At 35.5% G+C, this 72089-nt stretch overlaps 2 protein-coding genes and 1 long non-coding RNA gene across 3 annotated transcripts; 2 read left to right on the top strand and 1 right to left on the bottom strand.

Moving 5' to 3' along the window:
• Positions 1-5098: 5098 nt before the first annotated feature.
• On the top strand, positions 5099-6473 carry LOC130230216 (uncharacterized). The gene is made up of 5 exons (XR_008837932.1): positions 5099-5327; positions 5417-5515; positions 5642-5799; positions 5890-5985; positions 6159-6473. It is a non-coding gene; the product is annotated as an uncharacterized LOC130230216 (long non-coding RNA).
• An 18028-nt stretch (positions 6474-24501) lies between these two features.
• On the bottom strand, positions 24502-46456 carry rspo4 (R-spondin 4). The gene is made up of 5 exons (XM_056459165.1): positions 46329-46456; positions 40005-40187; positions 36326-36463; positions 34486-34683; positions 24502-25221 (listed from the first exon to the last, which is right to left on the bottom strand). Exons 1-5 carry the CDS (start codon positions 46438-46440, stop codon positions 25121-25123), a joined length of 732 nt encoding a protein of 243 aa, XP_056315140.1. The 5' UTR covers positions 46441-46456; the 3' UTR covers positions 24502-25120.
• Positions 46457-57787: 11331 nt separating this feature from the next.
• psmf1 (proteasome inhibitor subunit 1) lies at positions 57788-70741 on the top strand. Its single transcript, XM_056459164.1, has 7 exons — positions 57788-58169; positions 59452-59604; positions 59690-59772; positions 61081-61269; positions 68719-68772; positions 70311-70469; positions 70564-70741. Exons 1-7 carry the CDS (start codon positions 58041-58043, stop codon positions 70613-70615), a joined length of 819 nt encoding a protein of 272 aa, XP_056315139.1. The 5' UTR covers positions 57788-58040; the 3' UTR covers positions 70616-70741.
• The last annotated feature ends 1348 nt before the right edge of the window (positions 70742-72089 follow it).

The raw sequence follows: 72089 nt of genomic DNA, 5'->3' as shown, positions 1-72089 counted from the left end.
CCTTACACTTTACATAAACTCCATCTTCCAAGGACTCAGTAAGGATTACTTGTGAATTTACCACACAATCATGCTGCACTACTTGTTTTCTTCAACCTTAAAATTCCTGTTTTTGCACAATATCCTGCACATTAAAGTTCTGTCTTATGTAAAAGTACTTGTATAGTCTGTCTTAGGATGTGTGTATAGTTTAAGTATTCATAGTATATGTAAAGTCAGTAGTTGGTATAGTTAGACTACTGCTCCTGTATTTTAGTTATGTATATGTTTAAAATGGCTCCTACATCCAGTGTTGTGTTCATATTTATGATTATGTTTAATATGTAGCACCGAGGTCCTGCGAGACCCGACATTTTATTCCACTGTATGTCCACACATGTAAAAGAATGGCAATAAAGCTAAACTTGATAAAGCTCAACTAATTATTACAAGGTGAAACTTGTATTGAGGGTGACTCGGTGGCTCAGTGGTTAGCACTTTTGCATCACAGCAAGAAGGTTGCTGGTTCAAGACCCGGCGGGCTCCGGTTTTTGAATTACAGGACTAAGCCGAAGGAAAATGAATGAATGAATGAATGAATGAATGAAACTTGAATTATGTTTAAAATCTTGGTAATTTATGTTGTGGGTCAAACTAAGCCACACTGAATTGCATGTAAATCACACAAAATTAGATAAAGACAACAGTAATCCTTTGAAATAAATAGTCTATTACTAATTTTAAAACATCCTTAATTGAATATGCCTGGGTTTAAATATAAAAGTACATGACTATAGGGTTCTCGTACATTATAGACTGGATTTGCACTTACAGTAAGCCAATTGGTTTGGTCTGGTGATACTCAGATGTAAACAACAACACTAATAGCAAGGGTAATGTACAACTTGAAACATTGTTCTGTCTATTTATGCTGTATAAACCACGTGGAATCTGCTAAATCACAAGGACTTAGTAAGAAGGAAAGTGTGGAATGTTTTGACAAACTGTATTTAATAGGTGGGTAAAAGACACATATGGGGAGTATTAATCAAGATATTAGCCTAACATTTCACTTACTTTTTCAGAAATGATAGGAACAAACATAAATATTGTCAAGATTCTTGCCCTGAAAATCCTGCTTCAGTTTGTCCAAACACCTTTTGTTTTTCAGACAGCAGTTTTTCTCTTCTGTTTGATTTGTAAAAAGCTTTTTAACAAATCTTTAAATGAACACGATTCCAAACACTGTGTCAAAGTTCATTGTGATCCAAATTTCTGCAAGTGTATTGAACAGAAAGGATGTTTGATCAACTAAATGGCACAGAAACATCACAGCTTTCCTCAGATCATTTTCTAACACATCAATGTTTATGCTGTTTATTTCCCCTCTAAAACAGTGTCATTTGCTGAAGTGCTGGTCATTAGGAACTGGTTTGTATTAGTAAAAGAGACTTTACAAATCACTAACAGGACAAAACGTGAAATTAAGAACTTAAAAAAACATCTTTATTTACATTCATAGACAAATGTATCAATTGGTTTTTAAGGTTGCAAATCATGACACAATATTTTGTTTCCAAAATGATGCTTCTTGTATATCGACTTATTATCTTCTGGGAAATGTCTGTGTCATTTTCAATTAAAAAAAACTTTCTGGTTGAATGAAAATAACTTTAAGTCATAATTTGCAAGGATTGTTATGAATAATTTTGGGTTTGACTGACTTTACGGTAGGATATTTACAAAACATCTTCTTGGAGCATGATCTTTACATGATATTCCAATTATTTTTGGGATAAAAGAAAATATTCCCAATTTTGACCCATATGTACACTCACCGGCCACTTTATTAGCTACACCTGTCCAACTGCTTGTTAACGCAAATTTCTAATCAGCCAATCACATGGCAGCAACTCAATGCATTTAGGGATGTAGACATGGACCACACCGGGTGCCACTCCTGTCAGCAAAGAACAGGAAACTAAGGCTACAATTCGCACAGGCTCACCAAAACTGGACAATAGAAAATTGGAATAACATTGCATGGTCTGATGAGTCTCGATTTCTGCTGCGACATTTGGATGGTAGGGTCAGAATATGGCTTTAATGCCATCCTGGATCCATCCTGCCTTGTATCAACGGTTCAGGCTGGTGGTGTTGGTGTAATGGTGTGGGGATATGTTCTTGATCCAATCATAATATCTTAATCCAATCAATTTCAATCCAATACAGCACCTTTGGGATGTGGTGGAACGAGAGATTCGCATCATAGATGTGCAGCCGACAAATCTGCAGCAACTGCGTGATGCTATCATGTCAAAATGGACCAAAATCTCTGAGGAATACTTCCAGTACCTTGTTGAATCTATGCCACGAAGGATTAAGGCAGTTCTGAAGGCAAAGGGGGTCCAACCCGGTACTAATAAGGTGTACCTAATAAAGTGGCCAGTGAGAGTATTTTTAGCTGTTGTCAAAAAAATACCCACGTAACTTAAGACTATATCTGCAATATGTCCAGAGTCACATATATTTTACATGAAAATATACTGCAAGAAAATATAACAGAAATAAGTTCACTTCAACGCTCATTGTGTTTATTGGACCAGGTCTTTACATGCATATGGATGAAATGAATGTGAACTCTAGCCTGGACATTTTTGCCAAAAGCTGGACATTTATTAAGGGGAGCGACTCCAAAAGGTCACAAGAAAATGCCCATCAGGGTTGACAATTTTCAAGTCTTCGCATAAACACAGCGCTCAGCTCCCATGACAATATCAACTCGCTGAAATTTAATTACAACCTCGGGCTCGTCTTCTTAATAACTCGTTTTGATTATCCTGTTTATTTTAGCCTCTGGTGCTGTTTTATCAACCAGTAGGCACTTGACTGCGAATGGTAATTATCATGCGAAAGCCAACAATCAACATGTTACTGCTACGATTCCATCAGGTCCTCTTAAACAAATTAAGGCCAGAGTGTTTAAACTACTTGTCCACTGTTGCCATTTGGAGTTCTGGCTGCATTTAAGGTCTGCGTAAATCCTATCTTATCACTGTTTTTCTTAGGAGATTTGAGTGCGTTTCTACGAAATCAGAACCACTCGTAAACACGCTTCCCTTCGAGCTTTGTTTCCTTTGGAGTGACCACTGGAGTTGGCAACGTGGACCAGATTTGCAATCTCAAAAACCGAGCCAGCGAGAAATGTGTTTAAGGTTTCAGGAATGACCTTCTAAATATACCAAGAGAGAAAACATAAACAGTTCTGACGAAAAAGCAATCAATCTTATCTGGAGGAGTGCACTATCAGCAATTTAAACGTGATGTTGCACACACTATACATGCGCTTTAATATATCATTCAGCAAATCATTAATTTTATGTGGAAAAGCTACACTTACATGTGCACTGTAAACCCTAATGCTGTAACTAATTAATTGAACTGAGTTGTATTAACTTAAATCATTAAAATTCGTTAATCTTAATTAACCTAGATGAGTATTTAGAACTTTTTCTTATTTTTGAGTTTGTAAAAATTAAATCTTTCAAGTAAGGTGAACGATTTTGCTGTGTTTAATTTATACAAAATGTCTCTTTAAAGTTTCATTAACTCAAAACCTTTCAGCCCAGTGATTTTGCGTGTGACGTCATCCAGGGTCACGTACGTTCTCGTGCTTCATTCGTTTTTTCAAGATGGCGGATCGGCTTCGCTTCGCACTACAGTAAGTAAACTATTTACAAATCCAAGAAATATTAAATTTATGTTTTAATCAATATAATCACAGTAACAGTTCAATGTAATGTAGAGTTTGTCTGAATGCGTTTACATGTCGTGCATTACAGAAAACGTGTTTAGCCCCACTTGTTGCTAACTAACGTTAACATTACTGTTTAAAAAAAAATTTGAATCAGTGCAACGTTAGCGTTAGTTGTAATGTGTTAACTAAGAATTTTAACAGTGTTAAAAGGACAAAAACATTTGAAATCGGCAGATTCAATTTTAACATATTTTTAAATCTTGGCGCGAGCATGCGTTTAGGTTGTCATGGTGACGCGCGCTCACACAACCGCACGTCATGGCACTGCGCTGAACTCTGTCCGGACTGTGAATGTGGTATTATCTTCGCGATCTGTAGGCACTACGGAAACGAAAGGCGCATAATCATAACTCAAATAATCTCCGCCTAAATACAGAACGGTATTTTCTGATGACGGGCAAAAACTTAGCCTCAAAACGTAGCTGTCTGTCACACACAGCTTGTTGCATGCTGATCCATACACGAGAGCCTAACGGAGAACATTTAAGCTGTGCTCCTCACCTGAGCAGGTGCAGAGCTTCATCTCACACTAGCACATTGAGGTAAAGTTGGTTTTATATTCATACATTCGTCCAGTAACAACTTGTGACTCTCTCCATATGTCGTTTACCATGGTACTTTGTGTATTCGGTCTGAAATCACATGCAAGTATGACATGAAAACAACATTAACGTTACACTTAATGCACAATTTTTTTGGACTGAACAATGTTGTACTTTGAAAGTCATTGGCTGCTAATATGATTTTACTGTTTAGAATATGCAAAAACTACTTTTCTGAAATTATATTATTAAGGAGAAAGTCTGAATGTGTAAATATAAAACTAACTTTACCTCAATCACCAGTACTGATCAACACTGATTATTTCCCTGCGCTCGAGAAGACATCTCTGCATATCAATGATTACCTGATCAATGCGATCAGTTAAATGATTTTAAATGTCATTTAATCAAACATATGTTAAAGGTATGGTAAACGTTTTTTTTTCCAATCTATTTTTTAAATATTTACTCTGGAGAGAATATATATAGCCTAAAAACAAAGTATGCCTATCTATAACACAGTAATACAAAGTAATTAAAATTAATAAATAAAATAATAACAAAACAAATATTCTAATCATCCAGACGTGGTAAACAAGAAATAGTTTTTCTGATGTGCAAATTTTGCAGCTTAAAATTATATTTATATCTTAAATATATATTTTTTAGGCTATATATTTTTACATCATTAGACAATAAGGTAAGTTTTGTTATTTCTAGCTTTTAAAAACAGGCCTCAAATTTATTTGTCGTCCTATTCAGTTTTCAAAATTTCAATACTGTTTAAGTTAAATCCGTGTTCATCGAATCAAAGCAACTAACATGATGATCAGCTCTATTGCTAACCGTTTTGGGGGTTGAAGTTAGACATCATGCAATTGTACTACTTCCACTCTCAGCTGAATGACACTGTGACTTTGTATACATACAGAATTGAAGGTCCGTTGTTGCTGACTACAGAAAGATTCTTATATGGAGGCATGTAAAAGGTGGGTAAAATATTCATTTTGTACTACTATGCCTGGCATATCCAGTTAAAATAAATATTACAGTGTATTTTGCAATGATACTTTTGCAGCAAGGAAAGTGAAACTTCAACTAGACCTTGAGTTCAGTTTACAATATGAAGATCCTGATATCAACATCTGATCTTATCAACACCTGATTTTCATCTGAGGTAAAAAAAAAATAAATAAGCAAATGAAACATAATGATAATATTAATATATTTTTTCTAGCATTATATATTTTGTAGTGTGGGTTTGTTTTATGAAATTTTCTCTTGTTTTTTTTTTTTGCTGCAGAGTACCAACATGTTACAAATGAGAATTTTCCCCACAAATTCTTTGGACAACTGCACCACCACCTATTTCATTTGATGACAATTTTAAGGCAAACAGCATCCAAAACTGACAAGACAGCAGATACCCTGGCTAATGTTTTGAAGGTTTATGATGAGCAGGTATGTTTAGGGTCATGTATTAAAGTATTAATTAAAATATAAATATATATATTATTTAGATTTTTTTTTTCTTAATTTTTGTCTTTGCAGGAACTGCATGATGTCAGTTCATGATGGACTACTGTTATCAGAGGTCTTTTGGTCTTGCTGCGTGAGCGTGACTGGGGATTCTTTAGGACCACCCTGGTAAGACTTCATTCATTCTTTTCACAATTAGGGATGTTCTATTGAAAAAATGAAAGTTGAGGAGCAACTTTTACTTAACATATTTGTAATCATGACTTGTTGATGAATCATGTAAAATTGGCTCAGTCATATTGATATTGTCCTAACATTAATATCCTTGAATTATATTTTAGATTAATAATCCTGAAGCGCTGACTGAAGATGCTTTATTGGCCCTGCAGTCACTGAGGGTCTCTGCTGTCCTGAAGAATGAATTGGACACCACCCACAGCACACTTCCAGACCTTTTTTGTCTTGTTTGGATTAATGTATGCTCTTCACATAGTATATAGTAAAGGACTTTGAACTTGTACATGGCATGGATGATAGAAAATAGAAAGTCGATTAGCATAGAATCCTTAAAGAATGAGTTGATGTAGAGCCTTTTTTTTGTACTCAATAAAGACTGTCACTGGGGTAGTAACTTCAAAACATGTATGTACCTTTAATTGGTAATGGTGCATTTTATTATATATATATATATATATATATATATATATATATATATATATATATATATATATATATATATATATATATATATATATATATATATATATATAGGGATAGGTTGTCTAAAACGTAAAATTCTGTCATTTACTTACTCTTCACTTGTTCCAAACCTGTTGAATTTCTTGCTTCTGTTGAACACAAAAGTTATTTTGAGGCATTGACTTTCTAATAGGAAAACAAATACTGTGGAAATCAGTGGTTCCAGGTTTCAGCTTTTTTGTCAAAAATAACCTTTTAAGTGTTCAACAGAAGAAAGAAACTCAAACAGGTTTGGAATAAGTTAGAGTAAATGACAGAATCATACTTCAACCAAGACTGAATATTTATATTTATATATATATATATATATAAACCATTTGATAGTTACTGTGCCAATGACTTTTTTTTTTTCTAAACAAGAGTCACTTCACAGAATGTGCACTTATTCTTTATTAACGAATGCTTTAAGACTGTAAGTTTAGTAGTTCTTATTAATCTTATTATTATTTAATTTTGTCAAACTTATAGTGTTTTTTTTTCTTGAAGCTCTTGTTTGATATATTTGCATTTTGGGAAATTCTTATTAATTTCAGAATAGTGTTTATTTTAAATCTCCTAATGTCTAATTGTTTTTATTGTTTCATGACATTTGTAATTGCACAGGAGGCACATTTGTACTGTTGGACATTTTTTCTTTAAAAATAAATGTCTAAAATGGTATTGTCTGTGTGTTTAAAATTACATATGTATTTTGATAGATTTATGGGGTTTAAAGATTAAAATTATGGCTAATTTCATTTGTGAAACTGAGATGGAGAAGTTAATTTAATAAAAATGCTATCAAAATGTATGAGCTGGGTGACTTGAGTATTTAAAGTTGAAGGAAATTAAAACAATTAGGTTAATTACTATTAAAATGTATGAGCTAGGTGACTTGAAGATTTAAAGTTTGGAGAAATTAAAACAATTAAGTTAATTGCTATTAAAATGTATGAGCTGAGTAACTTGGGTATTTTAAGTTAGGAGAAGTGTCTTGCATGAGTACAACAAACTCAAAACTTGATTCTGTTTACTTAAAATAGAAAATTTCATAACTTAAAAAATTTGACGTAACTGATTACCTCAAATTTTTTGAGTTTTGTCAACTTATTCGGGATTACAGTGTGTTGTGTCGATCTGAAAACAATGAGCGTGTCACGGTAATCAACATGTGAGATAAAAATGTCCGGGAATGCCAGGACATGTTCAATATCTCTCAACCTTATGTTCAGCTACAATTAAATTGTGCAACTCTGCATTTCAAATTTGTGTGCTGAGATTTATGTGCAAAAGTGATTATGCACAATTACAATTATACTAAGCTGGCTTTCCTTGATGTTTAGAACGTAATATGGTGATTGTAGTTGAATACGATTATGAATAAATCACCTAAAATCATCTCAGATGGATTTGAAGATATATAAATGCTTTCAGGCACTCAAACTTTATCTTTCCAGATAAAAGAGGTCACTGCATTATAAAAAACTGAATCTGAACATATCCTGATCTAAAAGCATCATTTATTCAGACTGCAAACAGGCTATGTATATTATTTCATAATAATGAAAACCCTTAATCTGTATGTACAGCAAAAATATTCAGAAATTAGCAGTTTTCCACATTTTGAGATTTATATATATATATATTTTATGCTTTTGAATTGCATTTTGATCTTTCTTCAAACAACTTTTAATCTTGAAAAGTTAAAAGTGACTTTCATTAACATTTTCAATAGTTTCAAGAGTTCACACTTAGCTCATGATTGATTATAAAGCTTGTTTGGCATGCTGTCCAGAAGAGAGCCCTGAGCTCATAAGATCCTCGAGCCCGGGGTTCCCTCCCATTTGCAAGGCGAGAGGGGAGTTTGAGCTCAGGTAGATCTCGAGAACTCCCCTGCTGTAGTAGCTAATGAACAGATAGTGATTGCTCTTAAGAGATAACTACTTACTGGGAGCATCTCTATGGTGCCGATTTGGATTAGTCAACTAACTTAAGTTAATTGTTTTTGGACGGTGGGAGGAAACCGGGGAACCTAGGGGAAACCCACGTGAGCCCGGGGAGAACATGTAAACTCTGCACAGAAACGTTGGCTGGCTTGGTAGGGACTAGAACCAGTGGCATGGCAACAGTGTTAACCAATGGGCCACTGTGCCACACATCTAGGAAAGGAGGAGGTGTAGAGGTGGAAGGGGGGATTCTTCAAAATGAAGATGGCTGTTATATGGAACTTAGGGTATTTACAGTGGCATAGGAATCGTCTGATTGGTGAATAATAAATTGAATAATGCGGGACCGGCTGCAAGCAATCATAAGCATGTGATCTCTCAAAATTAGTTTTTAAATAAACTTCACTTAAAGTGATATACTGTATTTTGTGATTCATGTTTTTATGTTTATCCATTTATTTATGCTTTTGAATTGCATTAAGGGACCTTAAACTTTCTTCCAACTTGAACTTTCATCAAAATTTTAATAGTTTAAACTTTAAAGTGATTTCAAGAGTTCACACTTAGATATTCTTGGCGTTAATAGCAGGTTTGGCATGCCCCGGGAGAGAACCCTGAGCTCGGAGATAATTGAGCCAAAGGTTCCTGCCTGGTCAATAAGCATATAAAGGGGGGTCTGAGATCAGGTAGGTCTTGAGAGCTCCTCTTCAAGAGTTCACACTTAGCTGATAATCAATAAAGCGTATTTGGGATGCTGTCCCGGTAGAGAGCCCTGAGCTCGTAATATCCTCGTGCCCAGGGCTCCCTCCCATTAGAAGGGCAAGAGGGGAGTTCGAGCTCAGGTAGGTCTGGAGAACTCCCCTGCTTGTCGCCGTGTGAGAAGTGTAACTAAGGTTGTGTTAGGTGATAATTTTGTTTAGTCAATTGGGTGTGGTTTATGTTTTTGGATGGTGGGAGGAAACCGGGGAACCCGAGGGAAACCCACGCAAACACGGGGAGAACATGTAAACTCCACACAGAAACACCAAGCAGCCCGATAGGAGGTTAGACCAGCGGTGTTCTTGCTGTGAGGCAACAGTGCTGGCCACTGGGCCACCGTGTCGCCCTATCGGAAAAGGGGGAGGAAGTAGGGGTGGAAGAAGGGGAAGCTTCAAGACGAAGATAACTGGAGTGAAAAACTCTGGTTATTTATAATGCTTCCGTAATCATCAAATGGGGCAGATTACTGAGCTAATGAGGAGCCAGCCGTGTTGATCATAAGCACGTGATCCTCTCGAAATTAGTTTATAAATAAACCACACTTAGAAAAGGGAGGAAAAGGAGGAGATGGGGTGGAAGGGGGGATTCTTCCAAAACAAAGATAAGGCAGTCTATTTATTGTAAGCTTGGATTAATCTGATTAGATTATTACTGATTATGGATGAGAATGCAGCCGTGCTCAATCATATGACGTGCTCCTCTCGAAATTAGTTTATAAAACTTCACATATTGTCTGGGTTGGTGTTTTATATTACATTACAAAACCTGTGTAATAAACTGCCAGTACAGTTCTGTTATTTTGCAGACTTATTTCTCCATATATTATTTCTTATACGTTATATCTCAAGCTACTAAAATGTCAACCAAAATATCACTTTGTTGAACTGTAGAGTTGACTTGCGGTATGTCTCATGGAGACTAGGCTCAGGTGGAAGTCACTCCATCAACATTTGTGTATTTTTTCTATTAATCTCACTTATCGTTGTTTTACATTTGTAAAGTAAGCATGAAATGAAATCGCTGAAAAGTTGCCTGAAACAGGAGCAGCTAATGCTATCACTCCACCGAAGGAGGATGAGCTAACACCTGCTTCTTTGAAGGAGATCATTTCAACCACCATTTGCATGGAAGTGTCAATATTACGAACTAAATTTCTTATTCGAGCTTCGTTCTTCCATGTCCACGATGCAATCAACCCTTTCACTTCAAGCTCAGAAGATTGTGGACATTTAAACCGCACTTGATGAATCGCACGGCCACTTGACAGAGATCAAGACACTGTGCAACACTAAACACTATTAAAAAAAAGAAAACGGCTCCCTTAAACTTAAAGTGGATGATTTAGAGAACCACTCGCGGAGGCAAAATCCTAGGATCATTGAAATACATCATTAGGATCATTGTAGCAATGGTCTCAAATTCAATTCCTGGATGGCTGCAGCTCTGCACAGTTTAGCTTTAAAAACGATCAAATAAGCTATAAATAGTCTTGCGGGAAAAATGATGTAATTAAAAAGAAAGATGTGACCGACAGTCAACATATGATTTACAAAAAAATGGCATGTTTACAGTCTACGGTTTTCATTATGCAACCAGCAGTATCATGCAAAACATATTCATTTCAAATGAAACAAAAGGGTGCGGTATTTGCATAAACTCAGCAGGACAACAGAGCTGTAAAACACTTGCATAAACAGTGAGATTAATATTTATGCTGTGAAAAGTATAATTTTACACAGATGAATGTTTCACAAGTGGTTGTAAGGGTGGTTGTGATGACAATTTAAACACGGTACTAGAGTAATTGCCAGTACCAGCTCACTAAACACCAGGGAGGGATTTGTTTAGTTTACTTTGGTTTACTTTGCTTTTTGCTCTTCTGGAGAACTGAATAAATGCATAAAAAAGTAAATTATTACACATATTACCCAATGAAAGCATTGTCAGTTCTCAAGATGATAACAAAAATATGTAAGTTGGAAGATAATAATTATTATTCTAATGAGTTTTTTGGAACAATCCAGTTTATTTTGTAAAAATTATGGGAATAATTTAAACAAGTGAAATATTAGGTAAGATATTAGATTAATTATGCATTCATTCATTTTCCTTCAGCTTAGTTCCTTATTTAACAGGGGTCACCACAGCGGAATGAACCATTCCGGCATATGTTTTATGCAGCTGATGCCTCTCCAGCCACAACCCTGTACTGGGAAACACCCATACACTCTAACACTCACACACATTCATTCACTACGGTCAATTTAGTTAATCCAATTCATTTATACCGCATGTCTTTGGGCTGTGGGGGTATCCGGAGCACCCGGAGGAAACCCATGCAAACACAGGGAGAACATGCAAACTCCAAACAGAACTGCTAACTGGTCCAGCTGGCACTCAAACCAGCGATGTTCTTGCTTACAGTGCTAACCACCGTGCCGTCTTAGATCAAATATATTAGATCAAATATTAGAGGAGCATTAAAAAACACTAAAAACGTCTCTGAAAAGATTCTCAATAAATGATGAATTAATTATGTTTTTGTGCTAACAATGTTTTGAGAGCATTACTAATAAAACAGTTCACACTAAACTGAAAATGTAATACCCTCAGGTCCTCCAAGATGTAGATTAGTTTGTTTCCTCACCCCAACAGGACTCCATTAGCTTGAAGCTAAAAACTTTAGATTAATTTATTACAAACACATGATTAAAAAACAAACATTTTATCTATGCAACTGTTGCTCTCAAAATGTAATTATATAAATTTTTATATATACTTTTATATTAAGTTAATTATATCACTATACACTCACCGGCCACTTTATTAGGGTACACCTGTCCAACTGCTCGTTAACGCAAATTTCTAATCAGCCAATCACATGGCAGCAACTCAATGCATTTAGTCATGTAGACATGTTCAAGACGATCTGCTGCAGTTTAAACTGAGCATCAGAATGGAGAAGAAAGGTAATTTAAGTGACTTTGAACATGGCATAGTTGTTGATGCCAGACGGGCTGGTGTGAGTATTTCTGAAACTGCTGATCTACTGGGAGTTTCATACACAACCCTCTCTAGGGTTTACAGAGAATGGTCCGAAAAAGAGAAAATATCCAGTGAGTGGCAGTTCTGTGGGTGCAAATGCCTTGTTGATGCCAGAGGTCAGAGGAGAATGGAGTGTTGTCAAATAACCACTCTTTACAGCCGAGGTATGCACGTCCAACCACATCGGGTGCCACTCCTGTCAGCTAAGAACAGGAAACTAAGGCTACAATTCACAAAGGCTCACCAAAATTGGACAATAAAAGATTGGAATAAAATTGCCTGATTTGATGAGTCTCGATTTCTGCTGCAACATTCAGATGGTAGGGTCAGAATTTGGCGCCAACAACATGAAAGCATGGATCCATCCTGCCTTGTATCAACAGCTCAGGCTGGTGGTGGTGGTGTAATAATGGTGTGGGGGATATTTTCTTGTGCACCAATAGAGCACCTTTGGGATGTGGTGAAACGATGATTCACATCATGGATGTGAGGTCAACAAATCAGCAGCAGCTGTCAATCTATCATGTTAATACAGGCGAAAAATCTGAGGAAGAATATGAGGAATATTTCCAGTACCTTGTCGAATCCATGCCATGAAGGATTAAGGCAGTTCTGAAGGCAAACAGGGTCCAACCCGGTACTTGTTAGGTGTACCTAATAAAGTGGCCAGTGAGTGTATAAGCCTCACACTTCACTGGCTTCATTCGATTAAGTAAACTGTAGTGTGATTTCTCTGTTAGCGTGTTTTTTTTTAATTAAATGTGAATGCTACCATCCAAATCATGGTGGACCAAAAAGATGGGTCTCAGTCCACTCCCAAATCAACTTTGGTGTGGTTTACCTGAAATTTTAATGCAACACAGGCCAAAGACATATAAACAAACCAAAAAAGGACATGATGCAACAAAGTGCAATCACATAAACACAAGAATCACACGGCAGTCACAATGTTGATAAATACAATTCAGTACAGACATCAGATCTTCATTTGCGTCTAGAAGGAAAGAATTTTGGCCACTGCATTGACTCCTTTACACATTTAAAAGCTCTTCATGAATCCACAGCTAATAAAAACTTCATTACACTTCAGTTCATTACACTTCAGTAGTGCATAAATTAATTGTACTTAATATAAACAAGTTAAACGAACTCAAATGTTTGGTATATTAATGTGAACTTAAACTCATTGAGTAGAAGCAGATTTCTAGTTCTCAAGATGATTTGGAAAATGAATTCATTTTCCTTTGGCTTAGTCCCATAATGATCAGGGGTCGCCACAGCAGAATGAACTGCCAACTATTCCAGCATATGTTTTATGCAGCGGATGCCCTTCCAGCCACAACCTAGTACTGGGAAACACCCAACATCTCTTATTCACACACACTCATACACTACAGCCAATTTAGTTTATACAATTAACTTATAGCGCCAGTCTTTGGACTGTGGGGGAAACCGGAGCACCCGGAGGAAACCCACGCCAACAAGGGGAGAACATGCAAACTCCACACAGAAGTGCCAACTGGCCCAGCCGGTTCTCGAACCAACGACCCTCTTGCTGTGAGGTGACAGTGCTAACCACTGAGCCACTGTGGGTAAAAAGTACTGAAATTTTGTGTGTGTGTGTGTACCAAATTATGATCCAGTGAAATCTATCAGCTAAAAATGCCATTTTCAGTGTTCGGTCGAAAGAGAAAATGATTTTAAATGATTGCGCTCCTCAGCTTTCCAACTGAAGGCGGAAATTGATGTGTTATAAAACCCATTAATTTCAATGCTAACCAAAGTGCAAGAGTAGCGAAGCACACTGTCAACTAGCATTCAAAGTTCAAAATATCTCAATTTTTAGTAAGTATTCTTGTTCCTGCAGCTTGCAATAGCACTATTGTGCTGTCATGGCATCGCTGGTAAAATGACACCTCTCTCATCGTTCACAGTCAATACAATTTTACTGCCAATAAAATGTGGAAATTCATTGTGCTAAATGTAAAAAGTCATTGTTGAGTAAAATAAAAAATATATATTTTTCAGTTTTCAGCCTAGTGCATCCAGAATATTTGGTTTAGTTTCTGAATTTTCATTTTGGTGCATCCCAAGTACATAACACATATACAGTGCTCAGCATAATTGAGTACACCCCATTTTGATAATGAATATTTTTATCCATTTCTCAGTGAATATGGTTAATATATATTGGTGCATTTGACCAAAACAGATTTATTAAACAGATATATTTATTAAAATAATATTTTAGTCACAGAACATCTTTAGAAATGGAAGGATAATACATTTAAATGCATGCAAACTATTGCTCAGAGAATGTATATATTTTTAGTTTTCGTTTGATTTTTGCTATTTTTGAAAAGCTTATTTAATATTTTTCCCCAGCATATAAATTTGGGCTACTAATTTTTCAAACATTATCTTAAGTTATTTTGTTAGATTAGCTCCAGATTTAGCTTCAGTGCCGACTTAACTAATGTATATGCACAAATATAATATTGTATAGCTTCCTATAGAAGATATTAATTTAAATGAGAGATTTGTGGGGGGTGTACTCATATATGCTGAGCACTGTATAGTGTATAGAAACAGTTAGTTAGTTAGTTAGTTAGTTAGTTAGTTAGTTAGTTAGTTAGTTAGTTAGTTAGTTAGTTAGTTAGTTAGTTAGTTAGTTAGTGAACTTTTTTGTCCCTGTAGTGGGATATTATTTGCAGCATACACCTACAGAGAGCTCTGACAATTTCACATTTGCTATTTATAAATAACTCAAAAAAAAAAAAAAAAAAAGTACCATGGTACCACTACTGTAAATAAATGTTCAATCTACTGGCCATCAACTGTCAGTAAGAGAGGATGAATATAAAAACTTAATTGCTTGAAGAATAAATTGACCAATTTCTTACACATCTGGGAACACAATATCGATGACCTGGCAAAAATAAAATATGCCGATGACCTGGTGTATGATAAAAGATGCCTCTCATTTAGTGTATAGAAATAGTGTTTGATAGTAGCCTACATTAATATCTACTGCTACTACTACTGAGTGTTAATGACAGACAACTCATCACAAACATGTTAAAAATGTAAAGTTCTAATAACATATATTTAAATAACATAAATTTGTTGGGCTCTATTTTATTGATCTAAGTGCAAAGTCTAAAGCGCATGGTGCAAAAGTATTAAGAGCATGTTCACTTTTGCTATTTTTAGGATGTAAAAATATGCTATGCCCCTGGCGCATGGTCAAACAGGGTTGTGCTCATTCTCTTAATGAGTTATGGGTGTGTTAACGTGCATTAAACCAATCAGAGTCTCGTCTTCCATTTCCTTTAATAGTCAGTTGTTGTATGCACTCGCTGAAGACATCCATTAGCCTACATACTTAATTTCGTTTGTTAAGCGCAAAGATTTGTTTCAAAACTATTTCTAAATTCAGTTCTGATTTCCAGCAAATGAATAATAATATCAAAGTGTGTTAAAAAAAACTGAGTTACATTTAAACACACGTCCTATTTTATGCCCCATATGGTGATGCAGACGTTTCCAAAACCTGACAGATGGACAAATCTAAATTTGTTTTTATTAAAACAAATATAAATATGCATATAATTATTAATAATAATAATAATAATAATAATATTAATAATAATAATAACAACAACAACATTATACAAATGCCAATTGTCATAAATAAAATGAAAAAAGTCCCGCCGAGGTGAAGGCATGGAGGTGGAAGATATGGGTAGTGTAAACATGAAAATTAGGGTTGCGCTGTTCTAAAAATAGCAATAAATCACGCCATACACACCTTGTGCCTTATTGCGCCGGATGTATGATCCTGTTAAGTTTATTTAAATGTTTTGAGGCAACATTCAACAAATGTTTTGTGTAATCTAAACTTTTCTGGTTTTACAGTGCATACATAACTATCATGTTCAGCACACAACATTGTTTTGGGTCTCAAATTATACATCATAATTATTTAGTTTGTTTAGGTTTGGACTTCAAAAACGGCAGTATGAATGCTAAGCAAACCAGAACCAGATGTGTAATTATCTGTTTTGGTCTATACCAAACAAACCAAGAGAACCAAACTGGACACACAATGAATAGTTACTAGTAATGCTTCAGATTCAGATGAGCACAGTCAACATAGAAACTGGATGTGCATCAGCCTCCTCAGAGGAGAGATCATGGATCAGGTTTAAGGGGGCTGTTTAACTCCGGTCAGAGTTTCTAAGGGTATGGGGTCTGTGCAGTGTTCAAACTTCCCTCATTAATCCTCCCTTGAGTAGGAAACTTCCTGGAGCTAAGAGCACTGCTCCCTAGAGAGATGTCATTTACAGACTGCAGCACAATTGGTTCATGAAGGCTGTCCGCAGCATTCTCTCTTTCACATGTGCACACAAACATAAACACACACCGAAATGTCTAACCCTTAAAAAAAAGGCCAGCGCACGATTGATGTCCGTGCAGGTCAAAGCTGACACTGTCCCAGAGGGGTTGTTTCGCACTTTGCATTTTGACAATGGGAAAATACTTTCTAGAATGTTGCCCTAAAAGCAACACAAGGGTAAGCAATGATAATAATTTGTTAATGTCTGTGTTTCTGTCGTCGAAATCAGGCTTGCATTATTGTCTGTGCATTAGTGTTCATAGAGTCACTCAGTATGTTTACATGGACAATAATCCAACTTTAATACGATTAAGACAATGCTCTAATTAAGAGTCTATCATGTAAACATAATCGAACTAAACAGATATGGAATTAAGACATGTGGACTGTGCCGATTTTAATCGCATTATTGAAGTGCAGTACAAACATGTAAAGACCGCAATCAAACTATTACCGTCATATAAGATTTTCCGATGATATTCCATACACACACGGCTGTTTGACACTATTGTCTGCACCTTCCGAATCAGTGAAGGACCACAGATACCTGCATCGTGAAATGCGGAGGTTTTTACCCATACGGCATGCAGTATTAAATTCCATTAAAACAACACTCTTCCAGCAGTTCATACTCACATCCAATATCTCGCTTGTCACGGGGGGCATGCATGAATATTTCTGAATGCAAGTAAAAGTGCCAAACTGCAGTAAAGTTGACAAATTAAAAATAAAATACCCAAAATTACATGAAACTCCAGAGGGAATGTTGATAGTGCGGTGACGCAATGACGTTAATCGATTTATGTGCTATAACATGTAAAACGGGATCATGAAAAAAACATATAAAAAGCAACTCACGTAAACACCTTAATCATATTATTGTCTTCTTCAGATTGAGGCAAATAATTTGATTACTGATGTCTATGTAAACATAGTGACAGTGATGTACATGAATTTAAGTTTTTACTTATGCTTTTACTTGCCAACGGTTATAAGTAATCAAAATTTGTTTAAAATAATTTTTTTTATATAAAAAAGTTTTAAATAAATCAAATGCAATATAAAATGACAACAGCCTTTACATCTTTGTTTATTATGTGATGTCTCATTAGTTTCTATATACTACTGTTGGATGTTATTTGAAGCACCTTCTGTTCACCAGGGCAATTATTTAATTAAAAATACATGTAAAATATAGCACATGCTAATTATTATCACAATATCACAAGTTGCATTTTTAGCGTCATTTTGTCACAGGATCCTTCAGAAATCATTCATAAAAGGCCTAACTTATATAGGAAAGCCTTGATGAGTTCTTTCAAATACATTACAAATGAAAGGTTTCAAACTTTTTTACTTTTCCACTAGTGAACATGTTGTTGTTTTCAAAGTACATGTAATAATATAACGTAACTTACCTTTAATTCGACTGTACAACATGACTATTCGCCCAAGACTCGAAGTGTTCAAGGTAGAAAGTTGTTTGCCTTTGTCACCTATTGGTGTAATGACGTAAATCATTGAGTAAATTACAGTGAAATCCTTACAGAAAACTGATTAAACAATCGTGTAATTGAGAATAATCAAAATACCCACCCCACGTTTCACGTTGCAACCACAATGTCGTTTGTTATGGTTTTTCGCGAATTAGCGCCTGCAGTAAGTAGCCAGGAGGTGCCTGATGAAAATGCAGTGAACTCGTAACTAAAAGATTTGGAGTTGAGTTAAGTTCTCAAGTTTTTAAGTTTACAAATTTGACACACACTTTTGTTTCTTAGATGTTATTGTTTACTATGAAAATCCTACGTTTTTATCTTTTAGATGCATTTAATTGTTTTTTGTACTGAATGAATTTTTTATTCATTAGCAGACATGGCTTAAATCTCCTTTGTTTTTGCCATTTTTCTTGCAGAATTTGACTTTGAATTTGATTTTTTATATATTATGTCAACCTTTTTAACGACACAGCCTTGTCGATTATTTTTTTTTTTCTCTATTATAATAGCTTTCAGGTAAATCCATTTAAAAAAACCACATGTTTTGTTATTGTTGTTATTCCTCTGTCTTTGCACTTAAGATATTTTATTGTCATATTTCCCTGTTATTGCACAAGTTTGACAAATAATGTAGTGAGCTCGAAATTGGATGAAAAATTAATACAAATGGATAGACAGATAGATAGATAGATAGATAGATAGATAGATAGATAGATAGATAGATAGATAGATAGATAGATAGATAGATAGATAGATAGATAGATAGATTTAAGCAAAATTTTGAAACAATACCACAGTAGTGTGTGCTTTACCTACTCGAAAAGGCAATAAGCAACAATAATCATACAGAACCATATAGTAGCATAAATATATGTCGATCATTACCACCTTTATTTTGTTTATTATACTATAAACTAGATCTACTTTTTTCATATTGTTACGATCTTCAGCAGATTATTTTACTAACACAAAAAAAAAACAGAAGCCAGTTAATTGACACTAAAATGACCATAATTTAAAAACCTGTAATCTAACACAACCCGACCCATTATCAACTTAAAAAAAAATCACATTTATAAATCTGCAATGTAGATGTTATGGCATCTTAGAAAATTAATAGATTTTTAGTCTGAGTGACGACACAATGCTTGTTCCAAGATGGTGGACGCATTGACCCCTGCTGAAAAAAAAAGCTTAAACCAGCCTAAAATCTTTGGCTGGTTTTAGAGGGGTTTTGGCCATTTCCAGGCTGGTTTCCAGCCATTTCCAGCCTGGTTTTAGCTGGTCAGTCTGGAAAATGACCAGGTAAAACCACCTTGACCAGCCTGGTTTAAGCTGGACATAGCTGGTCATCTTCCAGCCTGACTAGCTAAGACCAGGATGGAAATAGCTGGAAACCAGCCTGGAAATGGCCAAAACCTCTCTAAAACCAGGCTGGTCAACCAGCTAAAACCAGCCAACCAGCCTAGGCTGGTTTAAGCTGTTTTTTTTCAGCAGTGACATGTTTCAGTTAAATATGCTACAGTATATCTAGCATATATAACAGACCCTATTTAGAACATACTTATTAACTTAGTGTTAATTAATAGCGCTCCTTATTGAAAGTTAACATATGGTGGGTGAGTAGATGTGTAGGGTTAAAAGGTTTCAGCCTATGATCAGCTTACAAAAAGCACATGAAGACACCTGTGTAAACGCAACTGGTTTTTATAAAACATATAACATTGGAGCAATCATCCAGCCCTAAGCATGAGCAATAGTGATGCTCTTCTTAGCAAACGCCACTAATAACAACTCAACCAGATGTGCTTTAATGATATGGACTCATAAATCTTGGAAAAAAGTGCATGTTTGCATTCTTAAGAAGACATGTGTCAGGTTGGATGCTGTTTGCACAGCATCAAGCTCACAACACATCATATAATGTGTCACTTCTCGTTGTACTTGGCATGTTTTCTGCGAGACTCCCACTGAGATGTTTAAGGTTTGTTGCAAAGTTTCATTGGGAGCTGCTGACCCTGCGCTGAGAGATGACCTCTGAACCCGGTGCCTCTGTAGAGATGTAGAAACAGCCCATATGATGTTCATTTCCAAAACAGAAGTCCGACTTTCTGTTGTGTAGATGAATCGTGCGTATTAATCAGGTGAACAGGGACATCTTGTGGCAGAATGTGGAGTAACTATGTAACATTAAAGGGACAGTTCACTCCAAAAATGAAAATTCCTCAGCATTTATTTAACATTAAAGGTTTTGAAAACTTTTATTAAATTCTGTCTTGAACACAAAGCAACATATTCTGAAGAATGTTGGAAAGCAGCAGCCATTGACATATACAGTATAGTAAGAAAAAACAAACAAACTGGAAGTCAATGACTGCTGCTTTACAACATTCATTCATTTTCTTTTCGGCTTAGTCCCTTTATTCATCTGCCAAGTTATCCAGCATGTTTTACGCAGCGGATGCTAACACTGGGAAACACCATACACACATACACTACAGCCAATTTAATTTCTTCAATTCACCTGTACCGCATGTCTTCGAACTGTGGAGGAAACCAGAGCACCTGGAGGAAACCCACACCAACACGAGGAGAACTCCACTCAGAAATGTCAACTGACCCAGCTGGGGTTCGAACCAGCAACCTGGTTCAACTCTTGCTGTGAGATGATTGTGCTACCCACTGCGCCACTGTGACGCCTGCTTTACAGCATTTTTCAGCATTTTCATTTGTGTTCAACTGAGGAAAGAAACTCAAACAGGTTTGTAGCATGTCGAGAATGAGTAAATTGTGACAGATTTTCATTTTTGGCTGAACTATATCCCTTTAAGAACAATTAAAATATAAATTAGCAAGAAGGTCGCTGGTTTGAGTCCCGACTGGGCCAGTAGGTATTTCTGTGTGGAGTTTGCATGTTCTCCCCGTGTTAGCGTGGGTTTTTCTCTAGTTGCTCCAATTTCCCCCACAGTCCAAAGACACGCACATAAGTGAATTGGATGAACTAAATTGGCCGTAGTGTATGAGTGTAAATGAGTGTGTATGGATGTTTCCCGGTACTGGGTTGCAGCTGGAGGGGCATCCGCTGTGTAAAACACATGCTGGATAGTCTGCTGTGGCAACCCCTGATGAATAAAAGGACTAAGCCGTGACAAAACGCTAGCCCAGACAGTCATGCAGTGTGAAAACATCTGTGACACGACTACTTTGAAAATCATGCAGTCTGAACTCGGCATTACATATTGCTTGATACTAATTGCAGGTTTGGCACGCTGTCCCGGGAGAGAACCCTGAGCTTGGAGATAAATTAAGCCCAGGGTTCCCATCTGGTCAATTAGCATGTAAGGGGGTCCGAGATCTGGTTGTTCTTGAGAGCTCCCCCTGATAAAGGAGGAAAAGGGGAAGATGGGGTGAACGGGGGGATTCTTCAAAAGCAAAGATAAGATAATTAAGGTGAAATGGGCTATTTATTGTAAGCTTGGATTAATCTGATTGATTTATCGATGATTACATATGAGAGACCCGCTGTGATCAATCATGTCATGCGCTCCTTTCGAAATTAGTTTATAAAAACGTCACAAAATGTAAATCTGACAATTTAAATGTAAATAAGAGTTAAAAGATTGCAATATTGCACCAGATGCCAGTTGTTTGCTTTATTTATTCATTTTGCAATGAAATGTCATGATGTCAAGCACAAATTTGCATAAATTAGGTCAACATAAAGGTCAAGGTTAAAATCTGCAATCATCTTCATAAAATGCTTATCTTAAATCACAGGAATGCAATATCACACTGTAAAAAGCAGGTTATTTTACTTAGAAATGTGAGTTGACAACTTCATTTTTATAATTATGCAGTTTAATGTTAAGCTCATTAACTTAATTTTTAAGTAAACTTAACTTAAGGCAACAGATGTATTCATTCATTTTCCTTTCCCCTATTTTATCAAGGGTAGCCACAGTGGAATGAACCACCAACTATTCTAGCATGTGTTTACACAGTGGATGCCCTTTCAGCCGCAACCCAGTACTGGCACACATAAACTCTAGTTCACACACACACACACACACACAGACACTTAGGCCAATTTTGTTTTACCCAATTTACCTATAGCGCAGGTCCTTGGACTATGAGGGAAACCAGAGCACCCGGAGGAAACCCTTGCCAACACGGAGAAAACATGCAAACTCCACACAGAAATGAAAACTGCCCCAGCCGGGACTCAAACCAGTGACCTTTTTGCTGTGAGGTGACAGAGCCACCATGCCACCCCAAAGATGTACTCACGTTTCATTCATTCATTTTTCTTCAGTTTAGTCCCTTTATTCATCAGGGGTCACCACAGCTGAATGAACCGCCAACTTATCCAGCATGTTTTAAACAGTGGATGCTCTTCCAGCCGCAACCCAATACTGGGAAACACCCATACACACTCATTCACACACATACACTATGGCTAATTTAGTTTATTTAATTCACCTATAGCGCATGTCTTTGGACTGTGGGGGAAACAGGAGGAAACCCATGCCAACACAGGGAGAATATGCAAACTCTACATAGAAATGCCAACTGGTCCAGTCGAGACTCAAACCAGCGACCTTCTTTCTGTAAGGCGACAATGCGAGCCACTGAGCCACCGCGCCACCCAAGTTGACAACTTCATTTTTATAATTATGCAGTTTAATGTTAAGCTCATTAACTTAAATTATTAAGTAAACTTAACTTAAGGCAACAGATGTATTCACTTTTTTAAGTAAAATCAACTAAGCCAACTGCTGGGTTCATTCATTTATTTTCTTTTCGGCTTAGTCCCTTTATTAATCTGGGGTCACCACAGCAGAATGAACCGCCACCTTATCCAGCACATGTTTTACGTTGTGGATGCACTTTCAGCTGCAACCCATCACTGGGAAACACCCAACAATCTCATTCACATTCATACACTACGGCCAATTTAGCCTACCCAATTCACCTGTACTGCATGTCTTTGGACTGTGGGGGAAACCAGAGCACCCGGAGGAAACCCACGCCAACACAGGGAAAACATGCAAACTCCACACAGAAATTCCAACTGACCCAGCCGAGGCTCGAACCAGCGACCTTCTTGCTGTGAGTCGACAGGTGATCCATATTTTACACAATTTGGGTTTAAATAACCCAGCATTTCTCTTAGTAAGTGCATTTTTCTCATCTGTATCATTTTCATAACTCCTCATCTTAACAAAAAAGCCAATATTCCTTCGGGGCTGATTGCTCTAGACAGCAAAACTGTGATATTTCCAGTAAATACAATTCAGCCGCCCGAGAGAGTCCTGTGGAGGAGAGCACAAATAAATCACCTTCAAATCAGCTCATTCCCATCCATCTCAAATCAAAAGTAGAACATTTCAGTTTTCACAAGGGGACGATAATCAGTTACCAAGAAAAAAAAAGCAGTTTAATAGTACAGTCGAGGCTCTAAGAAAATAATGCAGCTCTCTTTAATTTCAGCTTTAGACGAAGCATGCAGACTATTGGCATGTTAACTTATATTAAAAAAAAATATTAATCTGATTTAGGCCACTGGTGGCACGGTGGATCAGTGGTTAGCACTGTCGCCTCACCGCAAGAAGGTCGCTGGTTCGAGTCCCGTTGGCATTTCTGTGTGGAGTTTGCATGTTCTCCCCGTGTTGGTGTGGGTTTCCTCCGGGTGCTCCGATTTCCCCCACAGTCTAAACACATGCGCTATAGGTGAATTGGATGAACTAAATTGGCCATGGTGTATGAGTGTTTGTGAATGAGTGTGTATGGGTGTTTCCCAGTATATGCGTCTGGAAAGGCAACCGCTGCGTAACACATATGCCAAAATAGTTGGTGGTTCATTCCACTGTGGCGACCCCTGATAAATAAGGGACTAAACCAAAGGAAAATGAATGAATTTGGGCCACTCATTTTGTCACATGATATCTCAACAGCCAATTATGTGCACTGAAAAAAATGATTGGATGATGATTGGAAATGATTGTAAACAAAAAAATTTAATTTAGTAATGTTCTCCCCATGTTTGTGTGGGTTTCCTCCGGGTGCTCCGGTTTCCCCTACCAGTCTAAACTGGGCAAGCTAAATTGTCCATAGTGCATTTCTGTGAATGAACATGTATGGGTGTTTCCCAGTGATGGGTTGCAGCTGGAAGGGTATCCTCAAAAACATATGTTGGATAAGTTGGCGGTTCATTCCGCTGTGGCGATCCCAGACTAATAAAGGGACTAAGCTGAAAAGAAAATGAATGTTTAATTAATGTGTTTGTTTAAATTCAGCCGATATAAATAGTTTGCAACCACTTTACATGACATTAAAATGTAATGTAATATTTTTTTTCAGATTCAGATAACTGAATGAAGATGAGACTGAATAAGTGGAGTGGAAGGTCAAGATTATTACATTGTTCTTGTTTTTGCTTCAATACGATTGCAGTGAAGAAGTGCAAAAACAAGGGTAGTATGTTGTTGGAAAACAGAAAAGCTTGAGGCATGTAGAGTACAGAAAGCAGCAGAGATACAAACCAAACCACATGAAGCTGCCCGTCTGTTATTCATCAGATGGAAATGTACAGTGACAAAATCCAACATGGATCTTGTCTTTGTTAAACCACACTGTACCAAGGAGGGTGAAAGATTTGCTGCAGAGTTGGGTAAAATGCTCCCAATTTGTCAATACAATAAAAAAAAAACATAGAGCAAATACAGGTTATGATGTGCCACAGTCATGTAAACAGAACTTGATACAATACTTTATACACCTGCATTAATAAAAGATGTGCAATCACTTGCTTCATGACAGATCCTGATTATAAAAAAAGCTAAATTACAATTAAAATATCAATACAAAAATATGTTTTAAAAATGTTTACATATATTATTGAGGAATAAAAATGCTGAAATTTACATTCCCCAAGGAGGATTTGTTATGGTTCGGTTCCCGAAGAGCTTCAGCTTTTTCTGTGCATTTCTTCTCTCCTGTTTCTTTTCATTTTTTCTTTTACCTGACAGAAATAAAAAAAAACATACAAGACAGCAGGTTATGTAGACAGTGAAAACAGTTATGTTTTATATTACTAATGTAGGGCAACACAGTGGCGCAGTAGGTAGTGCTGTCGCCTCACAGCAAGAAGGTCGCTGGTTCGAGCCTCGGCTGGGTCAGTTGGCGTTTCTGTGTGGAGTTTGCATGTTCTCCCTGCGTTAGTGTGGGTTTCCTCCGGGTGCTCCGGTTTCCCCCACTGTCCAAAGACATGCGGTCCAGGTGAATTGTGAAGGCTAAATTGTTTGTGTGTATAGATGTTTCCCAGAGGTTGGTTGTGGCTGGAAGGGCATCCGCTGCGTAAAACATGTGCTGGATAAGTTGGCGGTTCATTCCACTGTGGCGACCCCGGATCAATAAAGAGACTGAGCCAAAAAGAAAATGAATGAATGAATTACTAATGTAAAGCATTAATAACTGATCCAGAATCAAACAATAAAGTGCTTCACACTGTAAAAAGCAATTAGTTGGCTCTCGAACGATATTATCAAAATAATAATATTGAATTGACTTAAAAAAGAGAGCAATCTTGTTGCCTCATAATTATTAAGTAAACAAATTAAAAGCAATTTAAATTAAAGGGCACCTATGACAAAGCACTGCTTTCCAGAACTAGCTCATTTGCATTAAAGGCACAGGCAACAAAAACAGCTACAGTGTGCACAGAGTTGAAAATCTGCATGTTCTGAAAGGTATAATAAATAATCTGATAGGTAATTTAAGCTGAAACTTTACAGACACATTCTGGAGACACAAACGACTTATCTTAAATCTTGAAAACGGGGTAAAATAGGTGCCCTTTAAGTAAATGATTTAACTTTTTTAAAGTAAAGTAACTAATCGCTTTTTAAAGTGCAGGGGTATTTAATGTGTCGGTGCTCTTCAGATAAGGGATCCATAAAGATACACAAGAAATTATAAGTCCAAGGTGATTGAAAAGTAAGAGAAAAAGTTAAAAAGCCTTCATTGACAGGACTACTGTTTGTGATTTGTTGTATTGAATGGTTGTATTATTGGTATTGTTGTGGTCACCCTAATGAAGGCAAGTTTTGCCGAAAATAGTGCTGGTTTTTAAAACAATAGTCATTTCAATAAAGGCTTTTTCACTTGCTTTTAAAGTGCCTTCGACTTATGATTTAATAACTGAGTTTGATCACTTAGCACAATATGTTTGTCCCATCAATACTTAAGCTTTTATTACATCAACACTTGTCCTGTAGAAATTACATTATACACTCAAATAAAATGCTGGGTTGGTTCAATATGGAAAAAGCCAACTGTTGGGTTAATAAGTGTAATTTAAATTTAATTGAATTGACCCAATGTTGGGATTGTCCATATTTGACTCAACATTGAGTAACGACAACACAGCATTTTTACAATGTCATGATGTTTTTGTGTCTTGATATTTGCCCTTTGTCCTCAACCATGACTGTGAAGTCTGGTTTCTGTTCCTTCTTTGTAAACTGTTGTGTTTTCTACGCTCCAAAAATGCAGTTGTATGTAGTTCTATGGTTTTAGTTGAAAGCTGTTGCTTTTGCCTATTTTATTAGGTAATATCCTTTTTTCCTGTTTCTTTTTTTTCTCTGTTTAAAGGGATTGTTCACCCAAAAACGAAAATTCTCTTATCATTTATGCTTCCCCTTGTCCAAAACATATATGGGTTTCTTTCTTCTGTTGAACACAAGAGAAGATATTTACAAAAACACTGGTAGTTGGCATCCATTGACTCTCAAAGTATTTTTTTTTACTATGTACCCGCATTCTTCTAAATATCTTCTTTTGTGTTTATTAGAAGAAAGAAACTCTCCTGCAGTAAAACTAACTAAAATAAAATAAATATGAAAAACTTTTTAACTTTACAATGTGATAAATTTCAGCATAAAATACCTGTTATTATTATTGCACTTTTTGCCAAACAAAATGGAAATGCTGACTTTTATTACCTTAGCTTTTAAGGCAATGTGCAATTTTTGCCACTAGAGGGTGCATATATACAACAAACAAAGGTGTAGTTTAATGACGCAGTGACTGATGTGGAATCATGGGAGTTGTGGTCTTCATTACATCCTACGGGACTCTGCAGAAATAATTTTGATGGATGAGCTAAAGTATTTAACACTTATTATCATAGTAAAAATGAAGGAGAATAAGACTAAAAGCTGTCGAAGTGAAATGAGACGCTAAAGCAGTTGCAGATAAGAGACGAGTGTGATGCGGCACAAAAGCAGAAGAGCTTTTGTTATGCCACAGTCCTATTCTTCTGCTTGTGATCATGTGAAGGAGCAGGTCAAACTAAATACAGTTAAAGTCAGAATTATTACCCCCCCCCCCATGTTTATTTTTTTCTCCAATTTCTGTTTATCGCAAAAGATTTTTTTCAACACATTTCTACACATAATAGTTTTAATAGCTCATTTCTAATAGCTGATTTCTTTTATCTTTGCCATGATGACAGCACATAATATTTGATTGGATATTTTTCAAGATACTAGCTTAAAGTGACATTTAAAGGATTAGGTTAACTAGGCAAGATAGAGTATTTAAGGCAATATAACAGTGGTTTGTCTGTAGACAATTGAAACAAAATATTGGGGGCCTAAGAATATTGACCTTAAAATTGTTTTACAAAAATTAAAAACTGCTTTTATTCTAGCCGAAATAAAACAAATAAAGCTTTCTCCAGAAGAAAAAATATTATAGGAATACTGTGAAAACTTTCTTGCTCTGTTAAACATAATTTCGGAAATATTTGAAAAAAAAAAAATTCACAGGAGGGCGAATAATTTTGCAATGTAAAAAAAATTCAAGCAGTACTCTATCCAATTAATAATCTATCTTATATTTCAATGTAATATTACTTGTTTCATTAATCGAATAATATATTTTTAGTTCAAAACATAGCTAAAAATAAATCAATAAATATAGATTTGATTAAAGCTATCTTCAAAAAGAGAAGTCTTCCCTCAACAAGGCAAATATGCTTTGTACCAAGTTCTATACAATAAAACATCGGGTAGAGCGGGGCACAAAGTAACACTTTTTGGTTTTGGCCAAATAGAAATCAAGTATTAGGGTAAGACAAACCATTTTTTTTTTGCCAACAACACACAATCTCTCCTACAAATGAGCACTGAAAGTTTGATTGCCGGTCCTATAGTTTCTGTGCAGTATTGACAAAAGTGCCAGGAGTAAAAAATGTTACTATTTACACCACCTGCGGAGCAAGTAGTAACAGACAGAGGGTTAGTAGTAACACATGCTTACAAAGGCAGATTTTACACAATTTCACACAATTTAGTTTCACACAATTTAAATTCAGTTTACTTTAAACAGTATATTTCCACAGTAGATTGCTCAACTTATTTTTTTATTCTACATAGCACAGCATGTTTATTTATTTATTTATTTATTTATTTATTTATCTGTTGGATAAGCACATTTGGACTTATTTGCATTATTAGCAATACAAAAATTAATTTTCTATTAAAAACGTTTTTCATTCAAAAAGTTCTCAACACTACACTCAAAATTCAAAAAATATTTTGTTACTTTAATTGGTGTCCAACAGTGTGTGGCTTAATAGTAACACCCTGTTACAACTAACCCTGCTGTGTCGTGTTTTCCTCAAAACTGGCTAGCAGTTACTGTGTGTTTTTTACTTCCATGTTTTAGCCTACAAGATTAAATCTAATATCACAACAATATAAGATTTCACTTACAGTTGAAGTCAGAATTATTAGCCCCCCTGTTTATTTTTCCCCAATTTCTGTTTAACAGAGAAAAGTTTTTTCAACACATTTCTACACATAATAGTTTGAATAACTCATCTTTAATAACTGATTTATTTTACCTTTGTCATGATGACAGTAAATAATATTTAACTAGATATTTTTCAAGACACTTCTATACAGCTTAAAGTGACATATAAAGGCTTAATTAGGTTAACTAGGCAGGTTAGGGTAATTAGGCAATTTGTTGTATAATGATGGTTTGTTCTGTAGACTATTGAAAACAAATATAGCTTAAAGGGGCTAATAATATTGACCTTAAAATGATTTTTAAAAAATTAAAAACTGCTTTTATTCTAGCCAAAATAAAACAAATAAGACTTTCTCCAGAAGAAAATTTTTTATCAGACATACTGTGAAAATTTCCTTGCTCTGTTAATTAAAAAAAGAACTGTACATAGTTTCAGAGATATATTTTAAATAAAAAATATCGACTATAATAAAAAATACTTTTATGCTGCAAAAATGTTTTTGTGTGATACGAACATTTAGAAATGAATCTAAAGACACAGTTGTTGTTTAATGTCATTGGTGATTCGTAATATGTAATGTAATCATAATCTTGGCAAGTAGTTTTGGAGAATATGATGTTTTCCTAATCAAACAGAATGCCTGAGCATACTGCCCGAGAGGCGTTTCAAAGATGGCTGCCAAGTGAAATGAATTGCCTTAAAGGGACTTTGTCTATAGTCTTTGGTGTAGTCTAATAAAACACACAACAAATTATAAAGCTTCTTTCTGTGTATTCTACAAAACAAAAACAGAAATCAAAAGTGTGTAACGTCATTAGCATGTAGGTAAAGGAGTACACGGTCCACATGACTAGTTTAAATAGCTTATTTATCTGTGTTTGAACATTCTTCGAAACATTTGGGATTATGTAAGTAAAAACACTGTTTTAGTGATTTTTGGATTTTTTCATGAAGAAAATCTTGACATATTGTACTTTAATTCTACATTCTGAAAGCTATAGGATGCATTTATTGATCATTTTTTAATAAAAACACAGCTCATAACCTGAGAATTGTGGCACTGAGTTCCTTACAGTTCCACAAATGTTCATGTCTGCTTCGACTTTAAGACTCAAAATCAACAACAGAGGAGCTTCAGGGTGGTATGTACTGTCGTCCTCAGAAAAGACATGAAAAAATATTATAGGCAAAAGCGGAGCAAACAGTGTAGGCATTATTAATCATTTAATCAACATTAACTTCAACCAAATCATGATGTTTGCGTTTTTAAAGTGAACATAATAAGACTCATCATTAAACTGGAGTAAAAAGTCATTAAGAATGGCGTCTGATGTTTGGAAAACACCAAGAACATCACTTTCTCCATGTTTTTTCCCCTTGTTTTTCTTTTTTCATTCATAATGTCTCATGCTTTTTTACCCGCTGTGATTAAAGCTTCCTAACGTTTTCATTTTCTCCGGTTATGAACATACACAGCACTAAAAGTCAATATTTACAGCTCTGAATCATCTGGTTTATGCCCACTGCTTCACCCTTTAATCCCAAAAGCAACATAAATCCATGTTAAGATCAGAGGGTTTTGTGTGTTATGATTTGGGCAGGTGAGTTTGGGTCATAACAGAGAACACTGGCAGATCTTCCGCTCTGAGATGCACCGTCTGACTTTCATTAGTTTTCGGGGGTTACATTTGAAGAAGGGAAACTCGAGAAGCAAGGGAACGATCTTGTGTTAATCTAGAGGACATCCTAGGACTAAATTAATTCAGGGGGTTCTCATTGGTCACACCATGGGGAAGGCTTTGAGGTGTCAGCTTCAGAGACTAACCACAATGGTGCTGAAGGAGAACATCTGTGGTGGAGGACAAATACTTGTAATTGTATTTGAGAGGACTCTAATATTTGCTAATATACAGTTGAAGTCAAAATTATTAGCCCTCATGTGATTTTGTCTTTCTTTTTCAAATGTTTTCCAAATTATGTTTAACAGAGCAAGGGATTTTTCACAGTATGTCTTATAATATTTTTTCTTCTGGAGAAAGTCTTATTTGTTTTATTTCAGCTAGAATAAAAGCAGTTTTTAATTTTTGAAAAGACATTTAAGGTCAATATTATTAGCCCCTTTAAGATATATATTTTTGATAATTTACAGAAAAAAAACATTGTTATACAATAACATGCCTAGTTAACCTAATTAACCTAGTTAAGCCTTTAAATGTCACTTTAAGCTGTATGAAAGTGTCTTGAAAAATATCTAGTCAAATATTATTTACTGTCATCATGGCAAAAATAAAATAAATCAGTTATTAGAAATGAGTTATTAAATCTTTTATGCTTAGAAATGTGTTGAAAAAAAATGCTTTCCATTAAACAAAAATTGGGTAAAAAATATATACTGTACAGGGTGGGCTAATAATTGCGACTTCAACTGCATGCTTATATTGTTTTACAAATACACTAATGTTCAAAAGATTTAAGTTGCGATTATTTGATTTTTAAAATGTTTTAATAGCCTCTAAAATGCTCATCCTTGCTACATTTATTTTATAGAAAATACTAAACATCATTATAATTTAAAATAGCTGTCAGAGCAAATGAGTAAAAAAAGAAATTTAACATCAAACATATTATCATGTGCACATTCCTATGTATTGCTTATTTTTTGCATCCATTTGTTTAATATGCTTACATTTGCTTTCAAAACTTAGTTTTTATTATGCCATTCTGAACTATGATTGTAATACTAATTACATAGTAAGAAACTGTCAATTACAATTTATACTGAAATTTACTTGAATGATCTGCAGTCTTCTTTTCAGGTTTTATTTCAATAATGGGAAAAGACACAAACACTTTAGCTCAAAGCCTCCAAATGTACAAAAAACTATATTAAGATTAAGTTAAGATTCTCCTTTTTTCCATTATGACATACATCCACTTGAAATTGTCCTGAAATGAGAAAAAAAAGTAGGGAGGAGCTTGATTTTATCGTTTGGGAACCTATTGGATTGTTGGAAGATGGATGTTGATAACGAAATGAAAATAGATTGACAAATGGATGAAGGCAGAGCAACAACAAGACAAGACACTCCCTGATAGCCCTGTCTTAAAGGACCTATAGCCCCGCAACAAAAAGGACTAATAGCCCTACCATTGCTAGGCCTATTTTAGGGGGGCTGTAGCTGTATTTCTACTCAGCCTCCTTAAAACTTTTGCGATTAGCTCATAAACTGTACACTAAATTATCCTCTCAGTCCCCTTTAAATTTGATAAGAAGACAGTGGAAGAATTTGGATCCTCCCCGTCTTTTGTTTTCATTTGATCAGCAAACCACAGCTGTGCAGAGTGATAGAACAAGGTGTGTGTTTATCAATAGATTGTTATAATATCTGCTTATTTGCAGTTCTTTGCTAGAGATACACTTGTATCACTTGTACTCCAATGTCATGGAGGAGCAATCAGGTTTCCAAACTACTGTTTCATCGGTGCTCACCTCATAATCAAAGCTGTTACCTTGAAAAAGTAGCCATTAGCGAACATTTTGCTGTTTTAATTTTAAAATTACCTACCAATATAAAACACATTTTGTGTTAGTGCATGTGGCATTAACTATACCATACAGTCTTGCACAGAAAAGATTAAAAACAGTGACAGAAGCACTTAGTGAATGTACTCATTTTAACTGTCAGAGTCACTGACAGAGATAGAAACATCATGGGCCCTATCATACATCCGGCGCAATGCGGCGCAAGGCAAGTTGTTTGCTAGTGTCAGCTTAGCGCAAGAGTCGATTTGACGTTTTGCGCCACGCTGTTTAAACAGCAAATGCACTTGCGCTCATATGTGCGCCCATAGGCGTTCTGGTCTAAAAGAAGAGCGTGTTAGTTGTGTGCCTGGCTTACACATTGACTAATACAGATAGGGTGTACAGTAATACGCAAATATCTTTACAAATGAAAAATAATTAAAATATTAAGGATATGTATAGGATATAATAAGCATATATAGCCTATAGGATATAAATATAATAGATTAAAATATTACAAAACATTATTTTCTAGCCTACATAAATATAAAAACCAAACTTTTATGCCTTCTTCATCTTGGGGGGCTTTTTCAATTTATTCATGGCAATTTGCTTTTGTATAATGTTATTATTATTAGCGGTATAATTTATTATATGCATATTTATATTTGTTTTATTAAAAACAAGCTTAGATTTGTCCACCTGTTTTAGACCATATGGGGCACATCATGTGTATTTGGATATAACTCAGGTTTTTGAACACACTTCGTTATTATTGATCATTTATTCGTTTGCTGGAAATTAGAACTGAATTTAGAAGCTGAATTTTTATTAGCTTAACAAATGAAATTAATTATTTATAGGCTAATGGATGTCTGTGCATACAAGGTTTATCTATCCATGAGAGCAAAAGTGAAAGTTAATAATGAGGAGGCTCATCTCTCATTCTCACGCTGTAATGTAACTAATAAATCTGTCATGTAAATAGCAAATGCGCAATGGCGGGACATAACTGACTCTTAAAGGGAATGGGAGATGAGACTCTGATTGGTTTAAATTAAATTAGCAAAAGTGGATTCCGACACGGCCTAATTGCTTTTGCGCCCTGCGCTTTGCGTATAGATTGTCAAAATAGAGCTCTATGTGTTGTCTTGTATTTTAAAAAAAAATTTCATGTATTTATTATTGTGATTCAGATCATGAAATATGTGAATTAGCTTGAAGGTTTAAAAATATATATTTAAATTTTCCATTTAATTAGAAAAGTGGCAGTTTTATTTACTTAATAAATGGAAACAAAAAATGTACTTGAATATAGAAAGTGTTTTTTTTACTACGGTAAACAGGTGTGTTGAGCCTATTTGGCTCATTCGGAACTGAAATGGCTATCTCTGTTTTTGCAGTACAGTGGAATACTGCTAGTTTAGGATATAACCCTACCATATTAAACATTTGAACTTTTATTAATTTCTTACTATTAAATTACTTCTTATTAATGTATTTTATTTATATATATATTTTTTTTATTTATTTATTTTTTTTATGAAAATCCTAAAATCGCCCCTGAGCCCCACCCCAAAGGACTGATAGCCCCGCCTTAAATTTCAAGGGGGAGGGAAGGTTATGGTATTTGATAAAAGATTATGAGGGCAACTTAACCTTTTTACAAAACAATGACTTGCACAGGAAAATGATTTATTACAAGAACTACTATAAACGTATAAAAGTAAAAAGATTAATTTAATTCTGACTTTAAATGGAAACAGAACACATTTCTAAATTTAGTCACAAAAACTAAACCATTTCAACTTAGAATTAAAATGTTTGGATTTTGAGAGACCTGCTTTGAGTTAAGATGGCAGAAATGCGCTTTATATTGTGACATTTTGTTCATGTCACAAGCTACTGTATTCAATTCTGCAACTGGAAAGAGTATTCTTTACCTTTGCGACACCGTCTCTTCATCTGGCACTTTCTGCTCTCTGTCTGAGGCGGACATAGGGTTTCCTTCTCCTCAGGCGTGTTTCTGGACAGCTCTCTGGTCCTGCTCTGAAAGCCCCATCTGACTCCACAGCTCAGGCCGTTGTGCTGACATGAGCTCCATTCACTCCAGAAACCAAAAACACTGAACACACAGCCTTCTGGAGGACAAACAGAGCAGACAAACATACACTGTTTTCATTTTTCAAACATTTATGAGTTTCTCTTTCTGCTGAATACAAAAGAAGATATTTTGAAGAAAGTTGTAAAGCGGTGGCCATCAAATTTCATAGTTAAAAAAAAACAACTACTGTTGAAGTCAACATTCTTCGAAATATCTTCCTTTGTGTTCAACAGAAGAAACTCATGTGTGTGAGTATATTATTTTTTGTTTTTCATTTTTATAAGTTTCTCTTTCTTTTGAATACAAAAGAAGATATTTTGAAGAAGGTTGTAAAGCTGTGGCCATCAAATTTCATAGTAAAAAAAACAACTACTGTGGAAGTTAACATTCTTCAAGATATCTTTCTTTGTGTTCAACAGAAGAAACTCGTGTGTGTGAGTATATATTTATATATATATATATTCATTTCATGAGTTTCTCTTTCTGTTGAATACAAAAGAAGATATAAGACATTTTGAAGAATGTTGTAAACCAGTGGCCGTTGAATTTTGTACAAGGAAAAACAACTACAGAGGAAGACAACATTCTTCAAAATATCTTCCTTTGTGTTAAACAGAAGAAACTCATCTGTGTGAGTATATTACTTTTTGTTTTTCATTTTATGAGTTTTATTGACTGTGGATGTCAATGGCTGCTGTTTTTCAACATTCTTCAAAATATCTTTCTTTTGTGTTCAACAGAAAAAAACTCATGTGTGTAAATACATTTTTTGTTTTAATTTTTATGAGGTTCTTTCTGTTTAATGCGAAAGATGATATTTTTAAGAATGTTGTAAAGCAGTGGCCCTTGAATTCCATAGAAGGAAACACAACTACTGTTTAAGTCAACATTCTTCAAAATATCTTCCTTTGTGTTCAACAGAAGAAACTCATGTGTGTAAATACATTTTTTGTTTTCATTTTTATGAGGTTCTCTTTCTTTTGAATACAAAAGAAGATATTTTGAAGAAGGTTGTAAAGCTGTGGCCATCAAATTTCATAGTAAAAAAAACAACTACTTTGGAAGACAACATTCTTCAAAATATCTTTCTTTGTGTTCAACAGAAGAAACTCGTGTGTGTGAGTATATATATATATATTTTTTTTTTCATGAGTTTCTCTTTCTGTTGAATACAAAAGAAGATAATTTGAAGAATGTTGTAAACCAGTGGCCGTTGAATTTTGTACAAGAAAAAACAACTACAGTGGAAGACAACATTCTTCTAAATATCTTCCTTTGTGTTCAACAAAAGAAACTCGTGTGTGAGTATATTATTTTGGGTGAACTATTCATTTAACAAAGGGATTCTGAACTCACTTGTCCTGAAATTGCTTTATTATACTGTAGTTGAATTGAGTTTGCTTCCTAATAAACCTTACGGTATCAACACTGTTTTTGCTTATATAAACAAACATGACTTTTTTTTTTTTTTTTTATGAAACCTCCTTTGTTAGCAAGCAATCACATGAACTCAGTCCTAAATCTGTGCACAACAGTTAATGGCATATAAATACCCTGCTAAATGTAAGCAGAAATTGTCTCTAAGCCCCTATCTTGTTGCATATAAAGCATGACTGATAGGTCTCCTTCAGGACAGTAATGTGAGTTTAATAGCATCTGATTGTGAGTGAATCTCTTACCCACACAGTCTGTGGACTGAGCAAATGTGCCCTCTGGACAGCTCTTGAAGCATTTGCCCTTGAACAGCAGAAAGCCGATCTTACACTTGGTGCAGAAGTCTTTGTTAAAGCACCTCTCGCACTCTGGAGCTTTACATTCTGGGAAAGGATTAGAGGCATGTATTAGATGTGTGGTCAAGTTTAGTGACAAAAAAGCTAATAATAATAATTAAATATATTCTAAATATACAATGCATCCGCAAAGTATTCATAGCGCTTCACTTTTTCCACATTTTTTTTATGTAACAGCCTTATTCCAAAATCAATTAAATTCATTTATTTCCTCCAAATTCTACACACAATACCCCATCATGACAATGTAAAAAAAGAGTTTTTTTTTAATTGTCGCAAATTTATTAAAAATAAAAAAGCTTAAAAATCACATGTACAGAAGTATTCACAGCCTTTGCCGTGAAGCTCTACATTGAGCTCAGGTACATTCTGTTTCCACTGATCATACTTGAGATGTTTCATCAGCTTAATTGGTGTTTACCTGTGGTAAATTCAGTTGATTGGACATAGTTTGAAAAGGCATACACCTGTCTATATAAGGTCCCAGGGTTGACAGTGCATGTCAAAGCACAAACCAAGCATGAAGACAAAGGAATTGTCTGTAGACCTACGAGACAGGATTGTATCGGGGCACAAGGCTGGGGAAGGTTACAAAAACATTTTTGCTGCTGTGAAAGTTCCAATGAGCACAGTGGCCTTCATCATCCGTAAGTGGAAGATGTTTGGAACCACCAGGACCCTTCCTAGAGCTGGTCGGCCATCTAACCTGAGTGATCGGGGGAGAAGGGCCTTAGACAGGGAGGTGATCAATAACCCGATGGTCACTCTACCTGAGCTCCAGCGTTCTTCTGTGGAGAGAGGAGAAACTTACAGAAGGACACCCAACTGTGCAGCAATCTACCAATCAGGCCTGTATGGTAGAGTGGCCAGACGGAAACCACTCCCCGCCTGGTATTTGTCAAAAGGCATCTGAAGGACTCTCAGACCATAAGAAACAGAATTCTCTGGTCTGATAAGACTAAAATTGAACTCCTTGGATTGAATGCCAGGCGTTTGGAGAAAACCAGGCACTGCTCATTGCCAGGCTACTACCATCCCTACAGTGAAGCATGGTTATGGCAGCATGGAAGACTAGTCAGGTTAGAGGAAAAGATGAATGCAGCAATGTACAGAGACATCCTGAATGAAAACCTGCTTCAGAGTGCTCTTGACCTCAGACTGGGGTGACGGTTCATCTTCCAGCAGGACAACGACCCAAAGCACACCGACAGAATATCAATGGAGTAGCTTCACAACAACTCAGTGAATGTCCTTGAGTGGCCCAGCCAGAGCCCAGACCTAAATCCTATTGAACATCTCTGGAGAGATCTGAAAATGGCTGTACACCGTTGCTTTCCGTGCAATCTGATAGAGCTTAAGAGGTACTGCTAAGAAAAATAGGCAAAAATTGAACAAATTGAAAAGGATTTTAAAAAACATGACATATTTTTTAAATGAGAAAATTAAAGTTAATATTCATTTTCAAGCAACAAAAAAACTAGAAAAATAAATAAATAAACAAATGAATAATAAATAAATAAATGAATAATAAATAAATAAATAAATAATGCATGATTTTATGTTAAGGAAATATTTTAAAAGCATTATTATTGCTGTTGTATTTACCCAATTTATTCTCCATTAAAAATCCTCATATTTAAATTCATCCCAAAGGATTTTAATAATAACAATAATAAACAGAAAAACATTCTTTTTAAACGTGATGCAATATCCAGTACATCTTTTTTTATTGGTTTTATTATTGTTAATAAAGGTGGCGGTGGCGCAGTGGGTAGCAAGATCGCCTCACAGCAAGAAGGTTGCTGGTTCGTTGTGTGGAGTTTGCATGTTCTCCCCGTGTTGGCGTGGGTTACCTCTGGGTGCTCCAGTATCCCCCGCAGTCCAAAGACATGCACTGTAGGTGAATTGAATAAGCTAAATTGGCCGTAGTGTATGAGTGTGAATACAAGATTGTATGAATGTTTCCCAGTGATGGGTTGCAGCTATAAGGGCATTCGCTGTGTAAAATATATGCTGTATAAATTGGCGGTTCATTCTGCTGTGGCGACCCTTGATTAATAAAGGGACTAAGCCGAAAAAAAATGAATGAATGAATGAATAAATTATGTAATATTCAATACATATTTTTTAAATTGGTTTTATTATTGTCAATATAATATTTGACTCAAGAAATAACACCCATGTCTTTGTACTTTGGGGGAAAACGGACCACATGGAGGAAACACACGCCAACATGGGGAGAACATGCAAACTCCACACAGAAATGCCAACTGACCCAGTCAAGGCTCGAACCTGCGAACTTCTTGCTGTGAGGCGACAGAGCTACCCACTGCGCATCCGTGCTGCCCTGCTTAACTTTGGAAAATACAAATCGATTGTGTGGAACCCAGCAGTGTTTTTATATTAAATAATCATACAAAAATATTAAAGAAAGATTTTACATTTAAACAATAAATACTTTTAAATACATGCTTTTTAAAAATGTTAATAAATAATAATCAAGTATTTTTTCAACTTAAGAGGTTTGGATGTTTGCGTATTTTATTATAGTATTATACAGTTGAAGTCAAAATTATTAGCCCCCTTTGATTTTTTTTTTCTTTTTTAAATATTTCCCGAATGATGTTTAACAGAGCAAGGAAATTTTTATCAGTATGTCTGATAATATTTTGTCTTCTGGAGAAAGTCTTATTTGTTTTATTTTAGCTAGAATAAAAGCAGTTTTGTTTTTTTTTAAATCCATTTTGAGGTCAATATTTTTAGCCTCTTTAAGCTATTTATTGTTCGAAAGTCTACAGAACACACCATCATTTTACAATAACTTGCCTAATTAACCTAACCTGCCTAGTTAACCTAATTAACCCAGTTAAGCCTTTAAATGTCACTTTAAGCTGTATAGAAGTGTCTTGAAAAATAACTAGTCAAATATTATTTACTGTCATCATGGCAAGGATAAAATAATTCAGTTATTAGAGAAATGAGTTATTAAAACTATTATATTTTAAAATGTGTTAGAAAGTCTGCTCTCTGTTAAACAGAAATTGGGGGAAAAAATAAACTGACTTCAACTGTATATACACTGTTAAAAATAATCGGTTAATTACCAGTTTCCAAATTTTGACATAAGTGTTTTCTGTTTATTTATGATTGTAAATTGCATAATGGGATGTTTATCTCCCTCTGGCGACTTTTGATGTTGAAAATTCAACTACAGTTTAACACAGTGATGTTTGGTGACATTTTAGTAATTTAAAAGAATAAAATGCATAACAAATAATATATAAAGTCTGTAAAATAACAGAAAATGTACTGGCAGTTTATTACAAGGTATTTGTAGCTTAATATACAACACCAACCCAGACAATTTATCACGTTAAACTATTAAAAATGTTCATAAAAGTCACTTTTTTTTAACATTTCAAGATTAAAGTTGTTGGAAGAAAGATCAAGGTCACATAATGCCATTCAAAAGCATCAATAAATATAAAATAAAAACATAAAAAAATATGGAAAGCTGGTAATTTACGGACATTCTTTACAGTGTATGTTATGTGTAGGGTGTTCTCACTCATGCATCGGTTGAGCTCTTTTCCTCGGAGGCCAAAGTGTCCGGCGGGACAGGAGTGCAGACAGGATCCATGGTGAAGGATGCCGTCTCTGCGCAGGTAGAGGAAGAGCCGCTCTGAGCAGCGCAGACAGCCATTCTCTCTGGAGCACAGCAGACAGCTCCTGCAGTCCTGACGCCAGCTCTCTGACACAACAACAACACAACATTATCAGCAAACACTGCAAGAGAACATGCTAGATTTATGTGCAGCAATAATAATAAAAATGTATTTTGGTTGTAATGCGCTTTTCTTAAAACCAAAGCGCTACAGTAAAAAATTAACCGCAAAAATAAACAGTACAAAATACATCATCAATTAAAAACACGCTTAAATAAATGTGTTTTAATCAGTTCTTTAAGTTATCCAAAGTTGGTGCATTCCAGATAGTAAAAGGAAGTGCATTCAATAATTTGGAGGCTTTGGATAAAAGGTGACATCCTCTGTCACATTACAGCATCTGCGCTGACATTTGGGGCTTTGACATGATATTTGAAATGCCATAAGAATATATGTCATCTCTTGGGTGTTTGAAAAGGGCTCAGCTTCTTTTTGGCACCTGTCTTCTGTTTCTGTCAAGGTAGACTAATAATAATACTTGCCATGTCTGCACTTTTTCTTGAAAGTTATGATTAATATAAACGTCTTTGTACTAGTTCAAAGTACAGTTGTTGATTCACATTACTACTAAGGGGCACAAAGTGTGCCAAGAAAATACTGATATTACACTATTGCACCTGTCACCTTTCTGGTAGTCGTTAAGTTAAGTTAAGTTAAGTTAAGTTAAGTTAAGTTAAGTTAAGTTAAGTTAAGTTAAGTTAAGTTAAGTTAAGTTTAGTTTAGTTTGCACCTGTCACTATTTCTGGTTGTTTTGTTTTGTTAATGTCACACTATTGTACCTGTCACTTTTCTGGTAGTCGTTTAGTTTAGTTAAGTTTAGTTTAGTTTAGTTTAGCTTAGTTTTGTTTGCACTTGTCACCGTTCTGGTAGTCGTTAAGTTAAGTTAAGTTAAGTTAAGTTAAGTTAAGTTAAGTTAAGTTAAGTTAAGTTAAGTTAAGTTAAGTTAAGTTTAGTTTAGTTTGCACCTGTCACACTATTGTACCTGTCACTTTTCTGGTAGTTATTTGTTTTTTGTTTTTGTTAATATTACACCATTGCACCTGTCACCATTTCTAATTGTTTTGTTTTGTTTTGTTTTGTTTTGTTTTGTTTTGTTTTGTTTTGTTTTGTTTTGTTTTGTTTTGTTTTGTTTTGTTTTGTTTTGTTTCACTATTGCACCTGTCACCTTTCTGGTAGTCTTTTGTTTAGTTTTATTTTATTTTATTTTATTTTATTTTAGTTTAGTTTAGTTTAGTTTAATTTGCACCTGTCACCATTTCTGGTAGTTTTGTTTTGTTAATGTCACACTATTGTACCTGTCACTTTTCTGGTAGTCGTTTAGTTTAGTTTAGTTTAGTTTAGTTTAGTTTAGTTTAGTTTAGTTTAGTTTAATTTGCACCTGTCACCATTTCTTGTAGTTTTGTTTTGTTTATGGTACACTATTGCACCTGTCACCTTTCTGGTGGTCTTTTGTTTTGTTTTGTTTTGTTTTGTTTTGTTTTGTTTTGTTTTGTTTTGTTTTGTTTTGTTTTGTTTTGTTTTGTTTTGTTTTGTTTTGTTTTGATTGCATCTGTCACCATTTCTGGTAGTTTTATTTTTTGTTTTGTTTCACTATTGCACCCGTCACCTTTTTGGTAGTCTTTTGTTTAGTTTATAGTTTATTTTATTTTATTTTATTTTATTTTATTTTATTTTATTTTATTTTATTTTATTTTATTTTAGTTTAGTTTAGTTTAGTTTAGTTTAGTTTAGTTTAGTTTAATTTAGTTTAGTTTAGTTTAATTTGCACCTGTCACCATTTCTGGTAGTTTTGTTTTGTTTATGTCACACTATTGTACCTGTCACTTTTCTGGTAGTCGTTTAGTTTAGTTTAGTTTAGTTTAGTTTAGTTTAGTTTAGTTTAGTTTAGTTTAGTTTAGTTTAGTTTAGTTTAGTTTAGTTTAGTTTAGTTTAGTTTGCACCTGTCACTATTTCTGGTAGGTTTGTTTTGTTAATGTCACACTATTGTACCTGTCACTTTTCTGGTAGTCGTTTAGTTTAGTTTAGTTTAGTTTAATTTGCACCTGTCACCATTTCTTGTAGTTTTGTTTTGTTTATGGTACACTATTGCACCTGTCATCTTTCTGGTGGTCTGTTTTGTTTTGTTTTGTTTTGTTTTGTTTTGTTTTGTTTTGTTTTGTTTTGTTTTGTTTGCACCTTTTGTTTGTTTTCGTTTCTAGTTGTTTTGTTTTGCGTGCAACAACAACTTTGTGACCTACGGTAGTTAGAAGTTGTGCCTATAAGAAGCTGAACCCTGGACTACTGCATGGTTTGGAGGTTAAAGCAAGTCAGTTGTCCAAAAGCATCTGCTGAATAACTGTTTGCACTCTGTGTCTCTTTTCCTTTGTACAAAATGTGTTCCTAATGTACAGACTGCATGCATGTTTACATCCAAAAAAAATGGCCAAAGCCAGAGACTGAACACATCGATCTGCGTGTGTTGTGTCACATATTGAGCCACTGGAGAGCATTTGCAGGGGGGAGATGTGAAGGAATGGCAGATGGTTCGTATCTTCATATCCTTCATTGGCAAATAAAGAGAGACACCACTGTCTAAAAAGACACCAAGAGCCAAACCGAAATGCATCCTCCGCTTTCTCATCATTATATAGACTTCTCTATTTCGTGCACGGATGTCAGTCAAACAAAATTGAGAAAATATGGGAGGAAATAGAAGTTAAGAAATGAAGGACAGATTCTTCTAGCATGCTCAAGATGAGAAAAGTGCTTTCTGATGGTTAAGAATGAAAAGGGTATTGAATTGGGAAAAGTGAGTTTGTGTAAGTGATGAGGTTCTCAAGGTGACAGATGAGATGAGGTTCTCAAGGTGAATGCGTACCTTGGCTCTGAGGGTCAAACAACAAAAAATAAGGTCAAGAATCTTGGTGTGACTCTGGAGTCAGATCTGAGTTTCAATAGTCATGTCAAAGCAGTTAGTAAATGAGCATACTATCATCTCAAAAACATTGCAAGAATTAGATGCTTTGTTTCCAGTGAAGACTTAGAGAAACTTGTTCATGCTTTTATCAGCAGCGGGGTGGATTACTGTAACGGCCTCCTCACTGGCCTTCCCAAAAAGACAGTCAGACAGTTACAGCTCATCCAGAACGCTGCGGCCAGAATTCTGACCAGAACCAGGAAATCAGAGCACATCACACCTGTCCTCAGGTCTTTACACTGGCTCCCAGTTACATTCAGAATAGATTTTAAAGTATTATTACTGGTCTATAAATCACTAAATGGCCTAGGACCTCAATACATTACGGATATGCTCACTGAATACAAACCTAACAGATCACTCAGATCTTTAGGATCAAATAAACTAGAAATTCCAAGAGTTCAGTCAAAGCAGGGTGAATCGGCTTTCAGCCACTACGCCCCTGGCTGCTGGAATCAGCTTCCAGAAATGATCAGATGTGCTCCAACATTAGGCACATTCAAATCAAGACTGAAAACACATCTGTTTAGCTGTGTCTTTACTGAATGAGCACTGTGCTACGTCCGACAGATCGAACTATTATGTTTTTCTCTTCTTTTTAATTCTTTTATAACACATTTTATCTGTTTTTATGCTTATTTATTTATTTATTTTTTAACCATTTTTATTATTTGTTTTTATTTTTCTTATACTTGTTTCTTTTATTCCTGTTTATGTAAATCACTTTGAATTGCCACTGTGTATGAAATGTGCTATATAAGTAAACTTGCCTTGCCTTGCCTAAGTGAATATTTTGTTGGTAACAATAAAAATAACTTTTAGCAAAATTCATTTTAATTAATTTTAAATACATTTATAGCCTAAACCCTCTCATTTTACAATAGTAGTACATGAACAATGATGCACTAATATGTCAATTAAATGTTACTTCGTTAAGAACTAATGATGAGTTTAGGCATGGGCTAATCATGGCTTAAGCTACAACATGAGTTTATGTGTAAATAACGACTACCTCATTACTTGTTAATTCATGTTTGCTATTTAACATATTAATTAACACTTTAGTTTTAGCCAAAATTAACTAAAACAAACTCAAAATCTATTAATGTATCTTTATGTCACGACTTTACTTGGAGGGGCACATTATCATTAACTCATTCTTAACTACTCATGAATTCCTGTGCTTAAACATAACAGTTATGCACATCTTCCTAGTCTAGTTTTGTCTTTCTACATTGAAAAACAATAGACAGTGTTAAAGGAGTTAAAGATCAGTTAATGACAAAACATAGTAATATGAGAGAAATCTTCTATAATTGGCTGCAATGAACTGATGTTATAGGGCGGCGCGGTAGCTCAGTGGTTAGCACTGTCACCTCACAGCAAGAAGATTGCTAGTTTAAAGCCCAAGCTGCATCAGTGGGCGTTTCTGTGTGGAGTCTGCATGCTCTCCTCGTGCTTGTGTAGGTTTCCTTCGGGTGCTCCGGTTTCCCCCACAGTCCAAAGACATGCGCTGTAGGAGAACTGGATGAACTAAACTGGCCGTAGTGTATGAGAATGTGAGATTGTATGGGTGTTTCCCAGTGCTGGGTTGTGACTGGAAGGGCATCCGCTGTGTAAAACAAATACTGGATAAGTTGGCGGTTTTTTCCATTGTGGCGACCCCTGATAGAAAAAAGTACTAAGACAAAGGAAAATAAATGAATGAATGAGCAGCATTATCAACTCGATCAAACCTGCAGATCCAGCTTCTCCTAATTAAACACGTTTTGTAATAATTAAGGATTGAAAAGTGCCCACAACGCTGTGCAGGGTATCTAAGTACAATTAGCATAATTATAAAAATGAAGTTAACTTAACAGTTCTAAGTTACAATGGGTTTGCTTGCATTATTTTTGTAAAGTCAACTTGTTAATTTTAAGGCAATTGGTTTCCTCGCTTTACGTAACTAATCACGTTTTACAGTGCATTAATTATAATACAAAACTGCAAATAAACTACTGTTTAACGTTTAATGCACACCCCCCAAAAATGATTTTGCTGCTTGTTAAAACTACTTATTTAAAATGAGCTGAGACAACAAAATTCTTAAGATGTTTGGGGGGACAACTTAATTGTTTAAGGTTCAGTCCACTTAAATTTGTCAAAACCAATTAACTTAACTTAATCCATTTGTGTTAGGACAGCATGAATGGATTGTCTGGAACCCTGAATTTTTTACAATGTAGTTTAAAGCCTAATTCAGTAATCATTTGATATCCAGCTATTGAAACTTATTTTATTTAATAGCATTTAAGAATCAGAGATACATGTTTGTGTGTAATATTGTATGTTATATGAAATATTTTGGTATTTGTGCCCGTATTGAAATTCAGGTTACATAAATTTCACTAGAAAAAGTTCTTCAAGATACTTCCAAAAGTTCACCACTCCTAAAAAAACGCTTTTATTACTTAGATTTTCTGTCTTGTTTCTAGTCCAAATATCTAAACATTCTTAAATCAAGAAGCATTTTCAGGACACGCAAAAAATATTGTTTTAAGAAATAAAATGCCAAAATTTAGGGAGTTTTTCCTTAAAACAAGCTAAATAATCTACCAATGGGGTAAGCAATATAATTTTACGTCAAACTGAAAAACAAGATCATTTCACTTACCCTATTGACAGAATATTTTACTTGTTTTAAGAAGAAAAAATTAATTCATTCATCTTCCTTCGGCTTAGTCCTTTTATTCATCAGGGGTCGCCACAGTGGAATGAACCACCAACTTATCCAGCATATGTTTTACACAGCGGATGCCCTTTCAGCTGCAACCCAATACTGGGAAAGACCCATACACCAATACTGGGAAAGACCCATACACATTCATTCACATAAATCCACTACGGCCAGTTTAGTTCATCCAATTCACTTATAGGGCATGTCGTTGGACTGTGGGAGAAACCGGAGCACCCTGAGGAAACCCACACCAACATGGTAGAACATCCAAACTCCAAACAGAAATGCCAACTGACCCAGCCGGGACTCGAACCAGAGACCTTCTTGTTGTGAGGCGATAGTGCTAACTAAAATACTCAGTTTTGGCATGCTATTTCCTAAAACAAGACAATATTTTTTTTTTGCTCGTCTATAAAATGATTCTTGATTTACAATTTTTTTAACAAGATAAAAAAAATCTAATTAAGAAAATCAGATAAAAACTCATCTCACCTCTTCTTTTCCTTACAGCTAACGTCAATATGAGCATCTGACAAAACAGGGAGAGTACAGCCAAAAGTTGCCAATGCATCTGGACAGGGAGCAGGTTCTGTAACATCTGCATGAAACTGACTGTCTGTGAAGGAGATCCAGTCTCTCTGTGCCTGATGCTCAGCCTGCCCACATCACCTGATCCACCAACAGCTGCCCAGTGCACTCTCCAGCTGCGGAGCTCATTTTACATGTAGAACCGGCTTTAATGTAGCATATCTGAGGCAGAACTCAACTTTTGACCCTTCTGTCAAACCATAATCCTTAGCCAAACTATTTCATCCCACTATGTTTGATTTATTCTCCCATTCACAGTTGAATACATATTGCATTTGTGGATCGTTCAGCAACGTTTTGAGGTCGGGCGTGTTTATTTTATCGTATAATTTTGAGGGTATTATTAAAACTATATAAAAAATAACTTGGGACTGTAAACTTTCAGTGTCTTTCATGGGCCTATTCCATTGCATTTAACCACATTGCATCCATACCTGCATTACAATACACTTAATTGCAAACGTATTTTAAACAGACACATAGACATAGTAGTTGCTGCATGCCTTCTTAATGGGTAAAGGGCACCTATTATGTCCCTTTTTACAAAATGTAAAATAAGTCTCTGATGTCCATAGAGTGTGTATGTGAAGTTTCAGCTCAAAATAGCCCACAAATAATGTTTTATAACTCTTTGAAATTGCCACTTTTAGGCTTTGATCCTAATTGTGCCAATTTGCTGACTGTCTCTTTAAATTCAAATAAGATTGTGCTCTTTTCAAAAGTGGGCGGAGCTTCAACTGCCTGTGTGTCAGCATAGTGGCAGATTCAAAAACAAGACTAACGTCCTATGCTAATGAGGGAGAGATTGTCACTAATGGACAGGGCTTTCCCCCTGTAATGACACATACAAAAGGAGAATGTCAATCAAAGGGTTTCGGCAAACTGTTTTTATCAAGTGTGATTATAAAAAAAAAATATTTGTTTTACTATTAGACGCTGGTTATATTCACACACTGTTACCACACTTTTAAAAGGGATTTTTGCATAATAGGTCCTCTTAAAAACTCCTATAGCTATTGTCATAGAGCAGGTGTGCCCAAACTCAGTCCTGGAGGGCTGGTGTTAGTTATGCATAGTTTAGCTCTAACTTTCTCTAAGACGGCTGCCTTAAAGTTTAAAATCTATAATCCTTGATTAGCTGGTTGAGGTGTGTTTAATTGGGGTTGGAACTAAAATATGCAGGACACCGGCTCTCCAAGACTGAGTTTGGGCACCCCTGTCATAGTGTATTTGACAATACACAACATAATTTAAGAGCCAGTAATGGAGGCTTGATCCCGGTACTGCGCCTAGTCAGTACCTGGATGGCAGACCATCCAGCTAGGTTGCTGCCGGAAGTGGTGTTAGCAGGGGGTACTCAACCTGTAATCTGTGTGGGTCCTAACACCCTAATATAGTGAAGGGGACTCTATACTGCTCAGTGAGCAATGTCTTTCCGATGTAACTGACATCCTGACTCTCTGTGGTCTTTAAAAATCCCAGGATGTCCTTTGAATGTTGCCCACTTGCCTCTGTCCATCATGGCCTCCTAACCATCCCCATATCATAATTGGCTTCATCACTCTGTCTCCTCTCCACAAATCAGCTGGTGTGCAGTCTGGTGCAATATGGCTGCCGTCGCCTCATCCAGGTGTATGCTGCACACTGGTGGTGGATGAGGAGATTACCCCCAATGTGTAAAGCACTTTGAGTGTCCAGAAAAGCGCTATATAAATGTAAGGAATTATTATTATTAGAAGTAGTAGTAGTAGTAGTAGTAGTAGTAGTAGTATCTCTTTCAGAATCTCTACTAATAGCAAGACACACTAAACTGTGTACAACAGAGGGTTTGAAATTCGTCTAGATTTGGTCAGTTCTCCTTATGCAAGGTGTAATAGATGTTCTGAGACACTGTTACGAAGAAAAATCACACCCCCTTTTTATTTGCTATACGGTATATGTGTCCTGTTGGACAGCACATTCTCTCAGTAAACAAGTAACCGGACAGACAGTTATTACAGATATTACACTTGGATGGGCTGCATTATAAATGCACAACTCAATGCGTTTTATTTTCTGCCTACATGCTGTCTATACCATGGAGGAATAGTGTGAACTTAGTAAGTAGGAAAGCATGCAATACTTTGACTTATTTGAATTCAGTAGATTGTAAAAGATACATATGGGCAATATTAATAAAGATATTACACTAATAGATTACTCATTTGGTTTTATTGATAAGAACATGAATCTTGTCAAGATTCTTGCCCTGGAAATCCTGCTTCAATTTGGCCAACCACAAACACATTTTGCTCTCCCAGTTAACATTTTTGTGTTTAATAGACGTCTAATAGACATCTAAATGTAGACATCTTGGCTAAAACAAAGCTAAACTTGGGCTGTCAGTGAAAATCTAATAGACATCTAAGAATAGCCCAAAACTAGACTAGTTGTCAAATAGACAGAATGGACAGACTTTATATGTGTAGTTATTAATTTCTGTCTATTTGATGACTAGTCTAGTTTTGGGCTATTCTTAGATGTCTATTAGACATCTTTTAAAAACAAAAAATGTTTGCTGGGTCATCTGCTTGATTTAAACTTTTAGCAGTCTATAGTGCTCTACATGTTTTTTTCCATTCCAACAGATTAGTACAGCCTAAAAAATGACAATAACTGGTCATTTTCAACCGCAATAATAGTGATTTGGTTCAGTGGTTTTGTTTATGTTTTGTGCTTCCAACTGATTAGTCCAGCCCAAAACTTGACAAAAACTGCTCGTATAGAGCAGCAATAATCAGCTAAATTGATATTTCAGGTTTCATTCAGTTCAGTGGTTTGGTTTAAGTTCTGTGCTTCCAATACGACTAATAATGCGTCTTGAAAACATTCTATACAAGTTGACGCACAGTATCGAAATTAATGCCATTCAGCAGCAACCAATGGCTACATTTCAAACCCAGTCAGCTGAGATGAGAGAGGTTGTGAATTCTTGAATCGTCTTTAGTGTTTCTGCTTGATTTATTATAACTTTTAGCAATTAGTTTGCCATTTCTAACTGATTAGTACAGCCTGAAACATGAGAATACCTGGTCATTTTCAGCCGCAATAATCAGCAAAATATGAAATATGAGTTTCAGTCGGTTCAGTAGTTTTGTTTATGCTCTGTGCTTCCAATATGGTCAACATGTCATGAAAACATACTCTATACACGTTGATCAAAAACTATCAAAATTAATATCATTTAGCTGCAACCAATGTCTACATTTCAAACCCAGTCTGCTGAGGTGTACAGCTCCAGTGAGGTTGTGAACTCTTGAATCGTCTCTGTGTTTGATAACAGGGCTAAAAGTGCACAGAGGGCGGATCGGCATGCCATCCAGCTAAATGTGCTCCAGATGGGGAAGATACTGACCGTTCAGAGGCACGCCATGAGCCAATGACACTCCACATCTATGCTGTGCTCTTTTCCAATCCGTGTTACGTCTGCAGCTTTCAAAGCTATGTCTGCTGGTTCTCGTTTGCTCGACTGTCTCTCGCTGGTTTACTTTTGAGGCTGTTATGAATGTACTGAGAAGCTTGATGATACTTGGTATTCAATCTCATGGGAAGATAAAAATGCAGACGTGCAGATACATAGCGGATAATAAAATGTAGTCTTTACACATAATCATACTTTACATTTTATTATGGGGTTTGCAATGTTGTTGTAATAGGTAAAGCATGAAGCAATAGATTTGATGCCCATAAAAAGCAAGATCTGATCAAATGCGTACCTTCAAGTCAATGTCTCTTTGGATAAAAGCATCTGCCGGATGCATAAATGTAGTGTAAACATATATTAGGGCATATATTAATACTCAGATATAAACAACAGCATAGTCTGCATTATTATTGAACTACTGAATATGTTGTTATCCCTATTTATTGGTGAATTTTTTTTCCGGCCACTGGCTTGCTCGCAGCAGTGCTTTGGTGGATTTTCTCTTCATTGTTTGAACTTTCAGTAGTGAAATTTAAACCGCACTGAACTGAGTTAAACTGAACTTCAACTCTGATATTTGGACTAGAACTATGTGAAGCTGCTTTGACACAATATACATTGTAAAAAGCATTATATAAATAAACATAAATTAAATTGAATATTTATGCTGTCTAAATCATGGGGCAAAAGTGTGGAAAGGGTGCAATATTTTGACAAACTGAATTTAATAGGTGGGAAAAGTCATAGTTTTAACCCTTATGTACTGTTGGGGATGTTTTCATCCACTCTGGGGTGAGTTTGAGTCTTTGATTTTTCTCTGTGTTTCAGCTAACAGAATGATTTTAGTGACAAATCTTATTTTGACACATATTTTGAGAAAATGCGTTTAATTTTTAAAAAACTCAACGATATACTCTGGGCAAATTCACTACCCTTTAGTTATGTTCGGGGTGAAAACATCCACTGAATTAAACTGCTGTAAATGCATCAGATTAATATTTTTTTCAAATTATTTTGCATAAATCTGTTAATCGACCTCAGTCCTGATCAAAACTAAATTGCTTAGAAAATTATAGGATTTTAACTCTTATTGACAAATTCATAAATTATGTCACTGACTTGGTGATTTTCAATATAAAAGGTAATTGTGGACTGGACTTTTTTTACCTTTTATCAAAGTCTTGGGCATGTGAAACAACATTGCCTTTGATGCATTGTTTTTGATTAATTCTGACTGATTTACTTTTGGTGGCTGTTTTTGCCCTATTGACTTCCATTATAACCACATTTTTTATTACAAAACCACCAGCCAGCATATGCCTCCATATAATCATGCATTTCTGTTGGTTTTTACTGTTGATCATCAGTTGGCACCATTAACCCTTTAGAAAAAGCTTAGTTTCTGTATTTCATATGGAGCATAACAGCAAACTAAAGTGTGTGTATGTGTGTCTGTGAGTGTGTGAGAGTGACCTTTAGGCACTTGCCTTGGTGGGTCTGAGAAAATCAAAATATGCTTCTCAACTCTCAGAACTACATGGAGTAAATAAAAACAAAGACTATGTAGACTACCATCAAATGTGGTTATAATGGAAGTCAATGGGGGTAAAAACAGCCACCAACAGTAAATTAGGGAGAACATTTTTACGAGCTGTGCATCGTTGGATTTGCCCTTCAATATTTGGACTGTCAGTAGTGATTATTAAACCACACTGAACTGAGCTAAACTGAACTGAACTTGAAAACTACAAACTGAACTACACTGTTCCTATTTACTGTGACCTTTTATGTGAAGCTGCTTTGACACAATCTACATTGTATAAGCGCTATACAAATAAAGGTGAATTGAATTGAAAATTTTTAAATCTAACAATGCATCAAAGCCAATGGTGTTACTAGTCGCTCACATGTCCAAGACTGTAATAAAAGGTCAAAAACTTCAGTCCACAACTACTATTTAAATTGAAAATAGTTCATTTTGTGTGTTTTTTTCACCAAATCAGTGACGTCATTTGTGAACTCAGCAATTAGAGCTAAAATCCTGAAATTTTTGAAACAATTTAGTAGTTTTGATCAGGACTGAGGTTGACTAACAGATTTATGCCAAAAAATGTAAACAAATATTTATCTGAAGCATTTACAATTTAGTTTAAATCAGTGGATGTTTTCATCTTGAACATTACAATAGGTTAGAGGCCAGCAGGGGGCGCTCAACCTGTGGTCTGTGTCCTAATGCCCCAGTAAAAGTGAAGGGGACACTATACTGTCAGTGGGCGCCGTCTTTCGGAAGAGACGTTAAACCGAGGTCCTGACTCTCTGTGGTCATTAAAAATCCCAGGCACTTCTCGTAAAGAGCAGGGGTGTAACCCCGGTGTCCTGGCCAAAGTCCCTCAATTGGCCCTTACCCATCATGGCCTCCCAATCATCCCCATCCACTGAATTGGCTCTATCACTGTCTCTTCCCTCCCCCAATAGCTGGTGTGTGGTGAGCGCACTGGCGCCGTTGTCCTGTGGCTGCCGTTGCATCATCCAAGTGGATGCTGCACACTGGTGGTGGTATGGAGAGACCCCCCTCATGATTGTGAAGTGCTTTGGGTGTATGGCCATACCCAATAAATGCGCTATATAAGTACACATTACATTACATTACATTACATTACACAAGGGTTAATATGCTATAATGTACTATAATGTTGTCAAGATTCTTGACCTGAAATCTCATCAAGTGTTTACCTTCAAGTTAATGTCGCTTTGGATAAAAGCATCTGCTCAGTTAACAGTCAAGTTTATTAGACACAGGTTATCTGACTGACAGGTCTAAGAGATGTATGTAATGGTCTTGTAATTTCTGTCAGTAAAAGAGAAAGAAAGAAAGTGTAATCTCACTCAGAGGTGCCTAGAAAGAAGTTTAAGTGTCCACAGATTTACCTCACATACTGTATAAAGTAGCAGGACGTCCTGAACAAGGACCACATGCATGCTCCACCTAGACTGTGTGTGTTAATATGTGCTCAACAGGACAAAAAGAGCAAAAGCATGCCACATTATGTACTTTTCATAGATCTCTTGCACAAGTATTTGGATGTATGCTATTAAGGGGGTTTTGTTTTTTGAGGATATTATGCATTCTTTGTTAATGTTTGATTTTACTTCAGTGCTATACAAGCAACCATGTTATTATAACTGTCATGCAGTAAAACCTTTACTAAATACCCACAATTTATGGTTACTGAAATGTTTTCAATCTAAACTTTTGCAGATGTCTGGCACAATGCTGGAAAGCCAAAACAAACTACATAAAATAAAATAAAATAAAATAAAATAAAATAAAATAAAATAAAATAAAATAAAATAAAATAAAATAAAATAAAATAAAATAAAATAAAAATAAAAAAAGGGCGACACGGTGACTCAATGGTAAGCACTGCCGCCTCACAACGAGACGGTCCCATTTGGGCTAGTTGGCATTTCTGCATGGAGTGTGCATATTCTCCCCATGTTGGCGTGCACTGTAAAAAATAAACTGTAAATTTTACAGTAAAAAAATGGCAGCTGTGGTTGCCAGATCTTTACCGTAAAAAATACGGTAGCAACCTTGTTAGTTTTACGGGATTTGCACCACTGCGCTATTTATTTTACGGATTTTAACTGTTGTTTTTAATGGTTTATAACGGTCTAAATAACATATTTCTGCTGCTATAAAAAACAGTTTAAACCAGTCAAATTCCAGGGTTTACATTGTAATATTTACGAATTATTACGATCTTTTTTTACAGCTCAGAACTGTCGAATTAAAAGGTTTATGTTGTACTATTTATGGTTTGTTACCATCTTTTTTTACTGCTCAGAACTGTCTAATTTAAGATTTTATATTATCATAATCTTTTTCACTGCTTGAAACAACATAATTTGTAATGTAATGTAATGTAATGTGTATTTATATAGCGCATTTATCGTGTATGGCCATACACTCAAAGCACTTCACAATCAAGAGGGGGGGGGTCTCCACACTACCACCAATGTGCAGCATCCACTTGGATGATGCGACGGCAGCCACAGGACAACGGCGCCACTGCGCTCACCACACACCAGCTGTTGGTGGAGTGGAGAGACAGTGACCGAGCCAATTTGGTGCCAATTTACAAGAAGTGCCATGGGATTTTTAATGACCACAGAGAGTCAGGACCTCTGTTTAACGTCTCATCTGAAAGTCGATAAGTTTATAGGTTTATGTTGTAATAAATTGTTAAAACAGGGTTTCCTCTGGGTGCTCTGGTTTCCCCCACAGTATATCTATGCGGCATAGATGAATTGGAGGAACTAAACTGGCCTTAGTGTTTGAGTGTGTATGTAAATGAATGTGTATGGGTGTTTCCCAGTACTGGGTTGCATTTGGAAGGACATTCGCTGCGTAAAACATATGCTGAAATAGTTGGCGGTTTGTTCCGCTGTGATGACCCCTGATAAATAAACGAATGAATGAAAAATAAAATAAAATAAAATAACACTTCTTATATTTATTATTGGTGGGATTTATCAGGGTGACTCATCTCTGTGTTGTTACAAGCAGCTTCACATCTTTGAAGTGCAACCGAATGGCTCGTTTTTCATGATAACGAAGCATCATGTCTGGACCTCATTAGATAACCTTCACACATGGTGGCCTTTTTCTCAGACAAACCCGAACCTGTGGACAAACCTCCTGAAACTGAGCTCTGTATGTGATCTGAAGTCAGCATGAGTCTTCAAGACAGCTGGCTCCAGCGCTTCATACCTGTCAGGCTTACGGTAAATCCTCAAATCTTTGAGAACTGAACTGATCTACTGTAATCTTTCCAAGCTGAAGACCTAACATGAAAATGAAAACACCTGTTTCGGGTTTTGCTGCATGTCTGTTTACTGTGTGGCCAGTGGATAAGAAGATAAATGCTGTGCTGGGATGTTACAATGCAGTTGCTACTGAGTAATTTTTCCCTTTTTTTTGCGCAATTTGAAAAGTTGTTATAATGTTCTCTATAGGTTGCTAGATAATATGCATTTGTTGCCTCAATAGTGCACAAACAAAACTCTATTCATTTTCCCATTCATTAATTCATTTTCCTTCAGCTTAGTCTCTTTATTAATCTGGGGTCGCCACAGTGGAATGAACCGCCAACTTATCTAGCATTTGTTTTACACAGCGGATTACTTTCCAGCTGCAACTCATCACTGGGAAACATCCATACACACTCATTCACACACATACACAATGGACAATTTTAGCTTACCCAATTCACCTATAGCACATGTTTTTGGACTTGTGGGGGAAACCAGAGCACCCGGAGGAAACGCACGCGAACATGGGGAGAACATACAAACTCCACACAGATATGCCAACTCACCCAGCCAAGGCTCGAAACAGCAGCGTTCTTGCTGTGAGGCGATTGTGCTACCCACTGCACCACCATGCTGCCCTACGGTCAATTTAGTTTATTCAATTTACTAACACCGCATGTCTTTGGACTGTGGCAGAAACCGGAGCACCCGGAAGTTATTGCAGAATATTGCACGGTTATCAGCCAATCAAATTCAAGAACCAGACAGAATATAGACACATATATATATACATACATACATATATATATATATATATATATATATATATATATATATATATATATATATATATATATATATATATATATATATATATATATATATATATATACATATATATATATATATATATATATATATATATATATATATATATATATATATATATATATATATGTATATATATATATATACACATATATACAGAGTTTAAAAGACCACTTGAAAGTTTTTATTATTGAATAATCCGAATGTAGATGTTTTAAGTAAAATATTACTTTCTCCCCTGCCCAGTATTTAATCTCTGAAAGCATGTGGTATTTTAGATTTGCCTTCAGTCATTTTCTGCAAATAAAGGCTCTAAATGATTACCTTGTTATTTAAAACACATTATAAATAGTTTTTATTGTAATAATAACATTTTTATTTTATAAAAAACACAAATTAACATTTACTCCAATCACTGTACCTGCTAATGACAAAGTAGCTAGCTGATAATAACTTATGGTTTCTTAATTTTTTTTCCAGAGCTGTTTATTACAGTAGATAGTTCATTAGCATGACACAGGGATTCAGTGGAAATAGAAAATATCAAAGCAATGAATCTTTATATGCATAACTGGTCTTTAAATCAAAGTTACAGTTGTGCTTGGGTTTGTAATTACAGTTTGGCCTGTAATTAAATGTAAGCAACACTGAAGCAGTGATTTGATGACAGACCTGGGCTCTGAAGTGGGCTTCTGTGCAATATGTTTTCAATGCACTGTAAGTCAAAGCAGATGCTGATGTTATCGTTATTCCTAGCTTGAGAATGTCAAGAAATGCTATAAATATGGATCATTTCATTATTTCTGAGGCACAACAATGAATCAAACGCTCATCAGATATTGTTAGAAGTCCTTCTTTCAAATTACTCTTCCTATTATAAATGGAGGCAGCACGGTGGCACAGTGGGTAGCACAATCGCCTCACAGCAAGAGGGTCACTGGTTCGAGCCTCGGCAGGGTCAGTTGACATTTTTGAGTGGAGTTTGCATGTTCTCCCTGTGTTGGCATGGGTTTCCTCCGGGTGCTCCGGGTACCCCCACAAGTCCAAAGACATGTGGTATAGGTGAATTGAGCAAGCCAAATTGTCCGTAGTGTACAGTATGTGTGTGAATGAGAGTGTATGGATGTTTACCAGTGATGGGTTGGAGCTGGAAGGGCATCTGCTGCGTAAAAACATATGTGGGATAAGTTGACGGTTCATTCCGCTGTGGCGACCCCAGATTAATGAAGGGTCTAAGCCGAAAACAAAATGAATGAATGAATGAATTATGACACTGGACACTGTAAAATGTAAAGTAAACATTACAGACTAAGCAAATATACAGTACAAAACCGAATTCTTTCGTACATTTTAATACAAAGAAAACAAAATATGTAGCTACTGTAGTGGTTGAACTGAAATTCAGCTATAGTTTAATCATATTTAGCCCCATACAATAGTAAAACTGTAGTTACATGGTTAGCTAAAAACATTAAATAATAGTCATGCTAGTTTGTATGTCCGTGTTCAGAAGGAATATGGTTTTTACCAAAAAAAATTTAGAAAGTATAGCTGATAACTTTAAAATGTTATGTAGGACCTGCTATATGAAGAGATTTGGCAAAATAAACAAATAAATCTTCATAAATAAATGCTGTGCTCACATTACGACATAAAACGCCCACCATTTCCAGACAAACAAACATTTCAAATAAACAATAACATCCACTGACTAAAATTCATACAGGCTCATTAACAACAGCTGCTACATTATACATGTTGGGAAATATACATCAAAAACTACTTACATTAAACGGAACATGGGGTTGCTTAGTGGTTAGCACTGTCACCTCCCAACAAGAATGTCGCTGGTTCGAGCTCCAACTGGGCCAGTTGGCATTTCTGTGTGGAGTTTGCATGTTCTCTCCGTGTTGGAGTGTGTTTCCTCCGGGTGCTTCGGTTTCCCCTCACAGTCCAAAGGTGCGGTACAGGTGAATTGAACAAACTAAATTGGCCGTGACGTTAGTGTAGGTGTGTGTCCATGAGTGTGTATAGATGTTGAGATTGCAGTTGGAAGTGCATTTACTGTGTAACGGATACTGATAAGTTAAGTGATAACGGATACTGGATACGTGCTGGATAAGTTGGCGGTTCATTCCGCTGAGGTGGCGACCCATGATGAATAAAGGGACTAAGCCGAAGGAAAATTGATATTTGAACTACTTACCTTCACTATCATCTTCGGCGGAATGAACGTTCAGTCTGTTGTTTCCAGTCGGAAATATTTCTCGTCGGACCGCTTCAGCATGACCAACAAAATATAAATAACGTTAAACATTTGTAGACTTTCCTTCTAAATTAACTCATATTTCATTCAAAACGCACCAACATTAATATTTAAGCGGAATATTAATTACTGTCGCATCATCAGCGTGAACACGACATGCATTCAGAGTGAAGTCGCGCTTTATTTTCACACAGTGAGCTGTTTGTTTTGGTTTCATTTCTAGAGAATTTGAGTGTGTTTAAAGATGGCAGGACTGGAGCTGCTCTTTAACTGCGTTTCAAACTCTTTAACGTGTACCCAAGATGCTCTGATTTGTTTTGTACACTGGGAGATAGTGAAAAGTGGCTATAAATGTTTGGGCATTGGAGATGAGGTAAGTGAATTTATTTTCACGATGTTAATCGTATATACGTACTTTATTTAATGTTACAAAACCTTGCAATTGAGGTAGACTGAGGAGACTTGAGGAGACTTTCTCCTTAATAATATAAATTCAGAAAAGTATTCTGTGCGAATTGTAAATAGTGAAATCATATATCAAAGTACAACATTTTTACAGTCAAGTAAATAGTGCTAATGTTGTTTTGAAGTCATACTTACCCTCACCGGCCACTTTATTAGGTACACCTGTCCAACTGCTCCTTAACGCAAATCAGCCAATCACATGGCAGCATCTCAATGCATTTAGGCATGTAGACATGGTCAAGACGATCTGCTGCAGTTCAAACCGAGCATCAGAATGGGGAAGAAAGGTGATTTAAGTGACTTTGAACGTGGCACGGTTGTTAGTGTCAGACGGGCTGGTCTGAGTATTTCAGAAACAGTATTAGTATTTCAGTATTGGTGATGTCAGAGGAGAATGGCCAGACTGGTTCAAGCTGATAGAAAGGCAACAGTAACTCAAATATGCACTCGTTACAACTGAGGTCTGCAGAAGAGCATCTCTGAATGCACAACATGTCCAACCTTGGGGCGGATGGGCTACAGCAGCAGAAGACCACACCGAGTGCCACTCCTGTCAGCTAAGAACAGCAAACTGAGGCTACAATTTGCACAGACTCACCAAAATTGGACAATAGAAGATTAGACTAGAATAGAAGATTAGAAGATTATTGATGACCATGTCCATCTCTTTATGACCACGGTGTACCCATCTTCTGATGGCTACTTCCAGCAGTATAACACACCATGTCCTAAGCGTGAATCATCTCAGACTTGTTTCTTGAACATGACAATGAGTTTACTGTACTCAAATGGCCTTGACAGTCACCAGTTCCCAATCCAACAGAGCATTTTTGGGATGTGGTGGAACGGACATCCACATCATGGATTTGCAGCTGACGAATCTGCTGCAACTGCATAATGCTATCATGTCAGTATGGGCCAAAATCTTTGAGGAATATTTCTAGTACCTTGTTGAATCTACGCCACAAAGGATTTAGGGGTCCAACCTGGTACTAGTAAGGTGTACCTAATAAAGTGGCCGGTGAGTGTACTTTTGATTTCAGACCGAATATTCAAAGTAGCATGGTAAATAGTACAGAGATGCATGTGACAAATTGTAACGTCAGTAATAAATGCTTGACTAGTTTGATTTTTTTGAGCAAGCTATCATAAATGTTTGACTCATTATATACATGATGAATTTTACACAGCCCAAAGATGGAGAGAAGAAGACAGAATTGCTTCCTTCAGGCTGGAATGAAAGCAAAGAGCTTTATGCGCTCAGATACAGATCAAATGATGACAAATCCAACCTACTCCTCAAAGCCTTCACAGTGGATTCAAGCCTGATCTTCAATTTAATGGTAATAAACTTGCAATTCAGTCATAACTGCAATGCATTTCTTTAGGTGACCAGTCAATGTTTTACTTTTTTTTTTTTTTTTGCAGGATTCCACAACTGAAAAAGTGACTGATCTCACAATGAACCTTAGCGAGTATGTTGATGAGGCCAATCTGCACACATTTGAAAGGTTTGTGTGTGTTTTAGTGCAATTTGATAGTTTTTACCTCATTGTCTATCTTCAGTTATTACTCAAATAGTATTTTCTGATCCATTTTTCAGCTTTCAGACCAGATGAAATGCTATGTCACATACTGTCTTTACTGTATGATGCATTACATTTTAACAACTCAGCACAGATTAATTGTTTTTGTGAAAAATGGTGCAACTTTAGATTCGTATGAATGACAGTTGCAGATGCACAACAATTTAAATGTAAATCCCTTTGAAAAGCTGATCACTTTATTTAGTCATTATTTATAGTTTTAATTATTACAAATTTTTCAAAAGCTATGTTCAAATGATACAATCAATTGAACATTTCATGATTAAAGTGATTTCACTCAAAATGATGTCAATGAATTTGTGATGATATGTGTTGTATGATATACTGTACCTCACAGCATTAATCCGAATAGTAGAAAATATCTGAATAATGATCCCAGAAAAGTGTAATTCAGTTTAGCAGCAGTTTAAACAGCAAACAAATCTCATGAATATATTTAGAACAAGAATCATTTGATAATTTCCAGTACTGGGTTGCAGCTGGAAGTGCATCAGTTGCGTAAAACATATGCTGTAATAAGTGGCAGTTCATTTAGCTGCGGTAAATAAGGGACTAAGCTGAAGGAAAATGAATGAATCATTTGTTGACTCTAACAATCTTGAGTCATTTTAAATCTTAAACATTGCATTGTCTAATTTTTTTACCAATTTGTCATTAAAAATGTATTCCTAATCTCAAAACATTTTGTCATCACTTATTCTATCCTTTAGATGCAAGTTTGAGTAGTATATTGTTTCAATTTTGTTACACTGAATAATGGAAGATTATTTCAACTTAATTTTGACATTTTATTTTCATAAATGTTTTTTATTCAATGTTTGTCGTAATCTCAACTGAAACGTGAAGACAGGGCAGGACACAGTGTAGCTCCTCCCCGTTTAAAAAAAACAGCCAATAGTGCTTAATTTTTTATTACAGTTCTGCCAGTGATTGAGCTCAAGCGCATCAAATGTAAAGCAAATGATAAGTGTCTTAGGGTTTTAGACATTAGAAAGCATTTAATTGGTCAGAAGATTTGATGAGAAACTAATATGAAGTGATGTGAAAAATAAAAGAGCACACCAGCTTATAAATATCCTTATGACTAACTTACTAATACTAATATCTTAAAACTTCATTTTAAATTCAAAGGACCTTTAAAATGCTTTACAATCCCTTTTGTAAACATAATATGATTTAAGGTATTCATTTCACTCTGTGTTTTTCTTTCAGCGTGTTTAAAAACACAGATGAGTTGACTGCGAAACTGAAGTCCTCGCTGCTGCCTTCCAAAAAAGAGGAGCGTCAAGGAAAGACAGAGAAGAAGACAGAAAGAGGACGAGCATCCAACTTAAGGGACCCAGACAGTGATCCTCTCCTGATCCCAACCAGAGGCCCTCCAGCCAGACACCCTGCAAACTGGTGAACTTTCTCTCTTATTTTTTAATGCAAATTAGGGCTGAACAATGTATCGTTTGAGCATCGATAGTGCAATATGTGTATCTGCAATAGTTATATCGCAGTTTTAGGTTATTTATTAAAGATTAAGAGAGAAAGATTTTATTATTTATACAATGATGACCAGGTTATTTTACATTTGATTGTTCAATTTCTGTACTGTTAGACTTCCCGGAAAAACTATTAAGCTTTATTTATTTATTTATTTATAAATTTTTGCCTATAATGTATTGTATTTTATGCAGATGCACTGCATAGAAGAAGACTTGATCATCCTAGTCAGTCTAAATTATTGAAATCTTTTCAAATAGAGCAATTCAAATCATTAGGGCCCGGTTTTTCAAAAGGTTTAATCCAGATAAAATTGATCCGGATTTAGTAATTCTTTTTTTGTGATTCGTGATTACGTAATCCAGCTTACTTTTTGAGACAGTTTTTCAAAGCAACATCGGATTGGATCAATCTGATCTGGATAGGGACTTTTCATGATCACTAAATCTGGATAACCAGTGCTCAAACAGGATAGGAAATCACAATGTAGAACTATAGATATGTAAAGAGCAACAAGCAGAATAGCCAGTGTGGGGTCAATATAACTTTATTTTTATTTGAAATGAAAACACACAAATTAAAAAAATAAATAAAAACAAGTAAAACCCCACCCCATCCTCTTCCAGCAGTCCGCTCATCTGACACCTACAACACAAACACTGTACATTAAGGATATTTACAACAAGTTTCAAATATAGATGTATTGAGTTAAAAAAAAAGACTTGATGTCAAAAACTCCACAGTAATTTCAGACTTCCTCATCTGATGTGGAGAGACCAGCTTGTCTGAGCGTAGCCTTTAGGAGGCGGATCTCAAGTCTGGCCTTGGTTTGCTGTAGATTGGTCAGAGTCAGTTGTTCCTCTGCCAGGCGAAGCTGTGCTTCTGCCCTTTCAGTCTCTTTTTGCAATTGTTGAAAGTGATTTCAAAAATCAGTAATTGCCATGCTTTGTATTTTTTTGTTATTCTGTAATCATTCCATGCATCACTAATAAATATTCCAAAAAAACAAAAATATTTTCCATTGTGATGAATATATATATCAATTAGTGACAGAATAACATGAATTGTTTTTGGTCAATTTTGACAGCTGTTTGGGGGATTATTTTATGAGGCCAAACTCTTGACAGCTGTTTGGAGGATTATTTTATGAGGCCAAACTCTTTCTACTTTGCTGTAGGCCTATACTGAAAGGCTGAATACGTTAAAGCCTACCTAATCACTGTAGCCTGATGCATGAACAAATACAAATAAAACCTTATAAATAAATAGGATATCTTGTAAAATACTGCATGATCCAAATATAGTATTATTTGATACATTTTAAAAGTTTTTATAACATTTGGGCATGAAATCCCCGCTGTATTCTGAATTCTGATGGGATCAGTTTAATCCAGATTTTTTTAAATCAAAGTGATCCAAATCCTACAAAAAAGGTCTGAAAAAACAAAATTAAAGGTTTGATCCGGATAAAAACCAAGATTGGATTACGTGATCTAATCCAATTATGTAATCTGTATTTTTCTTTTGAAAAACCCATTTTCAAGATTTGATCCAATCCGTTATCCAAAATCCCAGTAGATTACTTTTGAGAAATCGGGCCCTGGTGAAATTTGATTCATATCGCAATCTATGGTGGCACAACTAAAAATCGCAATGTCAGATTTAACTAATATCGTCATTTTTTTAAAGGGGTCATAATAAACTTCCACAGCATTGTGTTTTGGTTTGAATCTTTCTGAAAATCCAGAGTGGATTTTTTTCCTTGTATCTCTGTATTTTCAGTATCTGTTTTCACTCCTAGAAATTCATTAAAAGTAAAGTTCATCCGCTCTTTCCTAATGTTTGGATCAAAAGTAGGGCAGTGCACCACAACTTGCACTGTATATTGTTGTCTTTACAGTATCCTTATTCTTTAGTTCCTGCATAGACCTTTTATAGGTGTTTGGGTCTCATTATTTTCCAACTGTAGTGATGTAAAGTGATATTTTCCAGGGAGTGATGTAAAAGGGGCGGAGTTTAGTGATGCATCCCAAAACCTGTCATTTGGCAGACTAGGTTTCAATATCAGCCGTTTTATGTTAAAAAGGAAAAATTTAGTCCTGAAAATTATTGGATCTTTTGATATTACACTGACTGACTATATATCAAAGGATCAAGGGAATTTTGATTTCTCACTTCATAACCCCTTAAAAAAGGTCATTTTCAGATGAGTCTGTGGAGATTTGTGAGGCACAGTTACCTTAAGAGCTCTAGAGCAGCCTGCCACGTTGCTATGGTTACAGCCTCAGGTGATCTTAAGTTCAGTTTGCAAAACATCAGTGTGTTGACAGGTGAAAATATCCACACTGAATAGTTTGTCGTTTCTCTTTTGTTTAAAAACGTTAAAATGTAAAATAAGAGCCTCAATTTCTGTCAGTCCCTAATATTTATGACGTTAATGTTTTTGTGTCTAAGAATAAACAAAAATTAAATAATCTTTTAATTTTATAAGATTTAAATAATATTTAATGAAGTGCAAAGATCATATTTTTTGATATTTTAGCTAGTTATTTAGTTAAAATAGTTAATTAATATTCATATGTTGTAATATTTACATGTATAAATTTAAAAACAAATGTGAGTATTAAGACTAATGTTGAATGTTCTTCTGAGAATAGTGATTGTTAGGCATGTTTACATTTTTAGAAACTATTAATACATTTCAATAATAAATTGACAGATAAACAGAAAAGGAAAACGTATTTACTATTTAAATTTAATTATTATTTATACTTAATTTATTTATCTTTTTTTATGCCTGTCAACAACTTCGCAATATTTAAATGTTAATATATATAATAACAACACTAGCATTACAGTTAAAATCTGAATTAATGAAACCCCCTTTAAAATTTGTTTCTTTTTTAAATATTTCCCAAATGATGTTTAACAGAGCAAGGAAATTTTCACAGTATGTCTGATAATATTTTTTCCTCTGGAGAAAGTCTTATTTGTTTGATTTCGGCTAGAATAAAAGCAATTTAAAAATTTTTAAAAACCATTTTAAGGTGAGAATTATTAGCCCCTTTATGCTGTTTTTTTTCTCTCGATAGTCTACAGAACAAACCATCGTTATACAATAACTTGCCTAATTACCCTAACCTGCCCAATTAACTTAATTAACCTAGTTAAACCTTTAAATGTCACTTTAAGCTGTATAGAAGTGTCTTGAAAAATATGTAGTCAAATATTATTTACTGTCATCATGACAAAGATAAAATAAATCAGTTATTAGAAATTAAATGAGTTACTAAAACTATTATCTTCTATCCATTAAACAGAAATTGAGGAAAAAAACAGCTAATAATTTAGGGGGCTAATAATTCTGACTTCATGCATTAATATATACATATAATAATATAATTCATTCATTCATTCATTCATCCATTTTCTTTTTGGCTTAGTCCCTTTATTAATCAGGGGTTGCCACAGTGGAATGAACCGCCACTTTATCCAGCAAATGTTTTATGCAGCGCATGCTCTTCCATCTGCAACCCAGCACTGGGAAACGCCCATACACTCTTGCATTCACACCCACACATACACTCCGGCCAATTTTAACTTATTCAATTCACCTATACCACATGTGTTTAGACTGTGGGTGAAACCGGAGCACCTGGAGGAAACCCATTGGAACACGGGGAGAACATGCAAACTCCACACACAAATGCCAACTGACCCAACCAGGGTTCGAACTAGTGACCTTCTTGCAGTGAGGCGACAGCGTTAACATAATAATGTAATATTAATTTACATTATTATATTACTAAATAAATTATAATATTAATGTAATATTAATATTATTAATTTTATTTTTTGTATTTATTTTCCCCAACAATATTCTTAAGACACAGACTAACTGATCTCTGTGAGTTTCCTGTGTAAAGTTCACCTGTAAATAAACATGTTTGTCTGTGAAGGACATTATAATGCGCTTTGGGAATGTGTGTGTTTGTTGTGAAGGTGTCAGCTCATGTCCTCTGTCTTATTTAATATTTACCAGCGCGAGTCCTGCAAGAGCTCTCACTGCGGCACTGTGTCTATTTTTTGAAGCACTGAGGCTTGTGGGTTTTATGCGTCTGGCACTGCAGACACCAAGCGAGCGAGAGATAATCAGTGCCAGCATCACTTCCATCACAGTTTGGGGAATTCAGCAAAGCTTATTTTCGTTAAACCCTCTCACACAGATTTAAATATATTATTATAAGATACAAAGAAAGAGTTGTGAGAGATTTTGACCTGAATTTCTCACCTTCATTTAGCAGTTTCTATTGATTAAAGACAACCGAAATATGACAGACGTGAGTGGAGCATGAGAAAAGTGAGGTTGGTGACTGCACAATGGTGTTTTTGAGGTCGTGGCAGAAACCCAGAGATGGATTGGGGTGTTTTGTTATTTTTGTCTTCCTCTTCCTGTGTTCACAGTGACCCCTATCAGGTTCTGTGTGATGTCAGCGATTTATCGACTGGCTGTTGCTGTGAGCATGATGATGATGATGTCATTCACACTCCCTCACGTGCTCAGCTGCCAGACACTCAGACTCTGTGACTCTTGTGTTAAAACCAAAAGAGACTGAAGAGTTTCACAACACGTTCTGAAGATCCAGAGACTAGGATAAATGATCATGATCTAGTCAGTGAAAGAGTCAATCAGTCAAACAAATGATTTTGTTGTTGTAGTTTCATTGCAAAAGAGTTGAATGTTGCACAATGCAAAATGAGAGAATTAGATTTTAAAAGGGACATGTGATCCTGGACCACAACACCACTGATAAGGGTCAATTTTATTTTTTTTTTAAAGAGATTTGTATATAATATTTATAAAATAAATACATTAAGCTTTCCATTGATGTATGGTTTGATAGGATGGGTAAATGTTTGACTTTTTTTATTGAGTGAAAAATGCATGAATCAAATGACAAGTGTTAAAAGACTTTCCACATTTATTTACTTTACCTACAAGAACAAGAGAAGAAAATGGTAATAAATAAATTAATAATAAAATAATCATAAATAAATTGCATACAATGCTAATCATAATAATGTTGTTGTTGTTTTTATTATTGTTAATGCTGTTGTTATTATTATGATTATTGAAGGAACAAAAGAAAATGATTGGAGCAGGTAATTAGTCAATTATTCAAATGGATTCAATTAATAGACACATTTAGAAGCTATTAAAAATGTTATAAGGGGTTGTCATTTATCATAAAAGAGGTCAATGTTTAGTTAGAAGTCTGGAATCTGAGAGTTAAGCACTCCGTGATGCCCATTATTAATTAAAAAATAATTTCTGATATATTTACAATAGGACATTTCCAAAATATCTTCATGGGACATGATCTTTACCGAATAATCTAATGACTATTGTCATAAAAGAAAATTCTTCATAGCTATTTATATCTATAATTTTGACTTATACAATGTATTGTTGGCTATTCCTATATATCTATGCTGGCACTAAATATATTTATTAATATAGTAAGGACGTCAGACTAGTTTACTAATTGATACAGCTTATATATATATATATAATTATTATTAATTAATTAATTTCTTTTTTTTTCAATTAAAATGTCCTCATCATTTACTCACAATCAAGTTTCTTTCTTCTGAACACAACGCAAGATATTCTGAAGAATATGGAGAGAGATTAGACTCAATAATAATTCACGCAAAAGACACGATGTACACATGCGTAGCCAAATTCACGTACGTAAAATATTTATTTATACTTACAAAAACAATTCACATGCACAAAATAAAAATACATTTTCATAAAATACGTTTCACAAATGCAAAACACCATTTGCAAATATATAAGAGTGTACAAAAAGTTTTGAATGTTTAGAATTCACGAGTTCATCCTGAATGAGAATGTGCAAATCCTCTCTCACGTACGACTCACCCTGAATACGAGTGTGTGCATTTTTGAGACTTTCCTGTCAGCACACACCTCCCACGTGAGTCACTCGTGCCCTGTAGCCAATAAGATGCGAGCTTACTGTTTAACCAATCACAACTCCCTGAGAACGCGGGAATGACAGAAGCGCTTCACTGTGCGCACTATTTGCGCAGTCTGACTTAATTAACGGAGATGATCAGAATCAAATTAGTTCATCCCTAACATAATTTAAACAACAAGGTTTGTTCAAATTACAACATGGCGGCTAATACAAGATGCTTTGCACATTTATTACTATACACTTAAATTAGCATAGACTTAACACAAGCACTTTTCTATTGAGTTACTGAAAATACACTCAGATTCTACTATAAAAAGCGTATACACAAACTAGTAGGAAACAGTATTGACTTACAGGAGTATCCGCCATGTTGGTTAGAGGAACAGACTGCGCAAAAGGAGCGCAGAGAGGTTGACATCGAGTACAGCTCTCATCTGATTGGCTGAGAGGTACGAGTTGCCTGTTTCTGGCAGGAAAGTCTCAAAATTGCACACACTCGTATTCAGGGTGAGTCGTACATGAGAGAGGATTTGCACATTCTCATTCAGGATGAACTCGTGAATTTTAAACATTCAAAACTTTTTGTACACTCTTATATATTTGCAAATGGTGTTTTGCATTTGTGAAACGTATTTTATGAAAATGTGTTTTTATTTTGTGCATGTGAATTGTTTTTGTAAGTATAAATAAATATTTTACGTACGTGAATTTGGCTACGCATGTGTACATCGTGTCTTTTGCGTGAATTATTATTGAGTCTAATCTCTCTCCATAGAAGAATGCTGGTAAAGCAGCTATTGATATTTATAGTTGTAACAAAAAAATAAATACTGTGTGTCTTCCCTTGTGTTCAAACTTTTGGGCGAACTATCTCTTTAACATTGGCATATAGACTACTTGATATAATACCAGCTATGAGGGACGTTCTGGAAATGTTTTTTATATTGATTGTGAGGAGAAGCACAATGAAAGAAACTATATACTATATACTATATAACTTATTAGTGTTCTTAAATGGAGCCTGAATGAATATTTGGTGAGCAGGTTGTTCAGTAGTCATGTGATACAAGTCGTAGCTCTCTGAAAATGACCATTTTCCAAGTTGTACTTATGAGCTGTGCTAGGATGTGAACGCTTTTATTGAACTACTGAATGTAAAGCTAAACAAGGAGAAGGTGAGAGTTATCAAACACAGCAAAACTATCCAAAAAAAAGGAACAAATGACAAGAAAAAAAAAGAAAACAAGAAACAAAGAAACACCATATAAAATACTGTATTCAAAAACACTTCATTAAAGCGTAACACACATTTTGTGAAATAATATTTTTGAATTGCCTTTGTGTGTTGGTTTTTTAGGCCTGACCCCATGGCTCCATTTGCAGCCGGTGGTGCAGATCTGGACCCTTTTGGGTGAGAAATCACATTATTTATTTCCCAAAATGACCATCTTTAAATGCATCATTACTACATGTTGAGGTATACCTGTAGATGTGGACAAATATAGAATATTTCCACATTTACATAAAATAAACCAACTGAACTGAGTATTGGATTGTGCTTTTAGGAAATTACAGATATCAAAGAGAATAAAAGAATCAAACAATTGCTTAACATTTTTATTATCACATGTTTATATATATGCCTTTTATGGTTGACAAAAAAAAAGAAGCCCTGCACTCTTTTGTATGTCACTAGAAAACGACTGAATCAGCTGGTGTGCGCGAGTCGAGTTGCTGTCGATGTTATAATTGTAATTTTAATAATATTGTGATATTCAAGATCTATAAATACAACTCTGGAACTTGAAACAGCGACCACAAGTACTCTCCTCCATCTTTAAAAGTTTGCTATACTCACATTGACAACCCAAACCCCGCTGTCACCTCAACAGAAGTGCTTTCATTTGACTGAACAATGAAACAGAAGTAACACGCTTTTCCGCTCGAGCACACAGCACACAACGGCAAAACTTGAAGCGCGCTGAGCGAGCATAAGATCATGTTTATTACTAAGAAAACTAAATCAAAACTATATTTTAATTGAACACATCTGATCACATAAGGTACGCACAGAAAAGTCTGTTTAGTGTTGTGGAAAGGCAAAGCTGAATATCTGTGGTTAAACTGCCACCCAGCGGTCAAAAGCTGCTGGCGCACCAAGTACCGCTGTCGCAGCGGTATGAATGGCGCCATAAGGAACACATTGAAGTAGTAACATCTGTATATATACATGCATATATAATTGTGTGTATATATATATATATATATATATATATATATATATATATATATATATATATATATATATATATATATATATATAATTGTGTGTGTGTGGGTGTGTGTATATATATATATATATATATATATATATAATTGTGTGTGTGTGGGTGTGTGTATATGTGTGTATATATATATATATATATATATATATATATATATATATATATATATATATATATATATATATATATATATATATATATATATATATATATATATATATATATATATATACATACACACACACACACACACACACACACACATACACAATTTATTTTTTTACCAGTATTACCAAAGTAATATTAATATATATATAAGTAATTGTGGACAAATCTAGCATATTTCCACACTTGTGTATAATAAAGCTGCTGAAAGAAGGACTGGATGGATTGTTTTTAGGAAATTACAGACATAATAATAACATGAATGAATGTTCTCTGCAAACCTATGCTTAAAATGTTTATTATTTATTGTTCAATATTGCATTTTAGGCATGTTCATTTTTTGTAGTAAAAAGCTGCAAAGGATCATTTACTGAATTCCTCATTAAAATTATTTAAACACGATTGAAGAATCAAATGAACGAGTGCACCTTCAGGGAATGACGAAGCTCACTAAATTATTCATCTGTTGTTGTTTTCTCTCTCTCTGTGCTTTCTCCAGGGGACGAGCAGGAGGAATGATTGTTGATCCATTACGGGCCGGGTTTCCTCGCTCAGGCTTCGACCCGTCCTCTGGTATTCCTGGCGTCCTTCCTCCGGGTGCGGTCCCTCCTGGTGCCCGATTTGACCCCTTCGGTCCGGTCGGGCGACACAGACCCGGGTAAGAGCTTTAACTGGGTCTTCAGTTCAGCTGTAAACCTGCTGTTACTTCATTTGAACTCGCTGTGATGATATGTGTTTTGCTTTTCTCTCAGGCCAGACCCTGATCACATGCCCCCTCCAGGATATGATGACATGTTCATGTAGAGTCAAGAGGATTCACTAACATCCCATAATTCCCCCTCTGCTCTGCAGTGATTTGCACTTTGTGTTTGAATAAACTTGCATCTCTTTTCCAAATAATAATAACAATGCAATTGGTTTTTTGCTTTTAACGATATGTTTTTTTCTTGTTGGTTGCTTTTTTAGTATTTGCTCATTCTGGATTGATAAATTAAATGACTTTTAATCTGTCCTGTCTTAATTCATTGCTTTCGTTTTCATATTAAACATCATAATTAGTCATTCGCTCACCCTTGTGGCATGCCAAACCCATACGTTTTGGTTGAACTAGAAATTCAAGGATATTTTGAATTGAAAGTTAAGTTATTTGAAACGTTGAAAGTCTGAAACGACTATAACACCATGTCCTAACAACACGTCGCGTTTGACAGAAACATTTAAATAGGTTATATGCAGAATATGCTAATAGGACTTTAATTTGCCAGTAACCTGTGTTAAGCGCTTCCGGTCAATTATATGCCATTGCAAAATCAGCGCATTTAAGGTCTGTTTACTTTGAAAATCAGCGATCTCCACTGACAGAGTGATATCCGGTATAAAGTGAGTCTCAGATTGTACATGAAGCACTGCATTAAGTTACATTTCCCCCTCCATGTCTTTATAATATGAGCATTTTAAGAGTTCCCACTTAGATATGCTTAGCGTTTATAGCAGGTTTGGCATGCTGTCCCGGGAGAGAACCCTGAGATATTTGAGCCCAAGGCTCCCACCCGGTCAAATAAGCATATCTGGAGATCCGAGATCAGGTAGGTCTCGAGAGCTCCCCTTTGGAAAAGGGAGGAAAAGGAGGAGATGGGGTGGAAGAGGGGATTCTTCCACAACAAAGATAAGGCAGTAGGGAAAAACGATCCGTTTATTGTAAACTAGGATCACTCTGAATGAATTATTACTGATTACAGATGAGCAGCCAGTCGTGCTCAATCATATCACGTCCTCCTCTCGAAATTAGTTTATGAAACTTCATTTATTTTACCTCAGTATATTCAATGGAGCTTCTGCGCTAGCCTGCCGATTCTGACAGGCGCGTGCGAGTAAACGGCCTTTTGTCTTGTTTTACGCTTGAGCAACTAAATGAATGCCAAACTCTATTAAACTGATTGTATTTTAATTACATTACAACATCGATGCTGTAAAAGGAATCGTATAAAATGGAAAAAAACTCCTAATAACAGGTCACCGGAGGTTTATCAGTATGGGAACAACACTAGCTCGGCATATACCCTATACCAGCCACTGCACTGGTAAAGGCTTTTAATCTTATTAATACACCTTAAAGCTCAGTCACAGTTAAGTCACAGTTCTGACTTTTATTTTCAAACTCTAGCATCCTCTGGTTATTTTTTGTTATTCTTCTTCACTTTTACTTTACCTGAGGTGATGCTTGTCTTAGTAGTTTATGCTGTTGTTCTGCCATGACGTTGCAGAAATAGAAAGCGTT

This window comes from Danio aesculapii, chromosome 6 (genome assembly GCF_903798145.1).
Source record: "Danio aesculapii chromosome 6, fDanAes4.1, whole genome shotgun sequence".
Taxonomy (NCBI): Eukaryota; Metazoa; Chordata; class Actinopteri; order Cypriniformes; family Danionidae; genus Danio; species Danio aesculapii.
The sequence above is the reverse complement of the archived record's forward strand: the minus strand, read 5'-3'. Positions and strand labels throughout refer to the sequence as shown.

Excerpts from the sequence above, each read along its gene's own strand:
- rspo4 (XM_056459165.1), bottom strand. The coding sequence starts at position 46,440 with ATGCAGATGTTACAGAACCTGCTCCCTGTCCAGATGCATTGGCAACTT. Across the intron at positions 40,188-46,328 it reads AGCTGTAAGGAAAAGAAGAG|AGAGCTGGCGTCAGGACTGC; the intron begins GTGAGATGAGTT and ends TTGTTGTGTCAG. Across the intron at positions 25,222-34,485 it reads GAAGAGACGGTGTCGCAAAG|GTAAAAGAAAAAATGAAAAG; the intron begins GTAAAGAATACT and ends TATTTCTGTCAG.
- psmf1 (XM_056459164.1), top strand. The coding sequence starts at position 58,041 with ATGGCAGGACTGGAGCTGCTCTTTAACTGCGTTTCAAACTCTTTAACG. Across the intron at positions 58,170-59,451 it reads GTTTGGGCATTGGAGATGAG|CCCAAAGATGGAGAGAAGAA; the intron begins GTAAGTGAATTT and ends AATTTTACACAG. Across the intron at positions 68,773-70,310 it reads GCAGATCTGGACCCTTTTGG|GGGACGAGCAGGAGGAATGA; the intron begins GTGAGAAATCAC and ends TGCTTTCTCCAG.